Source organism: Dasypus novemcinctus, chromosome 4 (genome assembly GCF_030445035.2).
Source record: "Dasypus novemcinctus isolate mDasNov1 chromosome 4, mDasNov1.1.hap2, whole genome shotgun sequence".
Lineage (NCBI taxonomy): Eukaryota > Metazoa > Chordata > Mammalia > Cingulata > Dasypodidae > Dasypus > Dasypus novemcinctus.
In genome coordinates, this window is record NC_080676.1 from 160,298,552 (window position 1) to 160,354,222 (window position 55,671).

General features: G+C 44.2%; 2 protein-coding genes, 1 long non-coding RNA gene and 1 other non-coding gene across 6 annotated transcripts; 2 read left to right on the top strand and 2 right to left on the bottom strand.

Annotated features, from left to right (window-relative positions):
* Window positions 1-4,427: 4,427 nt before the first annotated feature.
* Window positions 4,428-9,094, bottom strand: HMGN1 (high mobility group nucleosome binding domain 1). 2 transcript variants are annotated; one of them, XM_058296247.2, is made up of 7 exons: window positions 8,938-9,092; window positions 8,569-8,601; window positions 8,444-8,473; window positions 8,310-8,360; window positions 7,097-7,137; window positions 5,908-6,036; window positions 4,428-5,275 (listed from the first exon to the last, which is right to left on the bottom strand). In XM_058296247.2, the coding sequence occupies exons 1-7, from the start codon at window positions 8,950-8,952 to the stop codon at window positions 5,047-5,049; spliced, it is 528 nt and encodes a 175-aa protein (XP_058152230.1). In that variant the 5' UTR covers window positions 8,953-9,092; the 3' UTR covers window positions 4,428-5,046. The 2 variants fall into 2 exon arrangements, with proteins under 2 accessions (XP_058152230.1, XP_004446665.1); XM_004446608.5 differs by lacking the exon at window positions 7,097-7,137 and having other exon boundaries at window positions 8,938-9,094.
* Window positions 9,095-9,411: 317 nt separating this feature from the next.
* LOC139438904 (uncharacterized) lies at window positions 9,412-20,826 on the top strand. The gene is made up of 3 exons (XR_011648725.1): window positions 9,412-10,413; window positions 17,107-17,163; window positions 20,724-20,826. It is a non-coding gene; the product is annotated as an uncharacterized lncRNA (long non-coding RNA).
* Window positions 10,002-10,134, bottom strand: LOC111765889 (small nucleolar RNA SNORA48). The gene has a single exon (XR_002798105.1). It is a non-coding gene; the product is annotated as a small nucleolar RNA SNORA48 (small nucleolar RNA).
* Window positions 20,827-23,743: 2,917 nt separating the features above from the next.
* Window positions 23,744-42,624, top strand: GET1 (guided entry of tail-anchored proteins factor 1). Of its 2 annotated transcripts, none has more exons than XM_004446609.5 (5): window positions 23,744-24,166; window positions 32,144-32,309; window positions 35,365-35,432; window positions 36,379-36,493; window positions 37,882-42,624. In XM_004446609.5, exons 1-5 carry the CDS (start codon window positions 23,759-23,761, stop codon window positions 37,953-37,955), a joined length of 831 nt encoding a protein of 276 aa, XP_004446666.2. In that variant the 5' UTR covers window positions 23,744-23,758; the 3' UTR covers window positions 37,956-42,624. The 2 variants fall into 2 exon arrangements, with proteins under 2 accessions (XP_004446666.2, XP_071071075.1); XM_071214974.1 differs by lacking the exon at window positions 23,744-24,166 and adding an exon at window positions 30,734-31,084 and having other exon boundaries at window positions 37,882-39,070.
* Window positions 42,625-55,671: the final 13,047 nt, after the last annotated feature.

Here is a 55,671-nt window from a genome sequence, read left to right on the forward strand (position 1 = left end):
GAATCATGCATAACAGATTAGTCTGCTTTAAATTCTCATACATGCCTTGAATTTATGTTTCCATACATTCTCCAACTTTAAATTTCTAAAGGTAACATTAAGTGCTTTCTGAGGTAAAATTTAATAGTAACATAATTTACAGTTATGCTTAGACCTAAAACACAGCTGTAATCTTTACAGGTATTTAAGAATGTAAGGAAAAATATAAGGACTTACCAAAAACCATATTGTAACAAGATACCACAACCAAGTATTATGAGCAAAGTTCTTAATATAATGCTCAAATTAAATAAAATGTATGCTCAAAGGCTTTATTTTTTTAAAAAAGAAATAAAAACAAACAAAAGGCTTTATTCAACAAATATGTATTGTTTTAAGGGTTGAAAAATTCCCCAGGAATTTAGTGTCAGCTCTGGAAGCACTCAGTACCCAAGCAAACATTTATTGAGTCCTGCTGCTGAGCCTGTTTCTCCTCTAATCCCCAAGGGTGGCATTATTATTGCCCACCAGTCAGGCCCTATCACCTATCCTTCACCCCCTGCATTTGGGGGTCACGTTCATTTGCAACTGAGAAAGTGGAAATGGAGATGTGACCGCCCTAGCTCAAAGTTGTGTTTGTACCTTGCTGTCTCTCCCTCTGTCCTGCAGCCCTGCACTGATTTTTGCCTTTCCTCCAAATCCTATCAATCACTTATTTTCATGCCCTCAAAATTTAATTCAAACACCCATTTACCTCTTTTCACCAATGTGTAATCACATCTAGAAGATAAAATGTGATTTTAAAAGTGGAACTAGCCACACTAGATGAATTAAAAAAAAAAAAGTGTTATATTTAATTTAGAAGTTTTACTTTTTATCAAGGTTGGATGCAAAGGTAATGAAATTAACTTTTTAAAATTCCTAATGCAAATATTTGCTACCCTTGCATCTGTTGCCCTATTTATAGATATTGTTTTTAAAATATCAATTCAAAATAATGGGAGGGGACAAGATTGGCAACAGGTTGATGGCTACTGGGACTGGATGACTGGTACATGGGGATTCAATATGCTGTTTTGCTTTTGGGTATGGGCAAAATTATCCCTAATAAAAAGCAATTTAAAAACCACCAACTCTATAGGAATGGCCAAATTATGGTACAGCCACACAGTGAACTATTAAGTTGGTATCAAAATATTTTACTGCTCTAACCCAAGGACTACATCCATCATAAATAATAAGACATGAATGAACTCCACAGTTTTAAAAGAAAGAAAAAACATAAAATATAGCGTTGTACCGTACCTGAAGAGGAAAAAGCACATTCTAAGTATGGTGTATTTGGCAAGTGTACCATTTGGAAAACGGAGGTGAATGAAAATTACCTCCCAAATCTCAGCTGTTCCACAGCACATTTCAACTGAGAATGCTTGAAATACTCAAAGAGGCAAGCTATTTGCAAAAAATAATTTAAAAAACCATCTAGGAGTCACTGATGTGGCTCAGTGGTTTGAACATCGGCTTCCCACATACAAGGTCCTGGGTTCAATTCCCAGCCCCAGTAGCTAAAAAAAAAAAAAAAAGAGTAAACCAATTGGGAGTAGATGTGGCTCAAGCAGTTGAATGGTCCTGGGTTGGGTTCCCAGTGCCTCCTGAACAAACAACAAAAAACAGACAGTAAACAAACGAAAAACCAACTCAGGGAAGCTGATGTAGTTTAGTGGTTAGGCACCGGCTTCCCATAGGCAAGGTCTGGGGTTCAATCCCCAGCCCCCAGTACCTCAAAACAAAAAAAAATCCAAAAAAAATTGGTTACTGTGATGTCTCCCATTTAAAACTCATCACTTTTTAAAAAAAGTTTTAAAAATTCAGCCCCCACTTCTCCAGATGGTTCTCTTATCTGTCTGCTCATTGCTCACCTTCTCTAAGAGGTACCAGAACCGAATCTGGGACCTCCCACATGGGACAATGTCCAATGACCTGAGCCACATCCACCCCCACAGGCCACGGCATGGGCTGGCTTGTGGCAACTGCTTGTTTAGACATCTGCTCCTTGCGTGATTGCGGGTGGGTACTCACTGGTTGAGCCACATCCGCTTCCCCATTACCTATTGTAAGACTGTTTTGAAATCTGCAACTGTTTTCCGACTAAGTATTTTTACAAAGTCTTGGAACAACTGGGGATCATGGTCAGTACATACATCCTTAGGATCTGTAGGGATTGGCAAAGCATATCCACTTAAATTACACAATGTTTGTTTCAATGGAAAAAAGCCTAAATGCCTAACAATGTTCTTGAAGTACAATGCAGCTATTAGATTGCTTTAGAGATAGTAACATGGATGAAGTTCACAAGATTACACAATATAGTATGCATAATTATGAACCATTTTTATAAAACGAGAATAGAAAAAGGTCTGAGAAAATCATCTCTAAGTAGTTTTCACTGTGAACTTGTCTGCATTTTGAGTTTTTTCCCAAGAAGTATGACTTTTATACTTAGAAATTATGTACAGAACACACATTCCTCCATACACATACCTAACCCTTGAGCCTCTACACGCCCTCAGAGGCACTCTAACACACACACTTCTCATCCCAACTGCTACAACAGAGTAACTTTTTTTCTGGGGCCTTCACTATTATCAATCTATACTAGACCCCAAGCTCTGTGTCTTTAGCCCTCCTATATATCAAGTCCACATTTGACAGGATAAATTCAACCCCAGCCTGCGGTCACCCCTCGGGCTGAAGTGTGGTTTGCTGGCCTGGCAGGGGAGCAGCCGCGGCAGGTCAAGCCACTGCCCCATAATAGGGTGGCTGGTCGGACTCACCGCCACCCCTGAAGGGAGCTCGGCATGGGCGCAGAGTGCCCTTGGGTCTCCCCTTCTCGGCAGCCATGCTTCCGCGGCCGCCCCTCCTCCCGGATGGCGCCACATGATGCCTGTAGGGCGACACCCTTCTTCTTTCTCCCTGCGCAGGCGCAGGGCGGAAAATTCCAGTCTGCCCTTTTCCCCTCCCCCGACAGCAGCAACAGCCAGGCGTGGGCGGGAAACTCAAGTCTGCCCTCCACCCCAGCAACAGCAGCCACCAATCCCTAAACCCTGCCACTTCCCCCAGCAACAGCGACAGCCAATCCCTAACCACCACCCCTCCCCCGTCCAGTACCGCCCACTGACCTTTCACCGGCAACCAATCAGAACAGGGCATGGCTTCAACCAATCAGCCTTCCCCAGCCCCTATAAAACTGTTGCCTCTCCCTCAATAAAGTGGACTTGCGTGTTTACCTTGTCTCCGCGGTAGTTCTTCTGCCATGCGCCCTCCAGTCCTGAGAGCCCCCGACAAGGGCCTGGCCTCCCTTGTCCCCAGTTCGTCGCCTGCTTCTCCGGGCGACCCCTTCGTCGCCGGCTTCGCCGGGCGACCCCGTCAGCCGAACCGCGCAACCCCTGTGAGACCGATCCCTCGTCTGCTGCCAGACCGACCCCTCGTCCCAAGTGGGACCGACCCCTCGTCCGCAGCCAGACCCCACCTCTACCGACCGAGCAAGCCGCCGCACCAGCCCAGAGAAATCAGGGTTAACCGATTTTTCAATAAACTACATCATCTTTCTTTGTCCTTTTAGAATGTTTAATATTGCTAATGTCCAATCATTCTCCACCGGTTTAGAACTAGTTGTAAGGGATTCACTTTCTCTTAAATATCGACTGCAGAAGAGTCCTCAAAGTGGCTTTAAAAAAAACCATTCTTCTCCCTTTGATAGGCGAAGTGAACATCCAGTTGAGTATTTATCATAAAAAATGAGCAAATTTTGGGGCTATACAGCACTCTAGTAAATTATTCTTGTATAACAGAGTAAAAAACTGGTTTCTGTGGTACAGAGTCATTGCAGAGCTTTGGGATCACCTCAGATTCCGTTTTCAAAGCATTTTCAAATCCTGCTAATCAGTGCAGATAAAACATGCCAAGTGTAGGGAAAATATGTCTAAGATTCCCTCTTCAGTGGAAACCTTGGCAATGTCCTTCCTCTGGTGATTAAAACCCAACTGTCAAGTAGGTATTTTTATTACAAACTCTTGGAATAAGTGGGGGTTGTGATCCACCTTTACATCTGTATGGAAAACAGACTCAGTTTCACATTTGCCAAATCAGTGCAACTGACCTACACCACCTCTAAAGCAGAACATACATGTAGGCAATCTCAATATTATGCAAATACAAACCATACTAGATATAGTTCTGTATTATCAGCTTACTTGACAATAAAAAAAGCAAGCTAATTATGTATTTACTTCGCTTCGGAGGACACTGGACTGCTTTCCATTAAACCAACAGTTATAAAAACCCCTTCCAAGTACACCGTAGATGTTCAAATTCAATTCCTTTTTTCATATTTAAAATTCTGTAAGACCAAATGTGGACATAGTCTAAAATTTAACCCACGCACTTCAAAGAGTTCTTTCATAATTGAGATTTTTATTGGTTGTTTTGAAGATCAGCACAGACATTATGAACAATTTGTACACAATTCTTAATGTACGTACCAAAACCCTAAAAAGCCATGTAGTTGTTTTTCTAAAGTTATTCCAGTGACTTTCCAGCTTAAAATTTGGAGGCAAGTTTTCCTTAAAAGAATATCAAGTACCAGTATTTTCAAACGTTGATAAACTGTTACATCTTTAAGTCCCACAAATTCACAATACCATACACACTACATACTCACATTTCCAATCTTTTACAGCACATTAACAAAGTTATTAGAAAAACTGGACGACCAAGACCAAGGATGTTACAGAGTTCTGAAAGGGAGAGCAAAGATCAGGGAGTGGTTTTAAGAAACATGTCTACTAAAAAACATGGGAATAGAAGTAATTTAAAATGTTCAACACATATTAAATGCGTAACTTTGATTCTAAATCACCATTTAGTACGTGTTGTATTAAAGGGTATAAAAACTGCCACCCCCAGTGGAATGTTGACACCCAAGACAGTCAGAGCCTCCCATAATTCAATATCCCACTATTTTCTGGTTGTACCAAAAAATAAACAACCAGCAAATGATTTCCCCTCTTAAAAAAAAGCATTTACACTTAAAAAAATGGGATGAGGAGGGATTCCAATCGCCTTCTTAAAAATGTTTCTTCTAGATCTACTAAAAAACTTGCATTTACAAAATAGCTGATAAAAATATTCCTCTGGATTGTACAAGAAAGGAGAAACAGGGACCACCGATAAGACATGGTATATGGTATTAACCAGACTTGGCTTCTTTCTCTCCTGCATCATCAGAGGCTGGACTCTGTAAATAAAAGAAAAATACTGATCAAATATTTGATTCCTGACAATGCAATCTATGGTTTTTGAGAGCTTTAGCATTTGATACAATTTAAGTTTTAAATATAAAGTCAAGTTTTAAAAGTTTAATAGCGTAAAGTAGGTGGTCAGCTTTTCTTTCATAGCTGGTACTATGAAAGAAAGATGGAGACAGCCATCTTAAAATCACTTAATATGAAGTATGACAACAACTACGAAGTAAAAGCAAAACAAGTTGAGAGGAAATAACGGCAAATTCCACAACTTAGGAATGATAAAACAGCTGATCACTGCAGAATTCTGGTCTAGAAAATCTAAGTTTAAAACCTCTTATTTCTCTGTATAATGTAGCCAATGTAACAGAACAAATGAGTAACTTAAGGAAAGTTATCAAAACCCTGGGGCTTTTATTTTTTTTTAAAAAAAAGAAAAAACCTCTTTCCCTTATAGTCTGAAAGGAAAAGAAAATTTAAGATTGCACTCATAAAAATAATCTACCCTCTCACCCGCAACACAAACCTTTGTTCAATATTATAAAGAAGAGATCTATCTTCTGTACTAAAACAATTTATCCTCTACTTTCAGAGTCAAAAGCAAGAAAACACTCATACTTCTGACCTCCTCATTTTTAGTTTCTCCATTTTCTGCAGGTAAATCTTCTTTAGTTTCTTGGTTAGCCACTTCAGCTTGTTTTCCCTTTGCTCCCCTTTTTCCTTTTGGTTGCACTTTTTTGTCTGAAGGTTTATCCTACAATACAGCAGAGTACATTTTAAGTATAAATTTTACACTCATTAGACTGGTGCAAAAGTAATTGCAGTTTTGCATTGTTGAAATTTGCCATTTGATAATGGAATACATTCTTAAATAAACGTGGTTAGGTCGGCCAGCAAGAGGTCAGGCGAATGTGGCAGATGAGGCAAAACTTTGTAGCCCAATTCGTTCAACTTTTGAAGAGTTGGTTGTGTGACATGCGGTTGAGTGCTGTCATTAAGAATTGGGCCTTTTCTGTTGACCAATGCGGCTGCAGGTGTTGCAGTTTTTGATACATCTTATTGATTAGCTGAGCATACTTCCCAGATGTAATGGTTTCACCAGGATTCAAAAAGCTATGGTGGCTCACACTGGCAGCATACCACCAAACAGTGACCATGACCTTTTTTTGGTACAAGCTTGGCTTTACGGGAAGTGCTCTGGAGCTTCTCAGTCCAACCACTGAGCCAGTCATCGCCAGTTGTAGTATAAAATCCACTTTCTGTCATATGTCACAATCTGGTCAAGAAATGGTTCATTGCTGTTGCATAGAATGAGAGAAGACACTCAAAACAAGTTCTTTGATTTTCGGTTGGCTCATGAGTCGCCCACTTATCGACCTTTTCCACCTTTCCAGTTTGCTTCAAATGCCAAATAACGTTGGTTTAAGAAGACCAACTTTGATGATTACTCTCAACTGGTGGTTGTCAACTTCTGATACAGGCCAATATGCTCATCTTCTTTTGCTCTCGTCTCCTTTGCACAACTTCTTGAACCACCAATGCACAGTACATTTGTTAGTTCCTGCCAGATGCGTTGTTCATGTTTCAAGTTGTCTCCACTCCTTTATGACCCATTTTGAACTCTAATAAGAAAATCACTCAAATTTGCTTTTTGTCTATTATTTCCAGTCTAAAATAAATATAAACAGCAAGTCATAAAAAAAAAAAACCACATTAAAATGATGTATAATATAACCACATTTATTTAAGAAGGTATTCCAATATCAAATGACAAATTTCAACAATGCAAAAACTGCAATTACTTTTGCACCAACCTGAACATGATCCTGGACTGGAACATGATCCTGGACTGGAACTAATGACAACGGAGAAGAAATAGCTCAAAAAGACATCCCTAGGACATAGTATGATCTATACAACGTATTCTCAAAGGCATAAAAAAATAAATGGATAAAATCATATGGCAAATGTGGCACAATGTTGGTGTTGGCGGGACAATACAGTGGTGTTCTCTGTATGGGTTCTGTATTATTTTTCCAATTGTCCTGCCAATTTGATTTCATTTCAAAATAAGAAGTTTAAGGTGTGGAAGAAAACCTTTTTGTCTTATACCTTTATTCAACAAAAGGACAAAATGACAGTCATCCAAGAGCTGCTAAAGTCAAGAAAATTAATACACGCATTCCTATGTTATGTTGTGCTTAAATCCCACCTAATATTTTAGGAAAAGGATAATGGTGTTAGGATTTCTTTTTTTTTTGAGACTTCAAACAGTAAACTCTCCTTTTAATTCAGAGAAAACAGACATCAATGTCATGAATTTTCCCTAAAGAATGGGCAAGTTTTTTACAGAGGTGGCTCCGATGCTTTTGACCAAATGCCAGGTTTATGAATGATTTATGTATACAAGGTTTCTCCAATTTAACTGAAGAACTTACTCTAAAGGTCAGCAATCTGCATAATGCAATTTTAAGTCTATTCTGAATTATGATTCAGGTTGTTTGACCCTGAGAACTTCTTCAGACATAATCGCAAATGAAAAACTTTATAACACCCATAGCTAAGAGAACTCTTAAGCTCTCCAAACTTTATCCTCTACGTTGGTTTGGGAACTCTGTGCACAAAATCCCACACATTCCCTGTCTTTTGGCTGCTATTGGCAAAGGGCAATTGAAGCACGGAGTAACAGACGTGCATACAAAAAAGGACACACACAAACTAAAGTTAATATTTAATAATTTTAGACGTCTTCCATTTCCCAAATTCTTGCAGTAGCATTAACCTGATAAGAATATATTCCCATAAATCGGGATGATTATATCCAATATATTTTCCGCAGCCCAGAAAGACAAGACTTTACTGGAACAAGTTTACGGAGACTATGACATCAAACTGCTAGTTGTTTAAGAGTCATTCCAAGCCAATACCTTAGTTGCTGATAACAGCTTTTTCCTGTACAAAGACGAGTATAAATCAGCACTGTCCCTCTGTTCAAGAAACCACTGCATCTTAGCTAATAAAACCTACCTTTCCCGCTGCCTTTTTTGGCTTCGCTTCCACTTTCACAGGAGCGGGTTTCTGAAAAGCAAAAGGTACACTAAGTTTCTTCCCTTCCTACAACTCCACGAAAAACCAATGGTAATGGAGCTGGCTTTACTTACGGCGGATAGCCTCGCCGACCTCCTCTTGGGCTTTAAAAGAGAAACGGGAAAGTAAATTAGAAAGCGGCGAGGAATGGCAGTTTAGGTGAAACCCGCCCGCCAAGCCGAAGGGACAGGCCGCTTACCTCCTCCTTCCCCGTCGCTTCGGCCGAGCTGACCTGCGGAGAGAAGCAGCGGGCGAATGGACGCAGCCCGCACGCAGCAGCCCCGCGCCCGCCAGAACAATGCCCGGCCGCGTGACGTCAGCCCTTCCCGCCGCCGCATTCGAAATCCCTACTCGGCTCCGCCGGCCGAGGAACGTTCCAGAACGCCCGCACCCCGCCGCTGCTGCCTGGCCGCGCGGCCGGCGCTCCGTCCCGGCCCCGGGGCACGTCCCAGCCCGCGCGGAGCGGCGTGGCGCGGGGCGGGCTGCGGTTTCGCGGCCCCGCGGCGGGAGCCCGAGGGAAGGCCGCGGCGGCGGGAGGGGGGCGTGTGAGGGCCGCGGCCGCGCTCACCTTCCTCTTGGGCATCTTGGCGGTGCTGCGGGACGCGGCGCGCCGAGAGCCTTCACGAAGCCGGGCTGCTGGCCGCTACCGCTCCTCCCGCCGCCCGAGCTGCTGGGACAGCGGCGGGGTCGCTGGGAGAACCGGATGGAACCGGATTGGGAGCCCGCCCCCTCCCCCCCCCGCGTCCCCCGGCCGCCGGCTCCCCCTCCCCGCCCCCGCCCATTGGCTGCGGGCCCCACCGCGCCTCAGTCCTGGTCCGGAATAGGTGGGCCGGGCCGTCACTCGACCCCTCCGTCCCGCCCCCTGGAGCCAAGCGCCCCCACCCCTTCCCGCCGTCTCGCGGGGCCCCAGGCCCAGGGAGAGGGGGGCGGGGCCCCAGAGGCCGCTCTCGCCTCACGGTAGTTTGTTTGAAGCCGAGCCGCAAAGTGCGGTCTGCGCGCTGGTTGGCGGGCTCTCACCACGTGGCCGGGCGGGGGTTTCCCCACCCACAATCCTCCTGGATACCTGGGCATCCACAAGCGCCTTGAAAGCGACTTGTGCCGGGGTCGTTCTCTAGGGTGAATTGGGCTGGGGCATTTATGGCTAGTCTCGAAGGCTAGGAAGGGAGACCGCAATGAATGCAAGAACGAGCGATTTCTTCCCATCTTTGTCGCCAAGAAAGGCCAGTTAAGGACCCCAGCAGCTCAGGCCTGCGAGAAGTGGCAGCTAATGCGCAGGCGCGAGAGGGAGGGCGTGGGAAGGGAACAGGCGCGGGGTGCCATTGCGCAGGCGTCAGTGTTTACTGCACTTTTCAACTCGTGGAGGTTACTCTCCGCGGGATACTAGGGGTGCTCTCTCGTGTAATTCGCTGCAGTCCTTCTCTGGTTGGGGATGGCGGGGTGGCTCTCGGGGCCGGGCTCCAGATTTCCCCGCACCCGCAACACCTCTCCATTCGCGGGCGCCGGAGCTAGCCGGTCCCTTCCTTGCCGAAGTGTTTGCGGGAAGCAACACCACTCAGCTTTGTCCCCCTTTAACCAGTTGCTCATCTAAGCGGCTTTTTTCCTTTGTTCTTGTTTTTTCCCCCCCTTCTATTTACGTATGTCTTAGGCACGAACCAGGCTTAAGTATGATAGAAAAGCCAAGCTGCAGTAAACAAGGGATTGCTCTGTCGTTGGCAGGAGATGGGCACCACCACACCAAGTGCCACTCTACCCAATCGGGGAGGCTAAACGAATTTTTAATTAAAGTGGAAAAAGCGTTTCAGGCTGGGGGTCTGTCTGAGCTGCGAATCCTGGAGCTAGTGAGTTTGCACGGAACCCTGCTTTGATGAAAGAGAAAATTATTAAAAGGCCGAATTGAGTTGGGTTACCATAAAAAAAAAAAGTCTTTAATCGGAAAGTTGTCAGCCGGCCTTCTTGGAATAGAGGCAACATTGAAGTGCTCGAGTCCAGAAGACTGGAAACAGACCAAATGTCCCCGTCAGTTGGGACGACTGCATAAACTATGGTACGTTTGTTTCGTGGAATACTTTGCGAGAAAGAATGAGGCAACCCTAATCTCATGAGGAAGTTTATAAAACCACAGGTCAGATAAATTTAAAACCATTTATGATCAAGAACACTCCGGTGCCTTCTCATTTGGGGAAGTCCAAAGTCCTTTGACTGATTTATAAAGCCCTCTGTAGTCTCCATCCGCTTCCTTTTCTGACCTTCAACGACTTTCACTCCTGCTCTCGCTCTTCCACCTTTTGTTCCTGAAACAGTATGGGCGCTCCCTGCTTCAGGACCTTCTCACCTGCTCTTCTTTCTGCTTGGAATGCACTGCTTTAGACAGACATGGACCATTCCTTCCCCTCCAGCAAGTTTGTTTTTTATTTGAAAAGAAGCTTTAGACTACATAAATATTACACAAAAGATACAGGGGATTTCCACATGCCTCACCCCACCTCCGGGTTTTTGCACAAAAGCCACTTTCTCAGGCATGTCTTGACGTTTCAATTTGAAATTGCAGCCCCATCTCCATTCTCTGCCTTATTTTTCCCATAGCAATTGTTATATATATATCCTTAAAATTTTAATGTTTATCTGAGAAAGAATACACAAGAAAATCGTACCTGTAGTGTCTCAGGGGAACACAACTGGGGAGTAGGGAGCAAGTGTCAGGAAAACAGACCGTTTTCTGTTTGCTTTTCTTTTTCCTACCTGCATACCTTAACTTAAACCAAAAAAAAGGGAAGGTCTGAGTTCATGGCACAAACATGTACTGAGCTCCTGGAGCCTTGAGCCAGACACTGTGATGGGCTCTGGTGTAGGGATTCTAGCAGGACTTTTATCCCAACAACTTGGACTTGTAGTTTAGTAGGGAGAGAAAATAGCCTAGTTGGCCTAGCACGTAAAGGGGAAGCTACAGCGGGACACCCGTTCCAAGGCATGCGAACCTAGTGAAAAATAGGCAGCCCTCCAGGACCTTCAGGGATTGCAGGGGTGGAGATAAGAGTGGGTGGTGAAACTCAAGGAAAAGAGACAAAAGTGAAGGCAGCCTGTGATGGGGAGTTTGACCATTGTCCAAGGCCTGGGGGACATTGCAAGGGCTTAAGGAAATAACTTGCTTAGATTTGAACTTTCCTCATAAAGATCTTCCATGAGAATTGATGATACACTAGGTTAGAGGTGACAAACTGGTGGCCCAGATGTTGGCTTTGGTCCAGATTTTGTTATTTTTAAAAGTTGCTAACATAAGCACGTGGAGCAGTTGGACCTCAGGAGGAAAACTGGCAAAGTCTTCTAAAGCTAAATAAAAATTTAACTATGACCTCATTATTTCACTTTTGGAAATATACCCAAGAAAAATGCTGACACATGTTCACTAGAAGACATGAAGAATATTCATAGTACAACTATTATGGCTCCAGATTGGGAGCCACATGTCTGTATCCAGGAGAATGGATGAATAATGGTGGTATATACACACATTGGAGGAAGATTAGCCATGAGAATGAGCCATCTGCAACTACATGCAACATGAATAAATCTCACAAGCACAAAGTTGAGAGAAAGAAACCAGACCCAAAAAGTGTGTAAGATAGGATTCCATTCATATAATGTACAGAAGAAGCAGGCAAAATTTGCCTTCGCTGTGAAAAGTTGGTATAGCAGTTACTGGTAGAGGCGGTGGGAGGTGGGGTAGTGGCTGGAAGAGAGCACTTTGGGGGAACCTTCTAGCCTGGTCATGTTCTGTTTCTTATCTAGTGTTGGTTATACTTACACTGAGTTCCCTTTGTGAAGATTATTTGAGCTGTGCAGTTATGTACACATTTCTGGGTATATATTACCAATAAAGTTTAAAAGAAATTTGCCAATGTCTTAAAATCAGAGGATTTTTGGTACAAATCAATCTCTTCAGCTTCTCTTGAAAACCTCGACGAGCTGCCTGCCCTTGTACCTGCACTCGATGTAGTAATATGTAACAAGCCAATGCTTTCTCCAGTGTGCTAGAGTCCCAACCCAGCAAATTTTGCTCATTTATGTTTCCTGCCTGGCCTCTGAAGTCATGGGAGTTTGTGATGCCTGTAATTGTAGGTGATATGTCTGTCACATCCCCCACCCCCATTTTTATTCATTTTGGAGGAGCTATATTTATGTACTTCAAAATTCAAAGTTACAGAAAGATTCCAGAGAAGTCTGCCTCCCACTTCAGTAACCTCAGTTAACTAGTTCTCCCAAGAAGAAACCAAAGTTGCTACCTTTTATGTATCTTTACAGAGATATTTAATGTATATATGAGCAAGTGTATATGAATTCTCACCTTTCACACTGCTTGCATTCAATTTTAGCAATGGAGATTGTTTCCTATTGGTACTTTTTTTAAAAAAAAGATTTATTTATTTATTTCTCTCCCCTTCCACCCACCCCACCCCAGTTGTCTGTTCTCTGTGTCTGTTTGCTGCGTCTTCTTTGTCTGCTTCTGTTGTCGTCAGTGGCACGAGAATCTGTGTCTCTTTTGGTTGCATCATCTTGTTGTGTCAGTTCTCTGTGTGTGCGGCACCATTCCTGGGTAGGCTGCACTTTCTTTTGCACTGGGCAGCTCTCCTTATGGGGTGCACTCCTTGCACTTGGGGCTCCCCTACGCAGGGGTCAAGGAGGCCCAGGGTTTGAACCGCGGACCTCCCATGTGGTAGACAGATGCCCTAACCACTGGGCCAAGTCCGCCGCCCCTATCAGTACTTAAAAGATATCTCCTTTTTAATTTTTCGTTTAGAACATTGGCAGCATTCTTTGGAGAATTTTTAAAATTTTGTGTTTCATTTGATCATCTGACACTCTATATTATCCAGAATTGATGAACAGTCTGGACTGAGGACTGCTATTGCAATGCCTGTGCTGGGTGGAGCTTTAGGCTGGTCACCAGCTGGTGCTAGATTTTACAGGAAAATCACATCACAAAAAGCTGAATGAATGACAGTTTTCAATTACACAAACCAAGAATTATGCCAGAACAATCTTCACAGAAATGATGGGGCACACATACCATAAGCATGAAATTTATTGTGTCAACAGAACTCATTTTTCATTTTAATATTGGTTTTGTAGAAATTTTTGGATTGGAAAAATTATTTTATAGTTGTTTAAAGGCTCTAAATATTAAAAGTTTTAACCTCTTTATATTTTTGCATATTTAAGTAAAATTTATTTACTTAAGTAAACTTTATTATAAAAATAATTTTTCAACATTAGGGTCTATGACAACAAGTTGCTGTTTTAAACAACAAAAGGTGCCAATGTGCCAAATGACATATGCACATGGTTATTCACAACATCCCTTGCAATAGCAGAATATAGGAAACATATATATATTTTAGATTTATTTTATTTATTTCTCTCCCCTTCCCCCCCGTAGTCTGCTCTCTATGTCCATTCATTGTGTGTTCTTCTGTGTCCACCTGCACTAATATCATGTGGCACCAGGAAACTTGCTTTTTTTTGTGTGTCATCTTGCTGTGTCAGCTCTCCCTGTGTGTGGTGCCACTCCTGGGTAGGCTGTGCTTTTGTCGTGTGGGGCGGCTCTCCTTGCAGGGCACACTCCTTGCGTGTGGGGCACCCTATGTGGGGGACACCCCTGTGTGGCATGGTACTCCTTGTGCTCGGCAGCAGTGCGCATGGGCCAGCTCACTACATGGGTCAGGAGGCCTGGGTATCAAACCCCGGACCCTCCATATGGTAGGCAGATGCTCTATCAGTTGATCTACACCCACTTCCCAAGGAAATATTAATAACTTGAATGTCCAGCCAATAAAAATTGGTTTAAAAAACAGGGAATTGGTTTGTCTATAAAGTGGAATACCATGGATCATTTGAAAAGAATGTATGGGCTTGAGTGCTTAGGGGAAGGATGTAATTGAAAGAAAAGATGTGAAGGTAAGCGCTGAAATCACAGGCATGTGGTTAGATCAAATATGGTTTGAAAAGTGCTTCCTATGTTGGCAACTAAGAGTGTCAACCATTGTCCTGATGGAGCAGTTTCAGTGAGTGGTGGTAGAGCAAAAACCAGACTAAAGTTAGAGAATGGAAGAGAAGGAATGAAGTGGGAATTCAGTTCTAGACTCTACTTTGCTGTGTTACTCTGTACTTTCTCTCGACAAGCCCAGTCTCTGGGTAGTTGATCCATGTGGTGAAGATGGACGATAAACTAGAATAGGTAACAGACAAGCCTGTGGACAAGAGAGAAGGTATGAGGGAAGGTGGGGGTCAGAGGATTCAAATTCTCAGTGTTCACCACCTGTTAGAAATCCAAGTGCTACAGAAGGATGAGATGCAAGGGACACAAATGAGAGCAAAAGGACAGGATCTGATTCAGGGGCTCTCCACCTTCACTATGGTGGATGAGTTTGCCAGAACCACCAGAATGCAAAGAGAGATCCTCGAGATGACTAAGAGGCTTAGAATTCTGCATGCATAGTACTTGTTTCTAGCCCGCTTGCAAACATTATGAATAAATGACTATATAATTAATTGTTTTCCTGTGAGATGATTGGAAATATTATCACAAGTGTGTATCCATTGTACTGATGGCTATTGTAGAGAGAACACTAAGCCAGCTAGCAATCGGTCATGCTATAAATTGTCCCATTTGTGAGTGAACCCTGGTTCTGCAAGTAAGGAAAGGAAGGGCTTCCTGCATCGTTCCCAGGTCCCTCAGACTTCTCAGATGAGCAGCTGCCTAATACTTTTCGAGACTTGAGCAGAAAAATTCTACCCCAATGTTGTTCTACCTGACTCTTTTTTTTTTTTTTTTTTTTTTAATTTTATTTTATTATTGACTTTGTAATAATATTACATTAAAAATATATATGTGAGGTCCCATTCATCCCCACCCCCCCTCCCTCTCCCCCCCCAACAACACTCGTTCCCATCATCATGACATATCCATCGGATTTGGTAAGTACATCTTTGGGCACCTCTGCACCTCATAGACAATGGTCCACATCATGGCCCATACTCTCCTCCATTCCATCCAGTGGACCCTGTGAGGATTTACAATGTCCGGTGATTACCTCTGAGGCACCATCCAGGGCAGCTCCATGACCCAAAGACGCCTCCACCTCTCATCTCTTCCTGCCTTTCCCCACACCCATCTTCCACTATGTCCACTTTTCCCAATCCAATGCCACCTCTTCTTTGTGGACATTGGATTGGTAGTGTCCATTGCACCTCTATGTCAAGAGGAGGCTCAGATTCCACATGGATGCTGGTCTACCTGACTCTTGAAGTCATATGGAAAATTTCAAATTTTCCTTGGTTTGTGTGGACAGTAAAAGGAGAGGCAAAATGATATGAATGTTTGCTACAGTGGTTCAGGAATGCCCCATTCAAAAACCAACAGGAGGAAGCTGTCTGAAGTTTGATTAGATGTGGCCCCACATGTGTGGTTTGGTGTGTTGGCCAGAATAAAAAATGAACAATGCTCTCTTAATGCTATTTTTACATTTTTCAAATAAAAAAAATGATTCCTTTCTCAGAAGTGTTGCATATTGATGAAGCGTTTACCTTGGTGTAATTTTCTTTAAGAAAACAATGAGAAGAGAGCGAACATAATGTGACATTTCTTTAAGGTAAATGGTATAAAATTTTATTCCCATCTGGATGATTTCTCATTTTCCCCTCCTTTCAGAGGAAGCAGACACAGTGTAGTTGCCAAAGCTAGATGAGTCATGCATATTGTTTTCTGCTTATTACATTTAAATATAATCTCGTTTTATTTTGTGAGGTAAGGTTGTTATTGTCGCATGACTTTGTATCATCTTCTTGCTCTTGTATCGATCACATTTGCACATTTCCAAACGCCCTTTGCTCCTTTCAGCGGTTCCAGGCTGGTTGATCAGCTCAGCCTGTTGTTCAGAACTGTGTGAAATATGATGAATTTAGGTTCTATCTAAAAAGGACTTTTTCATCATCTGACCTGCCCAGCAAAGTTATTCTTGCCCAAATAGCTCCAAATGGTCTGAGTCTGCTCAGACTTATGGATTAGTCTGGGTTACTTGTGTATGTCTTATAAACACAGGTTTCTGGTGCAAACCTGATGTGGAAACTTCTGACTTTCTTATCTCTGAGCGGAAAGAAAGGGAAAAGAGGATTGTCTTTTCAGGTGCGGCTCAGCAGTTCAAGGTTGTGGGGGAGGCACAAGATCAAAGAGTTGAGTGTTTCTCTTTTTCCCTTGGACTTTTCTAACACAGACCCATCAATCTAGTGTATTTTTCCATAGGAGTGAGACGGGAAGGAGGAATTAAATGAACTCCTTTGTGAACCCTTGTGTGCTCACGCCATACATTAGATCAGGTTCTTTATTTAATACTATCCCATATAACTTTTTTGAAATAAGTTTTAAATGGCACATACGCCATCATCATCCATACATAGCTCTCTTTTATTTGTGTTATTTATTAACAATATAATGAGCGCCCATAAACCCATCATCCAATCCTGGAACTGGGACATAGAGAGTTAACTAGTTCAGCCTGTATCCTTTCAAGATACTTCACACACTTGTAATTATTTACAGTACTTGTAATTATTTCTTTAGTTACGTCCCATGAGGATGTGGACTGGGGATGATTGGCTCACCACCGGATTTCAACTTGAAGTTAGTGAAGACCTTTAATACATTTTTTTTAGTATATAATTGTTGATGCTTTGGTTCTAACAGGTCCCCAAGATGAAAGGGATGGGAGATTCCATGCTGAGGCCACCCGGAAAGGCTGAGGTAAGGTGCCAGCCTCAGCCAGTCTCTGGCCAGAGGTCACCAGTTGTTGACTCTTTTTCCCCCCTTTGTTTCGTGGTCAAAGTTCATTTCAGAAAATCCAGTCAACATCTGTTAAGGGACTTATATCTAGAATATATAAATAATCCTTACATTCCCATAATAAAAAGTCAAATAACCCAATTTAAAAAGAGGAGAGGATCTGAATAGACATTTCTCCAAAGGAAGATATACAGATGGCAAAGATGCACATGAAAAGATACTCAACATCTTTATTCATTAGAGTAATGCAAATAAAAACCACAATGAGATACCACTTCACATCTACTAGGCTGGCTATAAAAAAAAAAGATGACCATGAGAAGCGTTGGGGAGAATGTGGAGAATTGCAATGCTCATACATGGCTAGTAGGAATGTAAAATGGTGCAGCCACTTTGGAAAAGAGCCTCCTAGTTCCTTAAAGGTAAAACCATAGAGTTACCATGTGACCCAGCAATTCCACTCCTGGGTATATACCTATGAGAAAAGAAAACATGTGTCCACACAAAACCTTGTACGTGAATGTTCATAGCAGCATTATTCATCATAGCCTCAAGGTGGAAATAACCCAAATTTCCATCAACTGATTAATGGGCAAATGGAATATATCCTTACACTGGCGTATTATTCAGCATAAAAAGGAATGAAGGACTGATAATGCTACAATGTGAATGAACCTTAGAAATACTATGCTAAGTGAAAGAAGCCAGATGCAAAAGGCCATATATTGTGTGATTGCATTTATAGGAAATGTCCAGAATAGGCAAATCCATGGAGGTAGAACATAGATGTGTGGTTAGGCAGCAGAAGGTGAGGAGAGGAAAATGGGGAGCAATACAGCCAATGGGTAGAGGTTTCTTTATGGGGTGATGAAAATGTGAAATTAGATCATAGTAATGGTTGTACAAACCTGTAGATATACTAAAAACCATTGACTTGTAGACTTTAATTGGTGAATTACATGGTATGTAAATGATAACTCAATACAACTATTAAAAATCCAATTATTTCTTGTTTGAATAAAGTAGGGAAAAAAGCAAAAGTTTTGCATTTCTTCCAGACTCTCCCACTATTTTGGTGAGGGCCTGGCCTAGCATTGTAACTCTCTGGGGACGATGGAGCTGGCCAGAGGAGAGTGTGAACTGAGAAGGGAAATTTTTTTGTATTTTCCTGAGCCTTCACATCATTAGTATGGACCATTCTTTGCTCAATTTATCTGAGTTGGACTTCCTCCTAAAAAGATATGGAGCAGTATCCTATAGTTGATTACCTTAAATCCTAAGGGACTAAAACAAAATAGAACCTCTGCTACTTTAGAGTTATCATATCTATTTTTTAAACAAATCAATTTAATTGATACATATTAATAAAGCATACAAAGTGTGCAATCAATGTTTTGGTATAGTCACATACTAGTGCAGTCATCATTTCGATCATTATTAGAGCATTTTCATTATTTGAATAATAATAAACAAAAAACAGGATAGCAAAAATAATGCAAACCCCATACAGAGAATTCTAACTTAACCCTACTCCACCCCCTCCTAAATATTTTTAATCATTTGGAGCTCCTATGTACTAGACTGGCTTAATTTCAGTCCATCACCACATGCTTTCCTTTATTCTAGAAGAGGACTTTTTCACTGAGATTTAAAAGCTCAATGCTGGCCTTTCTTTCTGGGGAATAGGGTAAGGAGATGTTAAAACTTGTAAATTTTTCTTACTGATTCACCCTGTACCTTAAAAAATAATCAAGCAACATACAAGTATAAAAAGGGAAAGCTTCCCTCTGATACTACCCACTGGAAGATGACCACTCTTAATATTTTGGTGTATATCTTTCTAGACTTTTCTTTAAGTATATATATAAATATCCGAATGCATGTATTGGACTCAAAAGGACCTAGGTTTATGTCCTGAATTCACTACCTCATGTATCTTTGCATAAATTACTTAATTCCCTAAGTCTTATTTTTTTAAAATCATTGAAGTAGAAATAAATAATAGCTACCTTATAGGTTTCCAGGATGAAATAAAGTTATTAACATTGTGCCTGCCATAGAGTAAATTCTCAGTAAGCATTAGTTTTGGTGTTGTTATTCATAGAAATGGCATTATGTGTAACGATATTCTATAACTTTTTTCAGTTTCCAAAGTATCAATTCTATTGATAAATAATGTTCTTTTTTTTTGGTAACAGGTTTATGGGGTATAACTTACATACCATAAAACTTATTTGTTTGAAGTATAAAATTAAATGATTTTTAGTAAATTTACAGCATTGCTCAATCATCACCACAGTCCAGTTTTAGAACATTTCTAACACCTGAGAAAGATCTTGCCTTCTTGTTTGCGGCCAATACTGGTCATACATTTAGTCCCAGGCAACAACATATGGACTTGGAGAAAATATTTGCAAAGTCTATATCTGATAAAGAACTCAGATCCAGAATATTTGGCAGACCCAAAACTCTATTAATAAGGAGTGGATGTGGCTCAGTGGTTGAGTACCAGCTTCCCACTGGGTTTAATCCCTGGCCCCCAGTAACTCAAAAACAACAACAACAAAACCCTACAAAAAAACCCCAAACAACAACAAAACCCCTCTATAACAAGAAAATATATAGCTCAATAAAAAGGAAGAAAAGATTTGAACAGATACTTCACCAAGGAAGCTATTAGGATGGTAATTAAGCACATGAAAACCTGCTCAATATCAGTAGTCATTAGGGAAATGAAAATTAAAATAATAAGATAGAGTAAGTTTTTTTATTCATGGTAGTTAGTTCTATAAAATCACCTATGAACAATAAGTTAGTGAATACTGAGCCATTGCTTCTAGGGGAAACATAGGGTTTGATTCCTGGGAGTCTCTGGTCACAACATTTGCATCGATTGGTGTTAGAGAAAAAATTGTGCTCACTGGGACTTGGAAACTGAGGATTGTAGGCAGGCAGGAGTTTATTGGGAAGCTCTCCCAATGGAGGGGGTCTGAAGATTAGACATCAGCCCACTTTGTGCAAGGTGCAGATGTGAATTTATACAGTGCATCAGTAGACAGGAAAACGTTAGTTCAAGCGGAGGGGGTTAGACTCTGAGTATAGCCTCTGGTTAATAAGGGGCTGCAAAAATGAATTCTTCTCATGCATTGCTTTGGGGTAGTGGGCTAGGAGGTAGGGTATTCTTGGAATGCGGGGGTATGGAAGGAATGGGTCCTTATCTGCTCCATTCCCACTGTGATAAGGCTTGTCCTTGGGAGAATGACGCTGTTCTCCGCCTGTAGGCAGCTTTGCTCAATCAATCAGAATGGAGTCACAGCCTTATGATCTCTTAATCATTGCAAACCTTGTAAGAGGGAAACTCTAACGGCTGGTTAATACATAACCTTGTTTTATGTGTGTTTCTGTTTAAAGACACCTTACTTAATATATGTTGTTGACTCAGTAGCAGTGAGCTATCACCCAAAAGCACTATAACGCATACCTAGATGAAGCTTATCTAATACATATATTTTTTCCATAAGGTGCAAAACAGCCTTGTGCTTAGGAACACTAGAGAGCACTTCAGCCCTATGTTCAGAGGCAATCTTCAACAGCGAAATCACCAACAGAGACTCAAAAATGCAAGAGAACCACAAGAGAACTCTTGTTTACTCTGAGAACTGAAACAAGAAGGCAGAGTGGGGCCTTGCTCAATGTCAGCTGGGAATGTGGGTGTCGGGTAACTGAAAATTTTCACTGTTCTGCACATATCTGGGAATAACTGTGAAAGCACTATACTGATTTTGGAACAAGAGTCTACAAATAATGAGTTTGACTGTACAGCTAACACCTATTAGAATGGCTAAAACTAAAAAGGGTATGTAAATCTTAGGATGTGGAAGAATCTTAGGGTGTGGAACTCTCAGACATTGTAGGAATGTAAAATTATAGGAATATAAAACAATCACTTTGAAAAGAGTTTGGCAGTTAAAAAATTTTTTTTGAGGTACAGAAGCTACATTTCCGAAATTATCAACATCATAAAAGGCAAAGAAAGGCTGTGGAAATGTTCCAGATTAAAGGAGGCTGAAGAGAAAGACAATTAAATGCAACATTTGACCCTGTACTGGACACAAAGGAAATTTTCAAGAAAGTGAAAAGACAGCTTACAAAATGGGAGAAAACAATTTCAAACCATATATTGGATAAGGGCTTAATAATTAGAATATTTAAAGAACTTTTACAATGCAATAATAAAAAGATAAACAACCCAATGTAAAAAATGGGGAAAGGACTTGGATAGACATAGCTCCAAAAAGGTGAAGAAAAGCCTGATAAACACAAGAAGGCATGCTCAACATTATTGCCCATTAGAGAAGTGCAAATTAATACCACGGTGAGATATCCGTTCATGCCCACAAAGATGTATATTATTTAAAAAAATGGAAAATGTGTGGAGCTGGTCCATGTGCAGTGCTGATGCACGCAGGGAGTGCCCTGCCATGCAGGGTGTCCCCCGCATAGGGGAGCCCCACGCACAGGGAGTGCGCCCCATAAGGAGAGCTGCCCAGCGCAAAAGAAGGTACAGCCTGCCTAGGAGTGGCGCCACCCACGCCCACATGGAGAGCTGACGCAGCAAGATGACACAACAAAAAGAAACACAGATTCCCGTGCCGCTGACAACAACAGAAGTGGACAAAGATAACGACGCAGCAAAATAGACACACAGAACAGACAACCCGGGTGGGGGGGAAGGGAGGAGAAATAAATAAATAAATAAATAAATAAGTAAATAAATAAATAAATAAATAAATCTTTAAAAAAAACAACAAAACTTGTTTGAGAAAAATAAAAATAAAAAATGGAAAATAACAAGGTTGAAGAGAACATGGAGAAATTGGAACTCTAGTGCTTTGTTGGTAGACATGTAAAATATTACAGTCATGGTGGTTTCTCAAAAAGTTAAATATAGGATTACCATATGAGTTGGCAATCTGACTTCTAGGCATATACCCAAAGAAAGTGATAACAGGGTTGCAAATGGATAGATACTTGTACACCAATGTATATAGCAGCATTATTCAAAATAGCCAAAAGCTGAAAACACACCAAATGTCTGTCAATAAATGAATTGATAAACAAAATGTAGTACATATACACAATAAATATATATATATTTAACATTGATGTTTATTTAAAGGGTAGTAGACTCAGTAGTTAAGAGCTTGTGTTTTTTTTTTAAGATTTATCTTTTTATTTATTTCTCGCCCCTTCCCCTCCCCCCAGTTGTCTGTTCTGTGTGTCCATTTTGCTGCATGTTCTTCTCTGTCCGCTTCTGTTGTCAGTGGCACTGGGAATCTGTGTCTCTTTGTTGTGTCATCTTGTTGTGTCAGCTCTCTGTGTGGGCAGCACCATTCCTGGGCAGGCTGCACTTTCTTTTCACGCTGGGCGGCTCTTCTTATGGGGCACACTCCTTGCGCGTGGGGCTCCCCTATGTGGGGGACACCACTGCGTGGCAGGGCACTCCTTGTGCGCATCAGTGCTGTGCGTGGGCCAGCTCCATACGGGTCAAGGAGGCCCGGGGTTTGAACCGTGGACCTCCCATGTGGTAGACAGACGCCTAACCACTGAGCCAAGTCCACTTCCCTAAAGATTTATTATTTATATATTTCGCTCCCCCCATCTGCTCTCTGTGTCCATTTGCTGTGTGTTCTTCTGTGTCTGCTTGCATTCTTGTCAGTGGCACCGGGAATCTGTGTTTCTTTTTGTTGCATTATCTTGCTGTGTCAGCTCTCTGACTGGGTAGGCTGTGCTTTTCTTAAACAGGGCAGCTCTCCTTGCAGGAAACACTTCTTGCTTGTGGGGCTCCCCTACAAGGGGGGCACCCCTGCACCACAGGGCACTCCTTGCGCGCATCAGTACTGCACGTGGACCAGCTCACCACATGGATCAGGAGGCTCTGGGTTTGAACCCTGGATCTTCCATATGGTAGGCGGAGGCTCTATCGGTTGAGCCAGATCCACTTCCCTACACAATAAATACTATTTGGCATAAGAACAAATGAAGCTTGAGACCTGCTGCTACATGGTAGAACCTTGAACACAAGCTCCATGAAATAAGCAAGACATGGAAGGACAAAAAACACATGATTTCATCTTTTATTCGAGATGACTAGAAACTTCATATTTCTAGAGATAGGAAGCAAGCAGATTAGAGTTTCCTGGGGGGAGGAGTGTTAGAAAGGGAAAGTTAAGTGTTTATAGGAACAAAAAAAGTAAGGAAAAAAAAATAATTTAAAGCCAGAATCAGAGGTACTGGCCCCAGGCAAAGAACTACGTGAGAGGCGAGCGTGACCCTAAGGAGAAATGTGGATAATCCCAATGACAACGGTGTCAGCAATACTTCCTGTTCAGGGGTCTACCTCTTACTACTTGATCCTCCTAGCACCTTATAGAGTTGGGAGCTCTGGTTTTTAATTACAATGTATGATAAAAAGCCATCAATTAAAATGCAGCCAGTTTATAACGTGTAAAATGTACTTTTTTAATCAGTAAAGCAAATGCTTTGTAAGTCATTAATGGTATGTCCTTGGCGAGCGTTTTGCAGCCACCTCCGTGGTTCCGACAGAATTCGAAAAACCGGCCCAGCCAGGAAGCGGACTACGGAAGGCTGGAAGGCCAAGCAGGATCGGGAACGCGTTCGCAGCTCCTCTAGGATCCCTAGGAAAGACGGCCCCGCCTCCCTGCGAGTGTGGCGCAGTGCGCAGGCGCGACGGCGCCCCTCTGCTGCGCCGCAGGGCCTCAATGCGCAGGCGCGGGCGCGGCTGGCGGCGTGGTCCCCATGGAGCTGCCGTAGCGGTGTCGGCACCGCGGCCAGGTCGGCGATGTGCGCTGCCGAGGCCGACCGCTGGGCGTGGCTGCTGGTGCTCAGCTTCGTGTTTGGGTGCAATGTCCTCAGGATCCTCCTCCCGTCCTTCTCCTCCTTCGTAAGTGGCTGCCTGGCCTTCCAGGGCCCGACAGGAAGCCGCCTCAGGCGTCCGCGGGGTTGGCGTGGATCCGGGGGTCTCAAGGCTGGCTGCCCGAGGGCCGGGTTCGGCCCTCAGAAGCAGCTTGGTTGGCCTCCCCTGCACTTGAAGTTATTTCTGAATTAGTTGCTAATGTCTAAAGCTGGGAAGCTTTACCCCCAAATCCGGTTTTCAGATTATCGGGAGGCGGGCGGGGGATGAAGCAATCCCTGGGCACACATGGCCGCGTTTCCACACGACAGCAATCGTAGGGCGACGAGTGCGCCCCAGACGGGGAGTTCACACTCCTGCCTCGCGTTTCCGTTAACCTCTCGTCCCCAGAGGCATTCGCGAGCCCCCGGACTTACCCGGAGGGCTCTGTGCGTCCCTCCCCTGTACCGCCAGCCGGGCCAGGTCCCGAAGAGATGCATCCCAGGGTACGAGGAGCCCACATTCTTGGGTTGGGTAGAGAGACAGGTGTCGAGAAGGAATCCCAGTGCAGTGCGGATGCTACCTTTATCCCAAGTAGCGCATTACCTCATCCCCAGTTGCCACGACTGCGGTGAGAGGAGGTTATCATCCCGTCTTCTTTACCTCCCAGAGAGTTTAGGTAGTTGCAGTGTCGTCCAGCTAGTGATGTTGGGGCGAAGATTTGATTCTTGATTGATGATTCTCCCGGTTCTGCCTCTCTGCCTATTGGAGCATGAATGGGGATTTGGTGGCAAATTGGGTGTGAGGGTAGTAGACATAAGGAGCTGTCCCGGGGAAGGTCGCCTTCTCTATGCCACAGCGGGAGTGGGGACTGTGGCTCCTTCTGAGACTTCAAAGTTGGATGCAGGCGTTGTAGCATTATCCGGGGCAAGTCCGCTCTCCCTGCTTTTCTCTCCTGATAGAAATGGGCATGGGGAATATTGAAGACAATGCAGGGCATCTGTTGCTTTTTGTTTTATGCTACTAGTATTCACTGAGTGCCTTTTGTGGGCAAAGCTTTATTCTAAGGCCTCATTTCCCCCATTGTCCCGAGGCATAGGGAATTCTCTTTTAAGGCTTTCCCTCTGTAGCATCTTTCACGGTGCCCTCTAGTCTTTAAAGATGATGTCCCAGATCCTAAGCATTGCATAAAAGGCCCTTAAAGAGCTAGCCGCTGCCTGTCTTTTCTTGCATTATCACTTCCATACCAGGCCCATCCCATTTGACCTCATGTTGGAGCCACACTGAACTAATCTCAGTTGCTCACAGTATCTTTGTCTATGAAAGGGTCATAATTCCTCATAGTAGATGGGGATTGAAGAGTGTTTAAAATGTTTGGGGTGTGATGGAAACTATAGGTCAGACCTGCCATCAGCTGAGGCTCCTTCCCTAAGCTTGCACCAACCTACAGCAGGGCCCATCAGAAGGGGTTATTGCTGTAGTCTGCACCTACATGAGAGGCTTGTGCCCACGAGGGTGGCTTTCTGGTGGGGGTTTAGGTGAAAGATCACTGTTCCTGTCCTTAGACCTGTTCCCATCTTTGGCTGCCTCCTGCAGGCTGTATACCTCTGTAATCCCAGACCAGTTCACTTTCTTCAATTCCTTTCCCCTTGGTGGTAAAACACAGTAGTTGCAGTTGTTGGCCAGGTTAAAAAGGATCCCATATAAAGATCCTGGCATAGGACAGCCCCCATGATTGGTGTTCAAAACAGTGAAAAATAAAAGATCTGCTTTGCCTCCCCACATGGTCTGTGGAGAGGGTCTGTGAGAAGAACTAAGGAACTGGTCCTGCGTAGGATAAAGTGCTACTTCTTCATAGCCATTAGAGATCTGACCTGAGTAAGCCTCAAGAAGAAAAATGGGAAGAGTTTGATTATGAATACAGAGCCCTCAGGGATGGGGCCATGCCTTGTGCTTTAGTGCATAACCTTCCTGACAAAGTTTGTGAAGCTTCTTGGGTCCAGCCAGAGGCAGGGAGTGTACCCATCCCACTAGTCAGGAAGGCTGGGCTCGTTCCAGCACCTGAGGCCCTTCAGGAAGTCTCTGAAGTACTGGAAGCTCTCCCACCCAGCAAAGCCTTGCAGCATCCTGGGAGGCGGATCGCAGCAGAATACTGGGGTGGGGTGGGGTCGACTGGCTGGCTAAGTACACCCAGTCGTCACCTGTGATGGCTTGATTTCCTCTCTTCTTCCTTTCTTCCCTTCCAGCTGGTCACAGGGTTCGTTTAGCAGATCCAAGGCTTCTTCCACCCTGGGAAGGGGACTACCACGCCCCTGGTGAGCGCTGGCGTCTGCGCGGGCGCAATGGAGGCACACTGTGCAGGCGCCCCAGGCCTACTCTGGTCCAGGGCAAGAGTGAGGGTGAGCGAGCTGAGCTGTACTGCGCAGGTGCCAGCGGCCTCTTCCCTCAAGGCTTGCCTTCCTCCTCCTCTTGCGGACAGTGGCCAGCGGAGGGTGGTGTTCTTGGGTTTGGGTTGTGGGGCTGACCTACATTTTATAATCACCATTTTTGAAATTTTCCTCCAAGTTTTGCTTTAAAAAGGCTCCTTTAGGAGCCACAGGCCACTGAGGCAAGAGGCAATGCTGCAGAATCTGCCAGTGATGTCCTGGGTGGGCGTTTTCCTGAGGCCTTCCCCCTTTTCCATGGAGTGCAATGGATTAGAGACGTCTGTGGATGGCTCCCAGGTATTAGTTTAGAGGCTAGTGCCCTAGCCCGCTTCTCAGGATCTGTCGCCAGCACCCTCCTGCCAGGGGCGGGTGAATGTGGTGGAGTGAGGGGACTGCCCGCGTGTGGCAGAGCTGTGGCCAGCGGCTCTGGGACTTTTCTGGGTCTGGAGCTCTTCTGGGAATTGGCCCCCTTTAGGAGACTGAGGCGTCTATCCCGGTGTTCAGAGGCATCATTCCCAGGGTTGCCCGCTGTATCCAGAGAGGAGCGAGCCACCCTTTAGTGTGGACTCCCCGTGCTGTGTCCTCATTCATCTTTTGTTTTCCTCATGGGTTTGGCACAGAGAGTTGCCCCCAACACCCAGTCGCTGAGTGATGGAGGGGGAATTCAAACCTCTCCAAGTTCTAAACATGGCCAATGCTTTAAGTTAACAGAGATATCATTTGAAGAGATGTCAAACATGAACAGGGCTTGAGGGTGACATGAGCAGCATGGGCAGGTGGCTGGGGGCACAGGTGGACAGAAGGATGGCTTTGCCTGTTACCTCCTGATTCCACTACTGCCCCATTTCAGAAGTCATCTCACTAATTATTATTATTTTTTTAGATTTATTTCTCTCCCCTTCCCCGCCCCCCCAGTTGTTTGCTCTCTGTGTCCATTCGCTGTGTGTTCTTCTGTGTCTGTTTGTATTCTTCTCAGCAGCACTGGGAAACTGCGTCTCTTTTTTGTTGTGTCATCTTGCTGCGTCAGCTCTCCGTGTGTGCGGTGCCATTCCTGGGCAGGCTGCACTTTTTTTGCATGGGGTGGCTCTCCTTACAGGGCGCACTCCTTGCACGTGGGGCTCCCCTACACGGGGGACACCCCTGCATGGCATGGCCTGGCACTCTTTGTGCACATCAGCACTGCATACGGGCCAGTTCCACACGGGTCAGGAGGGCGGGGGTTTGAACCCTGGACTCCCATGTGGTAGGTGGATGCTCTATCAGGTGAGCCAAATCCTCTTCTCTCTCACTAATTATTTTTGAAACCTTATTTCCTGCTTTGGAATTCTTTGTGGATCTATCTCCAGGTCTTTGAAAAGCTGGTCCCTGTGCAGCTTATTTGTTATCTTTCAAGTGTGAGTTTTAATGTCCTGGAAGATAGCTTTTGAGTAGATAGAAAGACTCCAGGGGAGCAGATGTAGCTTAAGTGGTTGAGCACCTGTTTTCCATGTACGAGATCCCAGGTTCCATTCCTGGTACCTCCTGAAAAAAAAAAAAAGACTCCAGAGATTTTTGTTTTAAAAATTAACATTCTATTTATGACATTTATCTTCAAATTTTATTGAATCTTACAATTCAATTCATAATTCTAGCACAGGAGGGAGTCTTGAATTAATGTTGGTACCGATTTGTGAACTTAAATACCTTCAAACATTTTAATTGCATTTATAGATTTAATATATTCATTCATTTATTGATTGATTGATTTATTTAATTCCGCCCCCCCTCCCCCGGTTGTCTGTTCTCTGTGTCTGTTTGCTGCGTCTTGTTTCTTTGTCCGCTTCTGTTGTCGTCAGCGGCACGGGAAGTGTGGGCAGCGCCATTCCTGGGCAGGCTGCACTTTCTTTCATGCTGGGCGGCTCTCCTTACGGGGCGCGCTCCTTGCGTGTGGGGCTCCCCTACGTGGGGGACACCCCTGCGTGGCAGGGCACTCCTTGCGCGCATCAGCGCTGCACATGGGCCAGCTCCACACGGGTCAAGGAGGCCCGGGTTTGAACCGCGGACCTCCCATGTGGTAGACGGACGCCCTAACCACTGGGCCAAGTCCGTTTCCCCAATATTCATTTATTTCCAAGCACTATAGTTACCTTTTTTTAAAAAAAAGATATGTTTATTTATTTACTGCTCCTCCCCCTGTTGTCTGCTCTCTGTGTCCATTTGCTGTATGTTCTGTGTCTGCTTGTCTTCTCTTTAGGTGGCACCAGGAACCGATCCTAGGACCTTGCGGAGTGGAAGAGAGGGGCTCAATCTCTTGCACCACCTCAGCTCCCTGGTCTGCTGCATCTCTTATTCCCTCCGCTCTGGGTCTCTCTTTGTTGTGTCATCTTGCTGCGCCAGCTCTCTACATGGACCAGCACTTCTGCGCAGGCCAGCACTCCCCTTGGCCAGCTTGCCTTTCACCAGGAGGCCCCGGGAATGGAGCCCTGGACCTCCTATATGGTAGATGGGACACCAGTCGCTTGAGCCACATCTGCTGCCCTGTAGTTGTCTTATTTAACCAGAAAGCTATCTTCAGTTTCCCTCATCTCAAGTTCACTCTTTGACCTCATTCACCTTCCAGCCCTGCTTGAGAGTAATAGTTTTTTTATTTAAAGATTTATTTTTTATTATTTTTTATTTATTCACCCCACCCCACCCCACCCCACCCCACCCCACCCCAGTTTTCTGTTCTCTGTGTCCATTTGGTGCGTGTTCTTCTTTTTGTCCACTTCTTTTGTTGTCAGTGGCACGGGAATCTGTGTTTCTTTTTGTTGCGTCATCTTGTTTTGTCAAGTCTCTATGTGTGCGGTGCCATTCTTAAGCAGGCTGCACTTTCTTTCGCGCTGCGTGGCTCTCCTTGCGGGGCGCATTCCTTGTGCGTGGGGCTCCCCTACGCGGGGGACACCCCTGCGTGGCAGGGCACTCCTTGTGCGCATCAGCACTGCACATGGGCCAGCTCCACACGGGTCAAGGAGGCCTGGGGTTTGAACCGCGGACCTCCCATGTGGTAGACGGACGCCCTAACCACTGGGCCAAGTCTGCTTCCAGAGAGTAATCGTTTTTGACCTTTTCAGTTCCTGTTTTGTGCAGCCTCTATAATGCTAAATACTGCATTTGCACCTCTATTTCTTCTTCTTTTTTTAAAATCAGCTTTAAAAGGCATAATTCATTGCTGTGTAGTTTGAATACAGTAAAATTCACTTTTAGGTGCACCATTTTATGCCTTCTGACACTTATTTAGAAGGATCCCCAGCACCACAATCAAGATGTAGAAGTTTGTCTCCTTAGAAAGTTCCCTCCATCACCCTGTGCCTCTGTTGCATCATCTGTAGATTCCTACTTTTAAGAGTCTGTGGTTTTTTTTTTTAAGATGAGAATTTGGCCGATTCCTCTTTCTGTCTCCAGGGTGGATTGGCTGGAGTGTGTCTCCTTGAGTAGAGTGTTGGGTGGTGCTAAGGCCAGGTCAGGGGACCAGCGAAGATGGTGGACCCTTGGCCTGGGGCGTGACAAGCAGTGCTGGGTGCCCTCTGGAGACTGATGGCCATGGGGAATGGGGGAGCCTGTGCACGCCTGGCCTGGAGGGTGGCCCTACTGTGCACACTTCCATGGGGCAGGAAATGTGTGCTCAGCGGTCAGGCAGGATGCAGAGGGCAAGAGGAGCTGGAGGGCAAGCTTGTTTACTCTGCATAGCCAGGTACCTTGTACATATGTTACCCCCTTTCCTGTTTTTTTTTTAATTAATCTGTAAAATTTGGAAACAAACACAAAGGTATAGAACAGTTCCGTGTACAGTACAAAGAATTGATTTTTTTCCCTCTGAACCATTCCAGAGTAACTTGCCTGCCTAAGCGCCCTGGGCTGCAACACTTTAGTATTTATTTCTAACAAACTGTGGCTTCTTTGCATTATAACATCAAGTGCCTGTATTTCTACTATCTCATCCTCAGATCCTGTTTGGTTTTCCAGGTTTCCCAGTAAAGTCATTTAGCAAAAGGGTCCACCTGAGAACCATGCACTGTATTACCTTGTTGTGTCTCTTTGGTTCCCTTTAGTCTGGGGGAGTTCCTTGCTGGTTCCTTGCCTTGCATGACTTCATCATTTCTGAATGTCACAGGCCAGTGGTTTTTTGCAGGGAGGCCCCCGCTGGTTGTCTGAGCTCTGACTGGATGTTACTGTGTGTGTGTGTGTGTGTGTGTGTGTGTGTGTGTGTCTGAGTTCTCCCGTCTGATGGCTTTTGGCGATGTTCGCTGACCCCTCGGGCCGGTTGCCAGAGACTCCTCCTGAGGTTTTCTCTAATGCCCCCCTCCTTTCCCCAGGCCTGCCTGTCACCTCCCCTCCCTTGGGGGACAGCGCGGTGCGACCATCACGGTGCTCCCCCCACCCTGCGCCCCTCTCCTGGGATCCGCCCTGTGTTCTTCCCTGTCGTGCCTGGTGTTGGGCGCTACCTCCCGGCCGCTGTGCGTCATTCCCGAGCTCGGGGCGGCTGGCAGTGAGGGCTGGTTCCCAGGAGGGTGTCACGGTACCGGTATGTGTACGGGAGAGGGACTGCTGGGGGGCAGCGCCAGCCGTGAGCAGCTCACGCAGGTGTCTTCGGGCCATCTGGGCGGGCCATGGAGACCCCGAGGGGAGGCGCCGCTGCCGGCCACAGCTCCTCAGTCAGGTAGTCGGAGGCGCAGTTTATGCACATTTGGGCCTCTCGCTTTCTTCTGCCCCTGTCCCTGTCCCTGCCCCTTTTCTTTTCTCTTCCCCTTACCCATGTCATCTGTCATCCACCTATCTGTTCATTGATCTAAACCACCGGTTCACATCCTCATATCCAATACCACAGTGTTCATTTTAGTGCTTTCCCAGTCTAAATTTATATATAACTTGTTTTTCTGACAGTGGGAAAACTGGCTCCCAATTACCTAAATATATTTACATTTTTGATCAGCCTGTGTGTGTAACTCATCCCATATCTCCAGCATCATCCCCCCCCCCATGTTTGCCTGGTTCCTCTTGACACGGGCACCCTCCTCACCTGCCGGCTTCCCTTTCTTGGGTGCCTGTTTCACTGTGCTTGGCTCTGAGCCCCTGTCAGGCTGCCCCTCTAGGGGAACGCCCTGGCACTGTGCTTGGATTCTGAGTCCCCCTTCACCCTGCTTGGTTGGGCACGAGCTCCCCACTCTGGACCTCATCACAGCACCTCCTGCCCCCGACTCTGTCCCACCTAATTTAGGACCGAGTTCTTCAGGAAGGGCAGAGGATGAGTGTTCTCTGTCACCTGAATGACAGCTCCAGGGATGGAGTAGGTTTTCACTTTATAACCCCTGTGGTACATTTACATTGAAAGATACATATACGTTTCATAACAATCCATTGGCATTTCTGCAAATGGAAAAATATAATTTGAATAGTGGTTCAGGCTTGAGGGCATTTTTGTTTTCGTAGTTGTTGCAGGGAGCAGAAGAGGTAGCAAAGGCTGGCTACGCAGATGGAGGGTGCCTTGCCCAGTTGAAAGGGGCAGCAAATAGGATGGTGGAGGAAGTGGGGAGGAGTGAGCACCCCACACGGAGAGACTCATCCGTACTGTCCACTCTGCCAGATGTCCAGGGTGCTGCAAAAGGATGCAGAGCAGGAGGCACAGATGAGAGCGGAGATCCAGGGTATGAAGCAAGAGCTCTCCACCGTCAACATGATGGACGAGTTTGCCAGATACGCCAGGCTGGAGAGGAAGATCAACAAGATGACCGATAAGCTCAAAACTCACGGTACTTCTGTCAGCTGCAGTGTTGAAAGCTTCACAAAAGCTGCTTAATAAAAGAAATCTTTATATAAAAAGATTCTTAGAATATATGCTTTGATTTTTAAGTATTCTTTATGCTAGAAACTTTTAAGTTGTCTAGAAAAAACCCCAATAATTATTATTTTATTTGCTGTCAAACCTTCACTTTTTTTTCTTTTTAAAGATTTATTTCTCTCCCCTTACACTCCCCTCCCCTCACCCCATTGTCTGCTCTCTGTGTCCATTCGCTGTGTGTTTTTCTGTGTCCTCCTGCATTCTCAGCGGCACTGGGAATCTGTGTCTCTTTTTGTTGCGTCATCTTGCTGTGTCAGCTCTCCGTGTGTGCAGCGCCCCTCCTGGATGAGCTGCGCTTTTTTGCATGGAGTGGCTCAATGTGGGCACACTCCTTGCACATGTGGCTTCCCTACACAGGGGACACCCCTGCATGGCATGGCACTCCTTGCGCACGGCAGAGCTACACATGGGCCAGCTCACCACATGGGCCAGGAGGCCCTGGGTTCGAACCTTGGACCATCCATATGGTAGATGGATGCTCTATCAGTTGAGCCACGTCCACTTCCCAAACCTTCACTTTCCTAAACATAGAAACATCTATGATCTTCTTCGGTTTTCTTCAGAGCCAACTTGTTGCTGTAGATTGTCATTTCCTAATTCAGCACCTTTCTGAGAGAAGCCCAGAGAAAACCTTGTAGTGGATTCCCAGAGGCCTTTGTTCCAGTCTCTAGAAAATGCCCAGTGGTATCCTTACGTGAACTGTCTGCTTTTCAGAGGGTAGGATCCAGGGTGGGGTCAGGTCTTACTCATCTTTGTGGTTTCCACTGTGCCTGACCATCTCCTTGGGTGAAGAGCAGAGCAGCCCTGTGGGCTGAGAGGCCCTTTTGGGGTGAGGCAGTGTGAGAGCTGCTGCCATGGCTGGTGAAACATACAGCGGGGAGCCGGCGCAGGCCCCGGACAAACTAGACTCGCACATACGGACGTGTGTACTGTGTAGAACAGGAAGTAAGGGAAGAAACGTTTAGTCCTGTTGCTAAGTAGTTAGTGCATTGTAAAAAGAATCTCTAATTTTAAATGAATGGTTTTACGGGTTTTCAATATTAAAGCTATTCAAATCTCACAACTGTGATTCTGTTTGTTTTTCTTTATTAGAGAAGTTGTGGGTTTACAGAACACTGATGAATAAAATATGGGATTCCCATACATCATCCCACCACTAACACCTTGCATTGTCGTTGTGGCACATTTGTTAAAATTGATGATAGCATATTTTAAAAACTATAGTCCATGGATTAATTTAGGATTCACTGTGTACTGTAGTTCCACAGATTAAAAAAATTTTTTATTCTGTTACTATACATACAAACTAACATTTCCCCTTTTAATCATTTCCATATATATATTTCAGTGCTGTTAATTGCATTCGGTGTTGTGTTACCATCACCACCGTCTTTTACCAAACTGTGTCCATCATTCTAAGTAGGAACCCTGTATATTTTAAGCTCTAACTTCCCATTCCTTATCCCCACCCTATTCACTGGTAACCTTTATTCTAGATTCTGACTCTGTAAGTTTCTTTACTCTAGTTGTTTCAAATCAGTGAGACTATACTATATTTGTCCTTTTCTGACGTACTTAACTCAACATGATGCCTTCAGAATTCATCCATGTTGTTGCATGTATCAGGGCTTCATTCCTTTTTATGGCTTAATAATATTCCACTGTATGTATATACCACATTTTATTTATCCATTCATCTGTTAATGACATTTTGGTTGCTTCTGTCTTTTGGTAATTGTGAATAATGCCGCGATGAATGTTGGTGTGTAAATATTTGTCTCTTTACTTAGACTCTCATATTGTTCATTCACTGTTTTCCTGATATTTCCTGCCTGTTTAATAGTTGTTTTGGTGGAAGGACTGAGTTCTGGAGCTCCCTACTCTGCCATCTTCCCTGGAAGTATCCTGTGATTTTTTTTTTTTTAACTTTTTTTAAAAATTGAAGTTTATCATTTATACATGAACATAAACAATAAGTGTATAAATTGTGAACTTACAAGAAGACCATGCGTATTATCATACGGGGTTCCCATACATTACCCACCACCAACACCTTGCATTGTTGTGAAACAAGTCTTGCAAATTATGAAAGAACATTGTCAAAACATTACTACTAACTATAGCCAATATGTTACATTTGGTGTTTTTTTTCCCCCAGCCTACCCTGTTTATGACAACCTATATTAGCAGTAGATACTTGTTATAGTTCATGAGAGAATATTCTTATGTTTGTTCTGTTTACCACAGTCCATCTTCCACCACAAGTATCCTATGATTTTGTTTTAAATAATGACTTGGATGGTGTATTAGTCAGCCAAAGGGGTGCTGATCCAAAATACCAGAAATTGGTTGGTTTTTATAAAGGGTATTTATTTGGGGTAGGAGCTTACAGATACCAGGCCATAAAACATAAGTTACTTCCATCACCAAAGTCTGTTTTCACGTGTTGGAGCAAAATGTGGCTGCTGGCATCTGTGAGGGTTCAGGCTTCCTGGGTTCCTCCCTTCCTGGATTTTGCTTCTCTCTGGTTTCAAGGTTCCTCTCTTCCCAGGACTTGCTTCTTCCTGGGCTCAGGGTTCCTCTCTTCCTGGGGCTTGCTTCTCTTTCCTCTGTGAGCTTATTTTTCGGGGCTCCAGCTTAAGGCTTCAGCATCAAACTCCAACATCAAAACTCTAACATCAGAAAACCCTCAGCTCTGTCCCTTGCCATGCCTTTTATCATACCCAGGTACAGACCAGATTACAAACATAATGCAGTGCCTGTTTTTGGAATTCATGACCATATCTAGCTGCTATAGAGGGATTATTGGTGGCATTAAAAATTCTATTTTATATTCTCTAAATATGTTGTGCAAGTATTACATTTATAATCAGAAAATATTCTGTAAGGGAAACAACATTTCTGTTTACTTGGAAATTTTCTTCTCTCTTCAAGACAAGTGTAATTCTCACTTTTTTTCCTTTCAGTGAAAGCACGGACGGCTCAGTTAGCCAAGATAAAGTGGGTTATCAGCGTTGCTTTCTATGTATTACAAGTAAGTGCACTAGAGCGTCTCCTGGGGTCATTCCATTTGATGAAGGGCTGTCCTTCCGATTCAGTCCACAGAATCCAGGGCTGTGAAATTCACTTTTCCCCTTTGGTTGCTGCGCCACATGACCCTTCTGTTATGTGACTCTGAATGTTGCAGATTTATCATTTAGACTAAGAGAAAGCCAAAGGAACGCTGACATAAGTAACTTCATGAGAGAACTTTCATACTACCTTTATTCCAATGCACTTTTAGGGTGTAGGGGGATGAAGTGAGAGAAGTTTATTTCAACATTAGATCTTCTACGTTTGCAAATTATTTTGATCCTTAATGTTCTTAACCAACAAACATGTACGTATTCTCATATATATGTATATATGTAATATAGACATCCACATATGCACATGTATGTATTAAGAAATTTATTATGAGGAATTGTGGGGACTGGCCAGTCTGAACTCTGTAGGGCAGGCTGCAGTCTGGAAACTCAGATGAAGGTGATGTTGAAGTCCTTAGGCCAGATTCCCCAGGGTGAGCTGACTGGCTGCAAATCCAGGCAAGACCCAGTCTTGAATTTGACGCAGAAATTCTTCTGACCCGTGAAACCCTCTGAATTCTCGCTCTTTGGATAAGGAGATCATCCACATTGCTGAGAGCAGTCAAACATCTGCTAAACTGCCAGTTCACATGTAAGAGGCCTCCCCTCCTCATTGGGCTGTGTGTTCTAGATGTCCTTGTGGACTAGCCTTTAAGTAGACACTGTTTTTCCAGGTTTGACCAGTGGAAATCAGTGGCCGGGCATGCGTGTCTGTTGGGTACAAGGACTGGAATGATAGACTTGAGGTCATCAATCTAAAGAGTTTCCTTTATGCTTTTGACCTTTCCCCTTCTCTTGTAGTTATTTGTTGCGTGACTGGCAGGTTCTTTTCACTTACCAGAAGTGTCTTTCCAGGCTGCACTGATGATCTCACTTATTTGGAAGTATTATTCTGTCCCTGTGGCTGTGGTGCCAAGTAAATGGATAACTCCACTTGATCGTCTAGTAGCATTTCCTACTAGAGTAGCAGGTAAGATTTTTCTGACAATATACTGGGAAAATACCCTGTGCTTCCGCAGATGTGTGTGGTAGACGACTATGTCAAGCTGACATCCTCCTCCTCCTCCTCCTCCTCAGTCAATTTAAGTGAGCAAGTGCTTTGTGTCTCAGCCTAGCACAAGTCTTATAGTGAAGAAACCAAGGTTTAGAGAAATTACTTACCTTGTCCAGGGTCAGCAAAATATTAAATAGCAGAGCTAGAATTCAATCCCACATCTGCTTCCAGACTCCAGGCCCAGCACTTGGAGTCTGCTGCCCCATTCTGAACCTCTGGATCCCAAATCTGCGGCTTCTTCTCACTGCTTATTATGCTTGACCTCTCTGCAGCATTTGATGCAATTAGCCATTCTTTTATATTTGAGAAATAACTTTTTTGGTGTGTAAAAGTAGTATATGTCAAATAAAAAAAAAGTAGTATATGTCATTGAAGAATGGTTAGAAATAACCAGAAAACCTTTTAAAAATTCCATTATTTTTGATATATTTTTTCCAGTCTTTTAAAATTTATTTTTACACAAATCATTTGGTACATACACAGTTTTATACCCCATTTCACTTTAAATTGTAAGCCTTTTCCCCTATCAGTAAACTTATTAATAAGGGAATTTGAATAGCTGTTCTTGGTTTGGATGTGTTGTAATTTACTGATTTCCTTGTTATAGAATATTTATTTTGTTAGGTTTAATTTTCTGTGATGAACAATAATGCTGCAGCACACATCCTTGTCAGGCAGTCTTTGTGATTTGTGGTTATGCTGAAAGTCAAAGGGACTGTTTCAAAGACTTGCAGTGTAGTCGCTCCTTCTGCTCCACTGCCTTTCTTAACTGTTTGCCTGCCCCAGCCGGCCTAGCCAGGAGCTCTGCTGGGGCCCTGCTGCTTGGGACTTAGTGTTGCCGACGAGTGGGGTCAGGGGCCACCCTTATGTGTGGCCCCACGGGGCCCCTGCAGCCTGTCCTGGACAGTGTGCACTCCTGCCTCTCATTAGTAGGGCAGGAGTGGCGTGGGTAAACATTGCTTCATTTATCTTTTTTTTTTTTTGAGAAAGGTAAAACAAACAGCTCCTGTGCCAAGATCTTGCCGTTTTTTCACAATCTAGATACTAAGGCACATCTCTCTGGTGAGAAAGAAATGCAAAGCAGTGTCGTCTGTCTGGTGTAACTCCTGCTTAGTAAAGAACACAAATCTGTAGAAAGGCTAATGAATTTGAAACCAAGAAATACGAATGTGGCCTTACTTAGCTGTGCATTTCACAAAAAGTATGGAAATACTCTTATTTCCTATGAGTTAACGATAGCAGAGGGAGGACACGTGAGCAGAACTGTGGGTGTACTTTCTTATGTTGAATTTCTTCATTTTCAGGTGGCATTGGAATTACTTGTTGGATTTTAGTCTGTAACAAAGTTGTGGCTATTGTGCTTCACCCTTTCAGCTGAAAAGGAAGACTACAAGACTTCTTTTCCCCCAATGGAAGTGGTGACAGCAGACATCCTTGTCTTGCTCCTGATCTTAGGTGGGAACAACTACAAGACTTTAAAAATGGATTTTCTCTTATTAGGTTACAAATCTAATTTATGCTTTTTTTTTAAGAAACAAAAGTGTTTCTTGAAGCACTGGTTAGCCTTTTGGTTTAACGTTTCCTTTTTTTTTTTTTTTCGTGATTCTCATGAGTCACAATTTTGTACGGTTGTCATTGAGCCAGGAAGGTCAATTTGTGACACGTGTGTACCAACCAATATAATATCAGATTTATAAAAAAATGTGTATCATTTTGGGGAATCTGCATATTGCTATTCCTGATTTGCAATCTTGGTATATTTTTTGCTCAGATTGCTAGTGGGAACTTCACAATTTTCTAACCATCTCAGTACTTTGAAGATCTAGTGCTATTTTTTATCCAGATTGGAAAGTAACTTAATTTTAATACCACTACTAGAATTTGAAAATTTGTTTTTGAATATCATGCAATACTACTAAAACAATTACACTAACTGACATTAATCGTGCTTTTTTTCTTCATTTAAAATGCCATTTTGGTGGCAAGCCTATTCTGTTATAGTATTATTTACTTATTTGAAGCTGTTAATTTTTCTCTGTGTTTTATAAATGTATTCAGAGACCATAATGAATTGTTTTGTGTTTATATTGTGTATTTTGTATTTAAAGCATTTAAAATGAAGTATATTTTATAATCATTTAAAATATTTATGCTCTGTAGAATGGAACAAAATAAAAAAAAAAACACACTAGGAAGCCTGATTAATTAATCGGAACTGATACATATTTGGGCCCTAAAGTATAATTCTGCTAAATCTATTTTTTTAATTAACTTTATTTTGTACATTTAATAATTGAAAATATAAGCAATTAAAAACGAAAAAGGAAACATAGTTGAATAAAAACATTTCTCATTTAAATGTACTGGGTACATACAAAATTTTTTTGAATGTACAATATTTACATAATATATTTGGTTCATAGTAACGCAGTCATACAGTATTTGTTTTTTGTATCTGGCTTCACTTGACATAAAGTCCTCCAGTTTCATCCATGTTGTCATATGCTTTACGACTTTGTTTCTTCTTACAGCTGCATAATATTCCATCATGTGACTAGACTACAGTTTGTTTATCCGTTCATCTGTTGATGGATACCTAGGTTATTTCCAACTAATCTATTTTTTAAAAGGTTTTTTTCCTACTTAAAATCTTGGTGAGACTTTCTTCCTTGGCAACCGGCGTAGAGGCTTTGGCAGTTAACCGAGAGGGAACGACAACACATTAAAGCTACATTTCTGTGGCTAGGTTTTGAAGGGTCATACTTGTGTTGCCTAATGATCAGGTAGCTCACTATTTTATTTTATTTTTAAGATTTGTTTTTTATTTATTTCTCCCTCTGCCCCCACAGTTGTCTGCTCTGTGTCCATTCGCTTTGTGTTCTTCTGTGACCGCTTCAATCCTTAGCAGCAGCACCGGGAATCTGTGTTTCTTTTTGTTGCGTCATCTGGTTGTGTCAGCTCTCCATGTGTGCGGCGCCATTCTTGTACAGGCTATGCTTCCTTTTGCGCTGGGCGGCTCTCCTTACGGGGCGCACTCCTTGCGTGTGGGGCTCCCCTACGCGAGGGACACCCCTGCGTGGCAGGGCACTCCTTGCGCGCATCAGCACTGCGCATGGGCCAGCTCCACACGGGTCAAGGAGGCCCGGGGTTTGAACTGCGGACCTCCCATGTCATAGGCGGACGCCCTAACCACTGGGCCAAGTCTGCTTCCCAAGTAGCTCACTATTATTTCTGCTAATAGTACTGTGAAAAGGCAAAGTGCTGTGGTACTTCAGCTTATCATCATACTGCTAGACTACCTGAGTGGGTTTCAGATCCCCCTTATCATTCGGGTTCACAGGAGGCCACAGGCTTCCCCAGGAACCAATGTACTTGGCTTTAAGCCAGGTTGCAGAGCTGGGAACACAGTGGTGGTCACAGCTAACAGCAGTGGACACCCCGAGCACTACCCAGTCACTACCCAGGATGCATTTTGACTACAGCACATGTGGGAGCTGCAGGGTCCTGGCCCTTAGCCATAGTACCTTGACAGTCATGTGGCACTGGGAGGGCTGATGCCTGACTCCCCTCTGTGGGGAGCTATAGTCTGTCAACAGCAGCTTTACAAGAAGCAGTGGGCGCGTAGGTCCAGCTACGCAGGGACATCCTCGGATCACTGGTCAGGATATGGTATCCCTGGCCAGACCCTTATTTATGTCCTGTGGATATAATCCTTGAGGTGCTACTGCAAGAATTGTGACAGATCTCCTCCTGAAGCTAGAGGAAAAGATTCACCGCTTACAGCTGTTAACTCTTACATTAAATAGTTCATTAAATAGTGGAAATTTAGATGTCCCTTATGTTTCACATTATTGTATTTTTAAAAAAACTATATTTTTAAATAATAAACATGGTACTGAATTCAGAAGATACAGAGAAACAATGGGAAGTGTGTCTTCCAGCCCCTCACCTGTCCTCCTGCCACCCAGGTTCCCAGTTCACCTCTCATCAGTTTCTCACAATTCTCCCACTGATAGTCCATTTATTTGCAAATATTGTATATGCTTTTAAAATAATGTTAAAAAATTATAAGAGTAATAACTTTTCTGCCTTTTGAAAAAAAACCCAACTTGGGAAGTACACATTTTTTGCTATTAAAGCAAGTAAAGATGAAGGTCTCCCATGAGTCTACAGAACTAGGATGCCTATTTTCTGTATACAAATATATAGTGTTTTGGATAGCTATATAGGTTTTGTATGTTTTATTAAAAAGTACTGGATATAGTTAATAACTTAAATTTGTTTGATTTAAAATACTTCCAGAGCTCTCTTCAGGCCAATTTTGCTTGTTTAATATTTGTGGCAAATCAAGAAGGGCAGGGAAACGGACTTGGCCCAGTGGTTAGGGCGTCCGTCTACCACATGGGAGGTCTGCGGTTCAAACCCCGGGCCTCCTTGACCCGTGTGGAGCTGGCCCATGCGCAGTGCTGATGCGCGCAAGGAGTGCCCTGCCACGCAGGGGTGTCCCTCGCGTAGGGGAGCCCCACGCGCAAGGAGTGTGCCCCGTAAGGAGAGCCGCCCAGCATGAAAGAAAGTGCAGCCTGCCCAGGAATGGCGCCACCCACACTTCCCCTGCGGCTGACGACAACAGAAGCGGACAAAGAAACAAGACGCAGCAAAATGGACACAGAGAACAGACAACCGGGGGAGAGGGGGAATTAAATAAATAAATAAAATCTTTAAAAAAAAAAAAAAAAAGAAGGGCAATCTTTTTATACATAAATCATAGTTGCTTTCCTATGACATTATCAGTGCCCTCCTGCTCTAGCACCTCTTTTTTTTTTAAAGATTTAATTTATCTCCCCCCCCCCCATTGTGTGCACTCACTGTCTGCTCTCTGTGTCCATTTGCTGTGTGCTTGTCTTCTTTAGGAGGCACTGGGAACTGAAACTGGGACCTCACGTTTGGGAAAGAGGTGTTCAACCACTTGAGCCACCTCAGCTCCCTGCTTTGTTGTGTCTCTTATCTTTCCTCTTTGTGTTTCCTTGCTGTGTTATCTAGTTTGTCAGTCTGCTACGCCTGCTCGGTGCGCCTGCTCAGTGCGCCAGCTCGCTGTGTTGCTCATCTTCTCCAGGAGGCACTGGGAACTGAACCGTGACCTCCCGTGTGGCAGGCAGGAGCTCAGTTGCTTGAGCCACATCTGCTTCCCCATCTCCTCTTGCCAATATAATTATGTGGGAGGAAGGCTGGTCTATCTGGTTTACTCTCTTTGCCCATCCTTTCTGTTTATATCCTACCATACCTTTGAGATTGATTGTTAACTTCTCTGGCCATCTTAGAAGACAGGGATTTCTTTTTTCTTCGACCCCTCTGAATATCTAAAGTAATATCTATATGAGTGATTTTCAGCTAATTTTGTGTTGACTTGTGTCTGCTGTTGTGTGGACAAGTTCTCTAAATTCTCATGTCTTTATTTCTAAAGCAATATATTTATTAAACTGGTTACATGCATATGCAGAGATAAGCTAATGGTAATGATATTTCTTCATAATAATTTGGGTTTTTGGATGGATGTAACCATAATTTAACCCCATTGGATCTTTTTATTTTTTACTTTTTTTTCATTTAAAAAATATATTAGTTTATTGTTTTATCTATTTGGACCTTTCCTTGTTTCTAATATTCCATATTACGAATAGTTTGACTATCTTTCTACATATAATCTCCTCACTTGGGTTAACTTTTCTGTAGGGTAGATTCCTAGGAGTGCAAATGCTAGATCAGAATTTAGATATAAATTGCCAAATAGTCTTCTGCAAAAATTATTCTGCCTACAGATTTTTATCATTAGAAAAGTGTCTTTAAAACATTTTTTAAAAAGTAAAATTGAAAGATACAAAAGATTTTTAAAAATATGTAAGTTTTAAAGAATAAGGATACAATGAAAATTCTAATACTTACATCCATGGTTTGAGAAGAACCTTCAAGATCCCCAATGTGTGATCTGTTAATGCATTGTCTAGTTTTGTATGTTTTACAACTGTATATGAATGAAATGATACCAGATACATTCTTTTGTGATTTTCTTTTTTAAAAAGCAGTTTTATTGAGATATATTCACATACCACACATTCCATCCAAGGTGTGCAGTATTGACATTTAGAATAATCTAATTGATTGTGCGTTCATCACCAATTTTAGAATGTTTACATTACTCTAGAAAGAAAAATCCCAGACCCCTTAGCATTCACCCCTCAATCTTTCTATCCTTCCCCAGCCCTACATAATCACTAGTCTAATTCTCTATGGATTTATTTATATTTACATTTTATATAAATGGAGTTATACCATATATAGTACCTTATGTCAGGTTTCTTTCACTTAGCATAGTGTTTTAAAAGAAATTATTGTAAGGTTTTTAATTAGAGAATTTGTAGGTTTTCCTTGAAGTCATGTAAAAAAGACAGCATTTCCACATACCCCCCTGTTGTTGGCACTTTGCATTGGTGAGTAGTACCTTTGTTTTCATTGATGAAAGAATATTAAAATATTACTGTTACCCAGCTGGGGTCCCTCCCCAGCATGATGAAGGGGGAGGACTAAAGGTTTTAAAAGGCCTCACCTGGGGCCCCCACGTGTGCATCTCTCCCTGCAGCATGCCTGCAGTCCATGTCTAGGACTGTGTACCCTTTCCTTGTTTCTTAATAAACTCCCTTGCCAAAAAAAAAAAATTTTTTTTTTACTGTTACCTGTAATCCATCGTTAGCATTAGGTGCATTTCCCCCCATATACCAGCCTAGTATTAACACTTTGTAATAGTGACGTACATCTGTTATAGTACATGAAAGAACATTCTTATAATTTTTTTTTTAAAAGATTTATTTATTTCTCTCCCCTACCTCTCCCCCTCAGTTGTCTGTTCTCTGTCCATTTGCTGCGTGTTCTTTTTTGTCAGCGGCAACAAAGAGCTCTGCTTCACATGTAGTCAATAAAGACTTACTATCCAGGATATATAAAGAATTATGTATTAATAAGTACAGGACCATCTACCAAATGGGCAAAAGACCTGACCTGGCATTTCAAGAACAGGAACAGATGTTCATCCTCATTAGCAGTCAGGAAATCAAATAAAAACCACAAGACCACCACTTGATTGACAAAAATTACAAAGGATGGCAGGATGAAATGTGGGTGGCAATGTTGATTAAGGGAGCTTTTTTTTCTCTTTTTTTCTTTTTCTTTTTTTTAATATTACATTAAAAAAATATGAGGTCTCCATATACCTCCCACCCCTCTCACCCCACTCCTCCCCCCATAGCAACATTCTCCCCCATCATCATGACACATTCATTGCATATGGTGAATACATCTCTGAGCACCGCTGCACCTCATGGTCAGTGGTCCACACCTTAGCCCACACTCTCCCACAGTCCACCCAGTGGGTCATGGGAGGACATACAACGTCCAGTAACTGTCCCTGCAGCACCACCCAGGACAACTCCAAGTCTCGAAAACGCCTCCACATCTCATCTCTTCCTCCCATTCCCCACACGAAGGGAGCTTTTATACACCGCTGGTAGGAGGGTGTAATGGGTCAGCCACCTTGGGAATCCTGCTGGCATTACCTAACAAAATTAAACAGCCCACAAGCCATGACCCAGCAACTCGAAGCCTGGAGAAGCTCCAGCACAGGGGATGGCACCAGGAAACCTCTGGGAGAGCACTTAGAGCAGCACTGTCTGTAGTTTTAAAAGAGGAAACAACCCAAGTGTTCATAGGTGGTATGTTTATATAAAGGCATTCTATATTAGTGAAAATGCATAAATCACAGCCACACACAGCACAGATGAACTCGAGATCTTAATATTTAGTCAAAAAAGCAAATTGCTTAAACAGACATTTGCACACACATTTTAATAACAGCATTACTCACAATTGCGAAAAGATGGAAGCAATCCAAGTGTCCTTCAACCAATGAACAGATAAAATGTGGTCCACACAAACAATGGAATATTAGCTGGCTGTAAGAAGGAATGCAATGTGGATGAACCTGGAGGACACTACGTTGAGTGAAGCCAGACACAGAAGGACAAATATTACGTGATCTCACTAATATGAAGTATAATGAGCAAACTCAGAGTTAGATCTAGAGTATAGGTGTAGCAGTTTGACATTATTGATGAATTCCAAAAATAATTGGATTATATTGTAAACTGGTCTTTTCCTCTGGGCATATTAGAGTGTATTGGATTCAGAGGTTTTACTTGATTAAATAATGATTAAGGCTTTGATTGGGCCTTGTCAATAGGATGTTGATGGGTTGGGACCCTTGGTGGGTAGAGACTCACAGAAAAACTGCATCACAGAGGAGGGAGGCTGAAGTTTTGAGCTGGAGCCCAGGAAGTAAGCACACAGGAGCAGAGCAGCTGAGCCTGGAGAGACTCAAGCCCCAGGGAGAGAGATGGAGCTGGTCACTTGATAGTCTACAGCTGGCCTTGTGGAGAAAACAGAGGAGCTGAGCCCAGAGGAAAATGAGCCCCAGGGAGAGGGGAACCCGGGAAGCCTGAACCGTCCCTCCAACAGGTGGCAACAGACTTGGTGATGGAATTTATGCTTTATGGCCTAGTAACTGTAAGCTTCTACCCCAAGTAAATACTCTTTATAAAAATCAACCAATTTCTGGTATTTTGCATCAGCACCCCTTTGGCTAACTAATAGGTTACCAGGAGATAGAATGGGGGTAGAGAATGGGGAGCTGATGCTTAATTTGTGCAGAATTTCTATTTAGTTTCATTGTGTTTGAAAATGGATAGAGGGATGGTAGCACCTTACTGTGAGTATAATTACCAGTGGTGAATTATGTGCGTGAAAGTGGTTAAAAGGTGAAGTCTTAGGTGGTGTACGTTACTTGAAGGAAAGCTAGAGGATGAAGCCCGGGACATATAATGAGCCCTATGATAATGTGATGAATGGTACAATGATAAGAATGGGGAAGTGGACTTGGCCCAGTGGTTACTGGCCCACGCACAGTGCTGATGCGCGCAAGGAGTGCCCTGCCACGCAGGGGTGTCCCCCACATAGGGGAGCCCCACACACAAGGGGTGTGCCCTGTAAGGAGAGCTTCCCAGTGCAAAAGGAAGTGCAGCCTGCCCAGGAATGGTGCCGCACACACGGAGAGCTGACACAACAAGATGACGCAACAAAGAGAAACACAGAGTCCTGGTTCCGCTGATAAGGATAGAAGCAGTTACAGAAGAACACACAGCGGATGGACACAGAGAGCAGACAACGGGGGGGGGGGGAGGAGAGGAGAGAAATAAATAAAAAATAAATCTTAAAAATTACATATATATAAAATGAGAAGTTATGTAACAAATCCCAAATGTTGTCTGTGATCCCGTTCTGTACAATGACATGCCAGGTTTGTGCCCCCCCCCCCAAAGGGGCTGCTGGCCCAGCCAAGCATGGGTGCGGAGGGCAGTGCTGGGCATCCTAGCTCCTGCCCGAGATGAGCAGGGCCTCCTTGTCCCCGGGCCCCTCTTCTCCCAGATGAGCCTGTGTCTCCCGGGCCGCCGCCTCCTCTCCTGCTGGCCCCCACTCCTTCCTCTCTTGGGAACAGGGGCTCCTGTCCTTAGCGCACGGCCTCCTTTTCGTCTGCCTGCTCCTTCTCCTAGGGGTGAGGTCAGGTTTAAGACAAGGGTTCCAGATGTCGTCACAAAATGTAAATGCAATGTCCTCATTTGCATTTTCTGTTTCCTGCCATCTGCCCCCATGTGGCCTCTGCCCAGTGTTCAACTGCCCGCTTTTGGGGCCCATGTAAGAAAAAGAGCGGAAACAAAAGCCCACAGACTTTTCCAGAGCCCACCAGCTGTGGGCACTGCTGACTTAATTTTCAAAAAACCAAGCCAGTCCATTTCTAGGTACATTTTTATAGGCAAATCTGCCCCTAGGTAGGAAGCTTCATTTAATGCCAATTTACTGCCAGGTTTAGGGAAGTTCTTTCCTCTTCGAGGCCTCAGTTTCCTCATCTGTCAAATTGGGAAATGGATGAAATGCTCACTAAGGCCCCTTCAGTCCCACGAGTCTATGAACTGTTTATTGTAATTGCTTATCTTTCACTCTCTGCCCTTCAGCGCCTCCAGCACCCACCTGGAATGTGGTTCCCTCACCTTGGCCGTGAGGCACCCGGCGGGAAGCGGATATGGCTCAAAGGATAGAGCTTCTGCCTACCCTATAGGAGCTCCAGGGTTTGGTACCCAGGGCCTCCTGGCCCATGTGGCGAGCTGGCCCTTGTTGAGTGCTGCTGCATATAAAGAGTGTCGCCCTGCACAGGGGTGGCCCCCGTGCAAGGAGTGGCCCCTGTGCAAGGTGTGCAGCCCACGCAAGAGAGCAGACCGCCCAGGAGTGGTGCTGCCCACACGGAGAGATGACAGCAGAGAAGAGACAATATGAGACGCAGCGAACTCGGGAGCTGAGGGGGCAAGAGAGAATGATCGACTCTCTCCCTCTCTGAAAGGTCCCACGACCAGTTCCTGGAGCTGCCTAATGAGAATACAACAGACACAAAAGAACACACAGCGAATGGACACACTAAGAAGAAAAACGCATCTTTAGAAAAAAATGGCACAAAGCAACCAAGAGCCTGGCCTGCCTGCCAGCCGCAGGGACAGGTGGTGGAGCCCTGGCGCTGGAAAAGGGCCTGTAGTTTGGAAAGGGAGAGACATGCTGTTGGCTCCCGCTCTAACCAAGAGGAAGCCCCTCATCAGGGTGGGTCTGTGAGGGCTCAGAAGCTGGGGTCTGACCCGCAGGGTACCCGACCTTGACCTTCAGGCCTTGGGATGCTGGGATCCCACCCCCCTGCGGCGACTTGGCAGGTCTGAGGTTCAAGCCACCGAATGAGGAAGTGCCGGGTGAGTTAACGTGACTGCACATCACGCAGTCTGGGCCCAATGTGGCCTGAGACCTGTCACACCAAAGCCGTCAGGCAAGCGCCCTTTCCCTTCGCCTTCTCCCTGTGCTCCCACTACCCTCCCTCTTCCACCCTCTCCCAAGGAAAGAGCTGGTTTTCCCAGGTTCTCAGCCTGGTGCATTAAGCTGCTCCTAACACTTCTACATAATCCAGTTGTTCTTGGTTTTGTTGCAATGGCTCTGCAGAAGAAGTGTTTCAAGACATGGTAATGTCCTAAAAACAATCTTGATTATAAAAAGCAAAAAGAAAAGCAACGCCCCCAGAGCCTCTCCTGCGGTCCTGCCCGGCCGCAGGGCCACGCCTGCTCAGGCTCTTCACGAGAAATCGAGCCTTGTGCGGAGCCACGGCGCGCCCGGCTCTGGGCCGCCCCGGGGTCCCTGAGCAGAAAGGAAGAGGAGCGGGGAAAACATTTTTACCAAAACCAAAACTAGAAACCCTAACGTTAAGGATGCAGACAGCCCCCCTTGCGCCTGCGCTGTCTTCCTGCGAGTAGAGGCGGTGCTGCGGCAGCACCCGCGTGCGACCGGGGCCTGGAACCGCGCGGCCTGCGGCTCGGGACGGCGGCGGGCCCTGCCCGGCGGGCGCCCAACTGCGCGCCGGTGCCCGCGGGGGCCTGGGCCCGCGGTCTGCCGGGGGTGGGCGCTTCCCTGGATCCCCGGCCGAGGGGGGCTGGGTGGTGGGGAGTTAGGGCGGTGGGACTCGGGTGGGGTCGCGGCGTCGCTCCTGGAGCGGCCCGGGCTCCGGTGGGCCTGGAGGCGGCGCCTGGAGGCGGGGGCCGCCGCGCTGGGTGGGGGGCACGCCGCGTAGGCCACGCTCTCAGGGTTCCCCGGGGCGCCCAGGCTGCCGGGCTGTGAACGGGGTCCCTGCGGGAGACCCAGGCTGCGGCCGGGGCGGAGACGGCGGCTCCCTCCTCGGAATCCCCTGCCCCTGGGGGTCGCCCGCGGGGCTGCCGGCGAGGGAGAGTGTTATCTATTTTTTTACACTTTTAAAATTAAGGTTAAGAGATCACAAAGAACGTTACATTAAAAAACATTAAAAAATATATAAAACATAAGAGGTTCCCATATACCCGGATCCCCACCCCATTTTTGTAAATTGCATTTTTTTAAAGATATGTACGTCACACACAAAAATGTTACATTAAAAAATGTATACCCCATCTACCCCCCAACCCCCCACCCCACTCCTCCCACACCAACACCTCCCCCATCACTGTGGCACACTCATGGCACTTGGTGAACACATTTTAGAGCACTGCTGCACTACACAGATTATAGTTTTTACCCCGTAGTTTACACTATCCCCCAGTACATTCAGTGGGTTATAGCAGGATATATAATGTCCAGCATCTGACCCTGCAGTGTCATGTAGGACAACTCCAAGTCCAGAAAATGCCCCCTCATCACATCTCTTCTTCCCTCTCCCTGCCCTCAGCAACTACCGTGGCCACTTTCTCCACCTCAATGCTAAATTTCTTCTATTACTAGTCACAACAGTTTTTTAGTAGAATATCAGTAAGTCCACTCTAATCCATATTTTATTCCTCCTTCCTGTGGACCCTGGGATGGTGAAGTTCCCTCTAAATCAAGAGGGGCTTAGATTCCACATGGATGATGGATGCAATTCCTCTGCTTGCAATTGTTTGCACTCTTGATTCCCTGGTGTGGTGGTTGACCAGCTTCACCTCCCTGTTAGCTGACCTGGCTAAGTCCAATGAACCAGAAAGTATAATAACTGCATTCCAAAAAAAAAAAAATCATTTCGAAGTAATTTTGAATTTACAAAAAAGTTGTGCGGTCACCCCTCGGGCTGAAGTGTGGTTTGCTGGCCTGGCGGGGGAGCAGCCGCGGTAGGCCAAGCCGCTGCCCCCATAATAGGGTGGTTGGTCGGGCCCACCGCCACCCCTGAAGGGAGCTCGGCATGGGCGCAGAGTGCCCTCGGGTCTCCCCTTCTCGGCAGCCATGCTTCCGCGGCCGCCCCTCCTCCCAGATGGCGCCACAAGATGCCTGTGGGGCGGCACCCTTCTTCTTCCTTCTCCCTGCGCAGGTGCAGGGCAGAAAATTCCAGTCTGCCCTTTTCCCCTCCCCCGACAGCAGCAACAGCCAGGTGTGGGCGGAAAATTCCAGTCTGCCTTTTCCCCTCCCCCCCCCCCCCCCCAGCAGCAACAGCCAGGTGTGGGCGGGAAACTCCAGTCTGCCCTCTACCCCAGCAACAGCAGCCACCAATCACTAAGCCCTGCCACTTCCCCCAGCAACAGCAACAGCCAATCCCTAACCACCACCCCTCCCCCGTCCAGTACCGCCCACTGACCTTTCTCCAGCAACCAATCAGAACAGGGCGTGGCTTCGACCAGTCAGCCTTCCCCAGCCCCTATAAAACTGTTGCCTCTCCCTCAATAAAGTTGGACTTGCGTGTTTACCTTGTCTCCGCGGTAGTTCTTCTGCCGTGCGCCCTCCAGTCCTGAGAGCCCCCGACAAGGGCCTGGCCTCCCTTGTCCCCAGTTCGTCGCCTGCTTCTCCGGGCGACCCCCTCGTCGCCGGCTTTGCCGGGCGACCCCGTCAGCCGAACCGCGCAACCCCTGTGAGACAGACCCCTCGTCTGCTGCCGGACCGACCCCTCGTCCCAAGCGGGACCGACCCCTCGTCCGCAGCCAGACCCCACCTCTACCGACCGAGCAAACCGTCGCAAAGTTGCAAAAACAGAAAGAATTCCTGCAGACTCTTCCCTGGCTTCCCCGAATGCCTGCATCTTGACTGTGACACAATGATCACAACCAGGTAGGAAACAGAGCTACAGACTATTCAGGATGCTGTGGATGTCACAGGAATCCCACAAATGGTCCCACCTCTCCTTGTCACAGTCCAGCATCCAATTCAGGGTTGCAGTTGCATTGGCTGTTATGTCTTCTGAGGTCCTTCCAGTCGGGAGGCTCCTTCCTGATCTTGCTACTTTGGAGAACGCTGGCCCTCATTTTGTTGGAAAAACCTCAATTTGAGTTGTCTCCTGTGTGCTCCCAATTAACCTCAGATTGTGCATTTTTGATGACTCTCTGAGAAGGCATAGGGTGTTTGGAAGTCTGATGCTGGAGAGGTTAACTTTGGAGACTTGGCTGTGATGGGGGATATTGAAAGGACATGGGAGTCAGCCTGAAGAAGCTTGTGGTGGTCAAAGCTGAGACAATGTGAGCAACAACATAAATAATGGTAATAAAGGATTACAGCACAAAGAATAAAATGTCCACAAGTCCCTATCAGTATAAGTAAACGATTGAATAAATGGGGGAGAAGGGACAGCTCTTCCTTGCTGAAGAAGTCAGTAGGTATAGGGGGAATGGTGGAAATAAATCACCGTTTGGCAAACACCATGGTAATAATTGTAAGACTCATCTATGGATGCTAAAAGTAGTGGGTAAGAACAGCAGAGGCAGGATATTTGCAGTCTCAGACTTTCTCTCCATGGGATACTTATTAACTACAATGGCGAAAACCAGTAACTTTACTTGGAGAAACCCAGCAGATTCACCTGTCTGAATTTTGTTTATGGTTAAGAGAGGGATCCAAAGCCACCCTTCCCTGTCATTGATAGAAATACCCAATTGTAGCACTATTTGTTGAAAAGTGATCCTTTATCCAAGGATGTGCAATTCCAATTCTGAGTCTGTTTCTGGGCTATTTAATCTAATCCATTGGTCAATCTATCTCTGCACCTTGACCACACAATCAAAATTAGAGTTTTAAATAATAACCTGGTGAGATTTCCAAGAAGATGGTGGGAAACGGACTTGGCCCAGTGGTTAGGGCGTCCGTCTACCACATGGGAGGTCCGCGGTTCAGGCCCCGGGCCTCCTTGACCCGTGTGGAGCTGGCCCATGCCCAGTGCTGATGCGCGCAAGGAGTGCCACACCCCGCAGGGGTGTCCCCCGCGTAGGGGAGCCCCACGTGCAAGGAGTGCGCCCATAAGGAGAGCAGCCCAGTGCGAAGGAGGGAGCAGCCTGCCCAGGAATGGCGCCGCCCACACTTCCCGTCCCGCTGACGACAACAGAAGCGGACAGAGAAACAAGACGCAGCAAAAAGACACAGAAAACAGACAACCGGGGGAGGGGAGGGGAATTAAATAAATAAAAATAAATCTTTAAAAAAAAAAAAGATGGTGGATTAGAGAGACACAGGACTCACTTCTCTTCCAGAAAAATAGCTAGAGGACAGGCAGAATTGGCCCGGAAAAAAAAATGTTCTAAGGTTTAGGACACCAGGGGAAGGCTGGATACCACCAAGAGGAGAGAGGGACACAGGAAAATAATCTCAACAGGAAACCTATGAGTAAAAGCTGCAGCTCCTATTGCCGGCACCCTTCCCCCCAACCTTGGGCACACAGCTTTGAATTCTCCGGCCTCTGGCTGGCCGATACAGACAAAAGGGGCTGCAAGGGTCCACCTCCCCAGGAAAGGGGAGAGAGAGGGATGCAGCCTAAGGACAATTCGGCTTTTGGTGAACAAATTTGGTCTGCTGTGTCCCAAGAGCCCTTCCAGGCTGGGCGTGGCTGCACCATTGCTTGCCCTGGGAGCCGGCAGGGGACAAAAGAGATCCAACTCTCACAAACACCCTCCTTACTGACCGGGACTGATTGCTGAGGACACACGAGAGCAGGATTATTTCCTACCTGGGAAAATGGAGTGGGCTGTTGGCAAAAGTTGGTGAACAGCCTCTGAGAAAATTTGATTTGTGAGGCTTTGAGCAGCTTCCAGGCAGGGTCTTCTGCCACTTTGTTGCTTGCAGTCTGTGTTGCAGCAAACACATTTCCAGCAGGGTTTGAACTGAGAGGGGGCCAAAGTGCGCCATCTGCTGGTGGACTAAGGAAGTGTGTGTGAGGAAACTAAAAGTGAAAAAATGAGGTTTTTTCAGTCCTTTACACAGCCTCCTTCTCCGAGACCCTTGGAAGTAGGTCTGCAGCCCATTACTGGGTCCATGGCTGGATTTGAGCAACTAAAGAGGGACAATCCTAAAGACCTAGAACAGGTTGAACCAAGAATCAAAGAATGGCAGTAACACAGCCTCCCACCACTAAATTTCTACACAGGAGAGAAATTGAGCATCAGAGTAAACTTACATCATAATCAGATGCCTAGACATAAGCAAAAAATTACAGGTCATACAAAGAAAGTGGAAGGTATGGCCCAAGCAGGGATCTATCAAAGCCCCAGATGGGAAACAGGATTTGAGACAAATAATCAATGACGTTCATACAATCTCTTAAATCAACAAGTTGAAATACAATATGGCTTAAGAGATAAAGGATATCAAGAAGACACTGGACGAGCACAAAGAAGAATTTGAAAAACTGAATAGAAAATAAAAAATAAAAAATAACCTGTCGGTGTGATCTATGTATCTTCTAAAAATAAAAAATATATTTAAAAATTAAAACAAAAACAAAAAATTCCCTGTTGGAAATAAATATTTAATTAAAAAAATAATCTGTTGGATTTTTGTTGAATTGGAATCAAAATAGATTTTGGGGAGTACTCACATCTGTACGACACTGAGTCCTGTAATCCAAGATCTCCCCATTTATCTGGGTCATCTTTACTGTTTTTGCTGAAAGTCTATAGTTTTGTCCATACAACTCTTGCATACCTTTTATTAGATTTATTCCGAAGAAGGACATGTGTTTTGATGCCATTATAAACAATATCTTTAAAACAATTACACTTTCTATTTCCTCATTTAAATAAATGTAACTGAGTTTCATACATTGATTCTTTTATCCAGCAACCTCATTTAACTCTTTTTTTAAAAAAGATTTATTTATTTATTTATTTATCTCCCCTCCTCGCCCACCCCGGTTGTCTGTTCTCTGTGTCTATTTGCTGCGTCGTCTTCTTTGTCCGCTTCTGTTGTCAGCGGCACGGGAATTTGTGTTTCTTTTTGTTGCGTCATCTTGTTGTGTCAGCTCTCCGTGTGTGCAACGCCATTCCTGGGCAGGCTGCACTTTCTTTCGCACTGGACAGCTCTCCTTACGGGGCACACTACTTGTGCATGGGGCTCCCCTACGTGGGGGACACCCCTGCGTGGCAGGGCACTCCTTGCGCGCATCAGCACTGCACGTGGGCCAGCTGCACACGGGTCAAGGAGGCCCGGGGTTTGAACTTCAGACCTCCCATGTGGTAGACGGATGCCCTAACCACTGGGCCAAGTCTGCTTCCCTCATTTAACTCTTAATTCTAATTCTAATTCATTCTAATAGTTTATGAGTTGCTGTTGTTTTACATAGATACAGACAATTGTAATACATGTGGATAATAATACACGTGATTTTTCCTTTTCAATCATTTTACCTTTTACTGCACTGATTAGGACCACCGGTGTGTTGCTGAATAGGGCGATGATCTAGGGGGCAGGGGCAGGTACTTTTCCTGACCCTGATCTTGAGTGCTTTCAGCCTTGTCATTGTGGGGTTTTTTTGCCTGGTTTTTTTTTTTTTTTTGACAGTCTCTTAACAGGTTAAAGTGGTTTCCTTCTATTCCTAGTTGGTGAAATATGTTTTTTTAAAAATTATGAATGGATTTTGAATTTTACAAATGCTATTTGTTTCTTTGGAGACAAATCATGGATTTTCTTCAATTTGTTGGTGTGGTGAATTGTATTACATTTTGAATGTTCAATCAGCCTACATTCATCTTGGGTTATACCCAATTTAGTATTCATGTATTTTCTGAATTGCAAGATTCAGCTTGCTAATTTTCTTTTACTATGTTCATATTTGTCTTCATCTGTTATTTTGGTAACATCTTTATTGAGATATAATTTACTATGATACAAATCACCCATTTAAAGTATATAATTCAGTAGTTTTTAGTAGTATTCACAGAGTTGTGCAACCATAACCATAATGAAATTTAGAACATTATTTTTATCACTTCAGAAAGAAACCTTGTACCCTTTAGGTATCACCTTCCAATCTCTCCATCCCCTAGCCCTCGGCAACCACTAATCTACTTTCTGTCTCTATAGATTTGCCTATTTGGAACATTTCATATAAATAGAATCATACATACGATATGTGGTCTTTTGTGACTAGCTTTTTTCACCTAGCGTTTTTTCAAAGTTCTTTCATGTTGTGGCATATTTCAATATTTCATTCCATTTTATAGCTGAATAATATTACATTGTATGGATATACTATATTTTGTTTATCCATTCATCAGTTGAACATTTGGGTTGTTTCCACCTTTGGCTATTATGAATAATGCTGTTATCAAAAATCATAGTATGCAAGTGTGCAAGTTTTGTGTGGACATATATTTTTATTTCTTTTAGGTGTATACCTTGGGGTGGAATTGCTGGGTCAGATGGTGACTACATGTTTAATTTTTGAGGAACTGCCAGACTGTTTTCCAAAGTAGCTGCATCATTTTACAAGATCATGCCATCTATGAATAGAGATAATTTTACTTCTTCATTTCCAATCTAGATGGCTTTTATTTCTTTTTTCTTTTCTTTTCTTTTTTCTCCTAATTGCTCTGACTTGAGCCTCCTGTACAATATTGAGTCGAAGTGGTGAGAGTGGACATTCTTGTCTGTTACTTAATCTGATTTTGGTATCAAGGTTATGTAAGCCTCAAAAAATGAGTTTGAGAGTGTTTTTCTTCTTTTTCTGCATCCTGGAACAGATTTTATAAGATCTGAACTATTCTTTGAATGTAGGATGAACTCAACTGGTAAAATTATTTGGATTTTTCTTTTTTGTTGAAAGTTTTTTTAAAACTACTGATATCAATTTCTTTAATGGCTATAGGGTTATTCAGGTTTTATATTTCTTTGAGTCAGTTTTGGTATATTAGTGTATGAATTTAACCCTTTTTCCCCAATTTTCAAAATATTAAATTATTAAAAAATGCTGCATATGTGATGAAAAAAATACACATTTTGTAATTGTATTATTACAGTTACATTTACATTAGGTTTCCAGTTGTCTTATTCAAATCTTTATCTTTCCTGATCCTTTTTTACCTGCTGATCTATCCATTACTGAGAAAGGTATGTAAAAATCTCCCATTATGATGTGGCTCTGTAGTTAAATTTTGCTTTATACATTTTCAAATCATTATTAAATATATATACAGTTAGCATGGTTATATATTCCTGGT

Excerpts from the sequence above, each read along its gene's own strand:
- HMGN1 (XM_058296247.2), bottom strand. Across the intron at positions 8,361-8,443 it reads GGTCGGCGAGGCTATCCGCC|AAACCCGCTCCTGTGAAAGT; the intron begins GTAAGTAAAGCC and ends TTTGCTTTTCAG. Across the intron at positions 6,037-7,096 it reads CAGTCCAGGATCATGTTCAG|GATAAACCTTCAGACAAAAA; the intron begins GTTGGTGCAAAA and ends GCTGTATTGTAG.
- GET1 (XM_004446609.5), top strand. The coding sequence starts at position 23,759 with ATGGTATGTCCTTGGCGAGCGTTTTGCAGCCACCTCCGTGGTTCCGAC. Across the intron at positions 24,167-32,143 it reads TCCCGTCCTTCTCCTCCTTC|ATGTCCAGGGTGCTGCAAAA; the intron begins GTAAGTGGCTGC and ends CCACTCTGCCAG. Across the intron at positions 35,433-36,378 it reads TTGCTTTCTATGTATTACAA|GCTGCACTGATGATCTCACT; the intron begins GTAAGTGCACTA and ends GTGTCTTTCCAG.